At 53.7% G+C, this 65287-nt stretch overlaps 3 protein-coding genes and 2 non-coding genes across 10 annotated transcripts in view; all 5 read left to right on the top strand.

Moving 5' to 3' along the window:
• Positions 1-7068: 7068 nt before the first annotated feature.
• Positions 7069-7174, top strand: LOC124967655 (U6 spliceosomal RNA). Its single transcript, XR_007105577.1, has one exon. It is a non-coding gene; the product is annotated as a U6 spliceosomal RNA (small nuclear RNA).
• A 3775-nt stretch (positions 7175-10949) lies between these two features.
• Spg7 (SPG7 matrix AAA peptidase subunit, paraplegin) lies at positions 10950-39832 on the top strand. Of its 5 annotated transcripts, none has more exons than XM_047527868.1 (17): positions 10950-10968; positions 11535-11637; positions 13878-13967; positions 17850-18091; positions 20529-20668; positions 21748-21850; positions 22979-23104; positions 23388-23550; positions 23892-24065; positions 30448-30572; positions 31628-31730; positions 32359-32469; positions 33954-34069; positions 35385-35541; positions 36454-36620; positions 37143-37220; positions 38994-39832. In XM_047527868.1, the coding sequence occupies exons 3-17, from the start codon at positions 13907-13909 to the stop codon at positions 39192-39194; spliced, it is 2067 nt and encodes a 688-aa protein (XP_047383824.1). In that variant the 5' UTR covers positions 10950-10968; positions 11535-11637; positions 13878-13906; the 3' UTR covers positions 39195-39832. The 5 variants fall into 5 exon arrangements, 4 of the variants coding, with proteins under 4 accessions (XP_047383824.1, XP_047383823.1, XP_047383827.1 ...); XM_047527867.1 differs by lacking the exon at positions 10950-10968 and adding an exon at positions 11124-11320; XR_007105364.1 differs by lacking the exons at positions 10950-10968; positions 37143-37220; positions 38994-39832 and adding exons at positions 11124-11320; positions 35900-35966 and having other exon boundaries at positions 36454-36575.
• A 4706-nt stretch (positions 39833-44538) lies between these two features.
• On the top strand, positions 44539-48208 carry Rpl13 (ribosomal protein L13). 2 transcript variants are annotated; one of them, XM_047529489.1, is made up of 6 exons: positions 44539-44581; positions 44776-44892; positions 45015-45156; positions 45352-45525; positions 46092-46148; positions 47848-48208. In XM_047529489.1, exons 2-6 carry the CDS (start codon positions 44789-44791, stop codon positions 48004-48006), a joined length of 636 nt encoding a protein of 211 aa, XP_047385445.1. In that variant the 5' UTR covers positions 44539-44581; positions 44776-44788; the 3' UTR covers positions 48007-48208. The 2 variants fall into 2 exon arrangements, with proteins under 2 accessions (XP_047385445.1, XP_047385446.1); XM_047529490.1 differs by having other exon boundaries at positions 44551-44581; positions 44783-44892.
• LOC124967694 (small nucleolar RNA MBII-202) lies at positions 45214-45296 on the top strand. The gene has a single exon (XR_007105610.1). It is a non-coding gene; the product is annotated as a small nucleolar RNA MBII-202 (small nucleolar RNA).
• Positions 48209-59440: 11232 nt separating the features above from the next.
• Cpne7 (copine 7) overlaps positions 59441-65287 on the top strand; it is a 15909-nt gene continuing 10062 nt past the window's right edge. Inside the window, exons 1-5 of the mRNA XM_047528904.1 lie at positions 59441-59783; positions 61475-61654; positions 63747-63821; positions 63959-64033; positions 64648-64731. Coding sequence (XP_047384860.1) covers positions 59604-59783; positions 61475-61654; positions 63747-63821; positions 63959-64033; positions 64648-64731 — 594 coding nt within the window. The 5' untranslated portion in view covers positions 59441-59603. The remainder of the gene's footprint in view (positions 59784-61474; positions 61655-63746; positions 63822-63958; positions 64034-64647; positions 64732-65287) is intronic.

Raw genomic sequence — 65287 nt, 5'->3', positions numbered from 1 at the left:
ACAGTCCTTTCCCTAGCATGTGCTCTGGCACCCTGGAGGGCTCCCTGGCCAAAACACAAGGGTTTATTTTCAGCCTCTCTACAGTTCGTTTGGTCTGTAGCTCTGTCTTTATACCAGTCCCGTGATCTGTTGATGCGATGGTTTAGTAAGGCTGAAATCAGGAAGTATGAGGCCTCCATCTTTGTTCTTCTTTAAGAATGTTTTGGCTATTTGGGATCCCTTGAAATTCATTTAAGATCTAAGTTTTAGGATGGAACTCACCCCCCCCCCGCCTCCCACTCGCCCTCTTTTCAGTTCTGGGAATTGAACCCAGAGTTTTGCACATGCTAGATAAATTCTGTACCACTGGGCTTTGTCACCAGTCCCAGGATGGGTTTTCTATGTAAACTACATCATTGGGGTATTGATAGGGGTTGAATCTGCAGATCACTTTGGGTAATATTGACATCTTAACCAATATCATCTTAAGAAATGGAGGGCTGGGGAGATAGCTCAGCTGGTAGAGTGCTTGCCTCGCAAGCACAAGGCCCTGAGTTCGATCCCCAGTACCAAAAAAAAAAAAAAAAAAGAAATGGAATTTTTTTTGTAATTTCCTTTTAAGATGGTTTATGTTTTAGAAATGCACTGATTTTTGTGCATCGACTTCATATCCTTCTACTCTGCTGAATTAATTTATAGAATTTTCTATATAAAAGATCATTTCATCATCTACATGATATTATAGATATGCTAATCTGCCTCATTTTCCTATCTATATATGTTCCTTAACATCATCTTGGAAGTCTCAATTATGTGCAGGAAAATTTATCAAAAATAAATAAAAGTAAAAATTTAAACTCAAAAAAATTCATATTGTGAGAAACAGAAAGTCCAATGGTCCATTTTCAAAATACAGTATTTAGGTCTGGGGTTGTAGCTCAGTGGCAGAGCGCTTGCCTAACACACGGGAGACACTGGGTTCAGTCCTCAGTACCACATAAAAAAAAAAAAAATTTTAAAGAATTCTTAAAAAAATACAAAATACAGTATTAACTTTAAAAAAATATATATATACACACACACATACATACATATATATTTTTTTTACTTGTCAATGGACCTTTCTTTTATTTATTTATTTATTTATTTACATGTGGTACTAATAATTGAACCCAGTGCCTCACACATGCCAGGCAAGCACTCTACCACTGAGTCACAACCCCAGCCCAATATTTAACTTCAAATGTAAAATTGCTGGGGAATGTAAAAAGAAAATAGTCAAAGGGAAAATAAAAGAAATGGTTACCAGCAGTTAACATCTCAGTGTGACAGATTCACAGCCCCTTGACAAAAAAGAGGTGAGAAAGGGCCAGCCCCAAGGCCTTCCTGCGTCTCCAGTCCAGAACCCCTTTCTATATGTGTATATTTAGTTGTAGATGGACACGATACCTTTATTTTACTTACATATTTCTTGTGGTGCTGAGGATCGAACCCAGTGCCTCACATGTGCTAGGCAAGTGCTCCACCACTCAACCACTACCCCACTCAACCACTACCCCCACTCGGCCCTACCCCACTCAACCACTACCCCACTCGGCCACTACCCCACTCGGCCCTACCCCACTCAACCACTACCCCACTCGGCCACTACCCCACTCGGCCCTACCCCACTCAACCACTACCCCACTCGGCCACTACCCCACTCGGCCCTACCCCACTCAACCACTACCCCACTCGGCCCTAACCCCACTCAACCACTACCCCACTCGGCCCTACCCCACTCGGCCCTAACCCCCAGCCCTTACACCTTTTTTTTATTTTTTTGGCAATACTGGAACTTGAACTGAGTCACACCCCAACCCTTTTTATTTTTTGTTTTCACAGAGGGGTCCTCCTGCCTCAGGCTCCTGAATCCCTGGGATTAGAAGCATATGCCATTACACCAGCCCTATATATTTATTTCTTTTTGGGACAGTCTCACTCGGCTGCTTAGGCCTCACCCAGTTTCTGAGGTGGAGTTGGGGCGTACTCTCTGCTACAGCTGAGTTACTGGGACCATGAGCATGTGCCACGTGCCATTACATCCAGCCCCCCAAGTCCTTCTTTTTTTTTTTTTTTTGGCAGTGCTGGGGATTGAACCCAGGGCCTTGTGCTTGCAAGGCAAGCGCTCTACCAACTGAGCTATCTCCCCAGCACCCCCAGTCCTTTTTAAAATTCCTTTTTGTTTGGTTTGAGGGTTTCTTTGATAGCATTTTAAAATCTAAATAAAGGTGGTAGGCTGGGGATGTAGCTCTGTGGCAGAGCACTTGTCCAGAATGTCTGAGGAAAGTCTGTTATTTCACAACAGAATCTAGGTGGGCTGCAGGCTGATTGGTCATCAGCTCAGTGACATCATGGGGACATGTTTCTTGCTTCATCCTAAGGCCATTGTCCAGTAACTACAGAGTCTGGGCTTTAGTGGTAGATGGACTGCCGAAGTGGATTATAATGAGGTTGCCAAGGTTGCTTTGTCCTGCCTGTTCTCAAAGTGTGTGCAGGCTGGGCATGGTGGTGCATGCCTTGGACTCAGGAAGCTGAGGCAGGAGGACCACAAGTTCAAGGCCAGCCTCAGAATTCAGCTAGGTCCTGTCTCAAAAGTTAAAAAGGGCTGGGGGCCAGGGCTGGAGTTGTGGCTCAGTGGTGGAGCACTTGCCTGGAATGTGTGAGGCAGTGGGTTCAATCCTCAGCACCACATAAAAAAATAAGTAAAAATAAAATAAGATACTGTGTCCATCTATAACTAAAAAATATTTTTTAAAAAGGGCTGGGAATGTGGCTCAGTGGTTAAGCACCCCTGGTTCAATCCCCAGTACTAAAAAATGAAAAGCAAAACAAAACAAAACAAAACACAGTGTGTTTGCCCCACTGGATGTCCCCCAAACACCTGTAAGGTAAGTGTCATGGTTTGGGTCTTAAGTGTCTCCCAAAAAGCTGGTGTGTTGAATCCTCGTCCTGGACGCAGTGCGCAGGTGGGGCCCTGAGGGCTCTGCGTGGAGCCAGCTTCATGGGCTGTCGGAGTGGGAGATGCGAGGAGGCAGGGCCCAGGTGGAGGAAGATAGTCCCTGGGAGCATGCCTTGTCCCCAAGCTGCCCCTCGTGATGTCCTGTCTCATGTAGGCCCAAAGTAATGGGGCCACTCAGCCACGGACTGACCCTCTGAAACCATGAACTAAAACAAACCTTTCCTCCTTTTGTTTTTCTCACAGTGACAGAAAGCTGACTAACAAGGTCAGAGTATTTCCATGCCGATATTAAGAGGTGTCCTACCTTCTGCCCTTTGCTAACTGTGGGCCTCTCTAGCAGCTGTGTTGGTCCCACTCCAACAACTGAGGAACGTTTGCTGTGTTAACATACCTGTTTCGTTGTCACTGGTAACTGTCCATAGCTATAACCCATGAGACAAACCAGGTGGTATTTAAGAACCTGAAGAGGTTCTGAAACCAACAAGCTTGTGAGCTGCTGGCTTAGCCTTGCTGTGTGCTATGGAGTGGCCACTGAGACACCACGCATCTCTACACTTGGGCTCACGCAGCAACACAGAATTAACAAAGGAAACCAAGCTCAAATCTGGGGTCAAGACTCAACAAAAGGGGCTGGGGAGATAGCTCAGTTGGTAGAGTGCTTGCCTTGTAAGCACAAGGCCCTGGGTTCGATCCCCAGCACCCAAAAAAAAAAAAAAAAAAAAAAAAAGACTCAACAAATACTGGGATTGGCGTTGTGGCATAGTGGTAGAGTGCTCACCTAACACGTGTGAAGCACTGGGTTTGATCCTCAGCACCAAAGACCCAACAAATGCTAATTATGTATAATCTATTTAATACTTTTTTTTTTAAATTTTGTGCTGGGAATTGAATCTAGGAGTGCTCTACCACTGAGCTACATTCCTAGACTTTTGTTTTTTGTTGTTGTTTTTGTTTTTTTGTTTTGTTCTCATTCTGAGACAGGATTTCTCCAAATTGCCCAGGCCGCCCTCTAGCTTGCTATCATCCTGCCTCAGCCTCCCCAAATTCCTGGGATTAAAGGCAACACCCAGCTCTCAGTTTTACTTAGTAACTCTAAAAGGCATTCAGGAAATAAAAGGATAAGTTTGTGGGAGTTAAACATAGAAACACCACTGGGCTGTTGCCTGCTTCTTAGCTTTACAGAACTGTACATCACCTTTCAATGATCCCAGACAGTTTGCACTCTAGGAAAAGTCCTAACCCCAGGGGACAGCTGGGTTCCCTTTGCCCAGATGGCTCTAGACAAGTGCTTCAGCATGTAGACATCCTCTATGGGACTTGTTACATTTTGTCTGTTCTGTTTATGAACTGTAACCTCAGATAGGATTGTCTTAGGATCCAAGTAACAAATCTTCAAGCTAAATAGAACAGCAAGGGTGTTGGGGATGTAGCTTACTGGTAGATTTATTCCCACCCAGCTCTGCACAGAACAAAAATAGCAAGAACAAACTGCATGCTTTGTGTGAGGCACACCTAAAGCCAGAGTATCCTGCCACCTACAAATCTCAGTCTTGACCTAACCAGCTCTGCTGTTCCCTCCAGCCAGAGCTGGCCCTGAATTCCAGAAACCAGAACACAGGCTCCTGGCAAGCAGGGAGTTCCTAGTCTAGGGCCAACCTGCCAGTGGTTGGCCCATCCACCGAATGAGGGGATCTGAAGTGGACCATGGTCCAAATTCTTTGCAGAAGTGACCCTTCAGTTACCATGAATAGGAAGCAGTGCCTAAATCCACTGCACCTCTTTCCTCTTCGATACCTAGCCTGCTGGTCACCACCCTGTCTACTTGTCTCAGAGCCCAGCCTAGCTGCTCACCCTCACTGCACATGGCAGCCGACCCACGGGCATGTTCAGCTGAACTTGCTGCTTCCTGGGGTTGCAGATGAATCAGCCCAGCAACAAAATAAACAGACACTGGCAGCATCTTCCCTTCATTCACCCCATAACAGGCCACCCTGGTCTCCCTAGTCCACCTTGGTCTCTCAAGTCTACTCACAAAGCACCCAAAATGATGTATCTAAAACAGATCTTGGTGCCAGGTGCCATGGTGTGGGCCTGTAATCCCAGATACTCAGGAAACAGAGGCAGAAGGATTCTAAGTTTGAGGCCAGCCTCAGCAACTTTCGAGACCCTGCCTTTAAAAAATATATTAAAATAAAAAAAGCTGGATGTAGCTCAGTGGTTAAATGCCCATGTGTTAAATCCCTGGTACCAAAAAAAAAAAAAAAAAAAAAAAAAAAAAAATTGAGAGGGGCCAGCAGTCTTTAGGGACATGGTGTTGGAAATTATTTCTAATGACCAAGGGGACAAGGTGGGAAAGCAGGAATGTACACACTGCCCGGTCTTGAGCTCCTCTCTGGGTGGAGGGCGGGGGGGGGGGGGTAGGTCCAAAATTCAGTATGTTTCATGGGCAATCTTGATTTGTTGAAAACCAATAATGACCACAGATCATGAGGGTTCAGGAAAAAACCAGTAACAATTTGTGATGTTGAGCAAAGGCCCAACTGTACAGTCCCCCTACTGTTCAGGAAAAGGACAAGTTCTGTCCCCAGGCATGAGGAGCTGACTGCTGACCCTCAGCTCAATAGTGAAGGTATGGTCAGTCTGGTCACAGGCTGCACCCCAGACACAAGCCACAGAGGGTCCCATTCAATTGAAAACAGCTTAGGCCGGCCATAGACAAGCCAGCCCTTTCTTGTTTCAAATACCCTGTTACTCCCCTCTCAAGTGCTTCTGGGACAGAGCAGTATCAAGCCAAATACTTTGGAAAACAGGCTGTCCATCAGACACCCTGAGCTGATCCCTTTTTGCCAGTAGATGACCACCCCCCCATGTGTGTTAGAGAACCTCCAGGCATTTGGCCAGTGCTGACTCCCTGTGGGGAATGAACCTGCACAGGCAGATTCCAGCTCGGACAGTGGAAACTAGCAGGATAAGACAGGCCTGGAAAGGAAGTGCACCCTTCCAGCACATGGGTCTGGGCATGGAGATCCATCTCTGGATTCCTCCTACTCTGGGTCCGGCTTTCTTCAACTCACTGGTCATATCAGTCCTGCACTGCACTCCAGCCTCCGGAGACAGACTCCTCTCCAATCAACAGCACTGAGGAAGAACTTCATGGTGTCCACTCTTTGTTCCTGAGCCCATCAATGGGGCAAGAGCAGCATGACTGGGAAGGGTCAGACCTGGCATGTAGTCACAGGATTGGCAGGTGGAGGAACATCACGATCCTGTCAGCGGCCTCCAGGATGGCCCTCATGATACCATCACTGCTGTTCATGCCCTGGGTGGTCCCTCCCACGAGGAGCCAGAGTGGGTGCAGTGACCATGGCACTCTGTACATGGCAGCAGTAATGGCCCATCACTCCTGAGATTAAGTCATAAAGGACTGTGTCTTGTGTCTGGGACTCTGACTGCCACCATGTCACGAGTGGCCCTGAGAAAGCCACACGGCGGGGAACAGAGCTTCATGTAGTGGTGGCCAGGCCTCTCACCTGGATCAGCTCCTGACCTCAGAGACCCAGCAAGGAAATACCCAAGTCAGTGGGTATGAGGAGTTCCCCATGGACAGCACGCAGCCCTCACTCTGGAAGTCCCTCATAAACACCTGTCAGAAACCCACACCGAGTCTAAAGGGATGTTGAGCACTAGATACCTATTTAATTTGCCCAAATTCTATTTTTCTTTTTGTGTCAGGGATTGAACCCAGGAGCTCTTAACCACCAGCCCTTTTAAAAATTCTTTAAATTTTTATTTATTTATTTATTTAGAGATAATTGCTAAAGCTTGCCTCAATCTTGCAATCCTCCTTCCTCAGTCTCCTGAGTCCCTGGGATTCCAGGTATGTGCCACTGAATCTGGTGTCTGCCCAAATTCTTATACAGGTTTTCTTCTGAATAAAAATAGACTTTTTATCTTTTCAAGAACAAAAGTCTGGGCTGGGGAGATAGCTCAGTTGGTAGCGTGCCTGCCTCACATGCGCAAGATTGAAAGGGCCACAAAAAAAAAGCACCACAAAAAAAAAAAAAAAAAAAAAAAGAACAAAAGTCTGTGTGCTCGCTTTGGCAACACATGTACTAAAATTGGAATGATACAGAGAAAATTAGCATGGCCCCTGCCCAAGGATGACTCCAAATTCATGAAGCACTGCATATTTTTAAAGAAAAGAAAAAAATAACAAAAGTTGCGATTCCAAAGTCCTATTGTACATCCAATGAGTAAGAGATAGCTAGGAGGGTCAGGGATGTGGCTCAGAGGTAGAGCACTTGCCTAACATGCCATAGGCAATCATCTTTAGTTCAGAACAGGATTTACCAACATCCACAGACATGGACTTGTTTATTCTTTTTTTTTTTTTTTTTTTTTTTTTTTTTGGTGCTGGGGATCGAACCCAGGGCCTTGTGCTTACAAGGCAAGCACTGTACCGACTGAGCTATCTCCCCAGCCCCTGGACTTGTTTATTGAAGCATTCCTCAAGTAGCATTTGTATAGAAAACATCCTAATACCAGACTAGCATTTGGCCAAAGACCTCAACCCAGCTTTAGCAGGCTGAGCTCCCTGATCTTATGACCAGAGATGCCGTGATCACACAATATAGAAGAGCTTCAGAGGCCAGATGAGGGAGAGAGCATAAAAAACAGTTCACAAGTTTAGTTGCTGCCAAATTTGGGAAGAAGAAGCAAATAGTTATTTGCTCACTCAAATATAATAAGGAAGGCTAGATCTTAAAAAGGTCCCAAAAGATCAACATTTTTTTCCAGACTTTTTTGGTACTGGACATTGAGCCCAGGGGCACTCTACCACTGGGCACATCCCCAATGCTTATTTTTTATTTTGAGACAGAGTGTTACTAGGTTGCTGACTGGCCTTCAATTTGTGATCCTCCTGCTTCAGCCTCCAAGTTGCTGGGATTGTGCACCACTGCACCTGACTTTTTTCAAGAATATTAAAGTATTATTCCTATATTGTAGATAAGACAGGTGAGGATCCAAGAGCAGGTTGTCTGAAGCCCCTCAGCTGTCAGTGAAAGTAAGGACCAGGTCCAAGACTCCTCCATGTCAACTGGAAGCAAGGGTAGAGTTGAGTGGCAGGGGTGGGGACAGAGTCACTCTGCTCAGGGCTCCTGCAGCCTCTACGTGTCCCATGATGCCTCCCCTTTGATGGACTGAACATCTGGTGCCACCTGGCCACAGATCTAAGAAGGCCCTGACTCAGACCATTCCCCAGGAGACTGCCTCTCATAGACATGGAGGAGAAGACTGTGCAGGGAAGCCAGGCCGACACCGCCTGACCTGTGAGTTCAGCAAGCCAGGCTGGGTAACAAGGCATCAAGAATGAGTGAACAAGCTGGGAAGCACAAAATGAATACACACAGGTGCAAATGGCTGAGAGAAAGTAAAACCACCACCCTGAGGGTGAAGGATGGTCCAGGCAGCTGATCCTCAGACTCATTCCTGACCCCCCTGTGACATGGTGGGACAGCAGCAGTCACCATTCACCTCTTGCCTGCAGGGCCTGGGACGCAGCCTCTAGAGCAAGAGTCGATAGTCTCTTTCCCAGACTCTCATTTAATGTGACAACCTCATAATAATTCCTGGATGCAAACAGCTTTCTGGCTCACAAATGGCTTTCACACACATTTACTGCATTTTATCCTTGCAGCAACTCTGTAGGAAGCCCAAGACTGATATTAGCCTGGCTTTGCAGATAATTATTATCCCCATTTCACTGATGAGAAAATTGAGACTCGGAGCATTAACAACTTGCTCAAGGCTCTGGGAAGGACAGACTTCAGGGTCCTTCCCCAGAGGCAGTCTTCTTGCCAACACCTCACGTTGCTTCTGAGTGAACCACCAGGCAGTGGCCTGACCTCAGTGGCTTTATTTCAAACAACATTAATAGACCTGCCTCTTGCACTCCCACCCCACACATTGCAAATTCATTAGAGGCTTTGGGTCACAAGCCCTCTAAACACATAGGCAGGAAGGGCAGACCACAAGAAAACCTTTGGAAGCCTGGGAACAGTCACAGGATAAGGCTTGGGAAAGCGCAGGTAGACACAGGCAGGATGAAGGAAAATGGATGAGGAGAGACCCTCTGACTTGGTCTGTGTGGTCTGTGAGCCACGGAAAGAACACAAGGTGCAGGAGGAACGGGATGGATCATGGTGGCTATAAGAACAAGAGCAATGGCAGGAAGAGCAATCAGTACTGACTCTGGGAAGTCCTGGGCCTAGGAACTGCTCTCTCCACAAGCCCACGGTGAGCACTAAGATGGTGCAGAGCTGAAGGCTAACAGGTAGGACCAGACTTTGGAGCTTCGGGGTTGAGGCACAGGGCAGATGTCCCGAATGTGTGGGCCCCGGGTGCACAAGTCCCGACACTGAGGGCAGACCCAGGCAGGCAGACAGCTCAGAAGCTGTCACCAATCTTAACTGTGATCTTTAATTTTTCTGAATCTCATTTTCTTTATAAAATAGTGATATTAAAAGTATTTACAGAGGCTGGGGATATAGCTCAGTTGGTAGAGTGCTTGCCTAGCATGCACAGGCCCTGGGTTCAATCCCCAGCAACACCAAAAAAAAAAAAAAAAAAGTATTTACAGAGTTGTGAGTATCGAGTCAGAGTGTTTGACATGGAGCCAGGCACTAGTCAGCACTCTAAAATGTTGGTCATTGTTACAACTGTTCATTATAAACCTGGAAAACAAACACAGAGGCAAGTGTAAGTCACCATAATCCTCCTCTGTAGCAGATCTGTCTGCTCTGGGGCACTTGCTCTTAGCAGTCTGGGCCTGGGTAGACCACCACACCCCGTGGCCCTCAAAGCTGCACTGGGTGGATTCCCTGACCTGGGAATGCAGCTGGCATGGGATGAGAGGACAGGTCTCTCTCCCCACTGTGGAGCAGTGCCTCCGCATTTCCCATGAGCAACAGTGGGCTTGTGCAAGGCCTGGGCCAGAGGCCTGGCAGGGTGCCATATGACTTCCAGAGGTGAGTCAACCGCCTCAGCAGACCGCAGCTGAGCTGGTCCGAGGAGAAGGTTATCCACGTGAAACCAAAGCTCCGCAGAACAGATACTCCATTCCTGCCCCAAACCATGAAGCGCTTCGTACTCTCCTTTCTAAAAGTTGTTAACCTGCTCTTCCTGCTACAGTTTGAAGTTTTTTATTTCTGGGCTTCCAAGATTGAAGGAAAACAACTGGTTCCCTTCCTGTGCATACTGACCCTTGGCAACTTGAGCTCGTGTTCCTCAGCATTCCTCGGGCCAGTGAACGACTAACCTGCCCTTGATCAGCAACGTGTGTCTTTGGGAGGGCTTCTTCCTTCCTTTTTGAGATAGGGAATGCAGATCTGGGTGGAGTTCTACTCAAGATCAGGCTGGGCCAAGAGTGGTGGTGCAGCCTGAGATCCTAGTCACTCGGGTGGCCGGGGCGGGAGGATTAGAGTTCTTAGGCCAGCCTCAGCAAGTTAGCGAGACCCTGTCTCAAAAAGGTAAGAGTGCTGCGGCTGCAGCTCGGCAGTAAAGCACCCTTGGCTACGATTCCCGGTACGGAAAAAGAAAAAGGTCTGCCCGCGTCGGGACGGCGGCCTCGCACACCATGACAGTCTCCTTCGGTGGCCAGGCGCCCATCCTCAGGCCTGGGCTCTGCCCGACAGTGCTAAAAGGGTAGGAGGCGGCCCCGGCTACCACCCCGAGGGGCCAAATCGGAAGGCTGCACCGACACGACTCAAGCGTTATTCACTGGCTAGGTCCTGGGAGCCGCAGTTCGCACTGGAGTGACGAGCGCTGCGTGGAAACGCCGGGAGACGGCTTCCGGCTGCAGGGCGCCCGCGGCTCGAGGCGTCCGGGTCCCCCGGCCGCAGACCCTGCGGAGTGGCCGGTTCCGGGGCAAACTCCCGACGGCGGTTCTGCACCGCGAAGCGCGCGGTTGGACTCAAGGCGCTTAATAGGTAGCAAACCGAGCCGGGGAGCCCACAGGCCGCGGGCGAAGACCAGCAAGCCGCAAACGCGCAGGCGCCCCGAGCTAGACCACTGCGCAGGCGCCCCGAGCGTTCCCCACCCCCACGCCGCCGCACTTCGCGCATGCGCCCCGAGGACCCCACCCCCCCGCGGAACGCGCAGGCGCGGGCCTGGAGCATGGCGGCCGCTTTGCTGCTCCTGCGCGCCCTCCGCCGAGGCCCCGGGGCGGCCCCCGAGCGGCTATGGAGCCTCGGCCTCCCCGCCGGGGCCGGGAGCAGGCGGCCGTACGTGGCCCGCAGGCCCCCGGTGGGTGTCGCCGAGGCTGGCGGCCGGGCCCTGCAGGTAACCCCGCCGCGCCTGCCGGGGCCCGGGGGTCCACCCTTGCGCCCGCCTGCCTGGTCCGGCCCGGAGCTCGCCGCTTCTGGCGCGCCTGGCGCCCTCCGGGCCAGGGCCGTGTCGGCGTGGCCGTGCGGCCGTTACGGGCGGAACGCTGCGCCCGCCCCGCCCGGGGCACGGCTCGGGGTGCGGCGCTCTGACGCCTGTGTCTGCTTTTCAGAGTTTGCAATTTCGAACGCTGGCCCCGGCCGTGGAAGGGATCAGGGAGTTGTTACTGAAGCAGCGTCTGCCTGAGAATCCGGTCAGACTCTGGCTGCGTCTAGGTGTGTATTGAAACACGACAGGGCGGAGGTTGTGACATTTGTGCATACACCGCCTTGCACAGCATGGCAGTGCTTCCGTCCGCGACGAGCCGCGTAGCCAGGGAGAGCGGTCCCTGAGGACGTAGTGGAGTCGAAGACTCGTTCTCCATGTGGGGCTGCACTTCCCTGGTGTTCAGCGCAGTGATGGGCCTCACTGGTCGTAACCCAGGAGCGGTAGGTGTGCAGCAGTGCTGCCGTCTAAGGTAGAATCGCTTAGGGAAGCCCCTCGGAATCTGTCCTCTGTCAAGTGACATCACGGTAAGGATAATGTGCAAGTTTGACATTGGCAAGAAAATGGAGTAATCACTAAGAGGACGTTTGTCCTCTATTTATTGTGAGTCACAGTCTGGATAATTCGACATGAAGTTTTCAAAAAGAAAGTTTGTCCAAGGTCTGGAAAGATAATTTTGCTGATTTTGTTTTGAGGTTTTTGGTACTGGAGATTGAACCCAGGGTTCTCCATCACCCGAGTTCACATCCTCAGTCCGTTTTTCATTGTGACAAGGTCTTGCTAAGTTACATAGGACCTCACTGAGTTGCTGAGGCTGGCTGGCTGTAAACTTGATCCTCCGACCTCAGCCTCCTGAGCCACTGGGATTATAGCTGTGTGCCACTGCACCAGGCCCTTTTTTTTTTTTTTTTTTTTTTTTTTTTTTTTTTGGAGACAAGGTTTCACTAAATTACTGATTCTGACCTTGAACTTGAAATCCTCCTGCCTCAGCTTCCCAAGTTGTTGGGACCATGGGTGTGTGCCACCGCACCCACATTTTGTTTTTGAGTTCTATTTGGCAGTAGTTGGCTTGCTTTATTTATTTATTTATTTATTTTTTGGTACCAGGTATTGAACCCAGGGGCATTTAACCACTGAGCCACAACCGCAGCCCTTTCTTATATTTTATTTAGAGACAGGATCTCGCTGAGTTGCTGAGAGCCTTGCTAAATTGCTGAGGCTGTATTTGAACCTTTGACCCTCCTGCCTCAGCCTCCCAAGCCACTGGGATTACAGGTGTTCACCACCACACCTGGCAGTAATTGGCTTTCTTGGAAAAGGTTTTTCATGTTGTCTAGTCAGCTCCCAGAACATTTAGTAAGGATCTACAAAATGGTTCCAAATGTTTTATATCTAGAAGGTAACTAAGAATACCCTACAAATAATTCGCTTGTAATTAAAGTGCACCATTGAGTGAAACACTGTGACATTCTACAGCCTCTCTTGGTCTTAGGTTTGAGGACCTGGAAGGTTGAGGCTGTAATTTCACTCCCCTCTCACCCAGCTACAATGGGGAAGTGAACTAGGTGAACTAATGTACTTTAGCAGCTTGGTACCCATATGTGGCCAGAAGGTGCCGTGCCTGCTGATTGGTTGAGCCTCAGCACGTTGCTCATCTGTTTCGATGTTTCATTTGTGTCCAGTGGCTCTGAGACAGGAGGCACAGGCCCCAGCCCTCTAGAACACCTGATCTTGGATTCATGTGACAATCAAGGTGGTCTACTTGGTGATTCCATTAATGTTTGTGAAAAAAGTTGCAGTTGAGGTCATGGTTGTGATAATCCTCCATTTTTTCAGAATTGGGATAAGACCGAGTCTTTGGTGTGAAGTGGTGGCCAGCAAGTCTGGGACAGTGTCTGTATTGCTGCTTTTGTCACATGTTCCTTTGTAACAGTTGTTTGCCAACAAAATATAACAGTTTCTCCAATTTATGTCATTACCCTTTTTTTGTTTTTTCCGATGCTAGGGATAGAATCCAAGGCCTTGGAAGTGCTAAACTCTACCACTGAGCTGTACTTCCTTTTATTTCCTCACCTTAACCAATTAAATAAAGTATTTGATTTCATAAGTTGAAATAGTTCATTATTTAAAAAAAATTTTTTTTTTAGTTGTAGATGGACATGATACCTTTATTTTGTTTATTCATTTTTTTTTAATGTGGTACTGGTGCTTGAACCCAGTGCCTCACTCATGCCAGGCAAGTGCTCTATCACTGAGCCACAACCCCATCCCAGTTCGTCATTATTTTCTAATTAGCAAATTCTGTGCTAGGAATGAGAAAGGGGGATATTTCATCTCAGACTTACAACTCTTATGGATACAGGTTTCAGGAGGTTTTTATTGTGATTTGGTTATTTGAGAATGTTTGTTGTCTCATGTGTCTCCCCTGTAGTAGGAAACCTTGGTTACGTTCTTTCCCTGTTGCTTGTAGGTGGTACTTACTATTTCAGTACCTCAAGGATGAAGCAGAAAAATAAAGACAATGATAAATCCAAAAGGAAGGCCTCTGAAGATGATGAAGGTATGCTTATCTGATGTTGTGAAACTGGCTGTGTCTGCTTGTCTTCATGGGTGCTCACCTCTAGGCAGGTGAGGCCAGTGTCTAACAGTGGGGGAGCCCCGGGACTGTGCACACCTGCCCCTCCTCTGTCTTGGACTGCTGGGTCCTTTGTGCATGTTGTTCTGGAGATGTTTCCTTGAATTCCTGTGCCTCTGCACAGAATGTGTCAGTCTCAGGTCGACCCTAGGAGGACCAGAATGCCTCTCAGTGCTGCCACCGTCCCTGGGCTTGTGAAGCAGGCCCCAGAGAAGAGCAGTGAGGAGAAACGGACAGTCACTGAGTAGAACAGACTGAGTCCAGTGTCAGTTGCATGCCAGTTAATCTGCCCTCCTCTTGACCACAAGTTCACTACTCACTTGCAGAATCTAAGGATATGCTGCATGTTTTGGGGCTCACTTTGCTCTAGACTTAGGGCTCACTCGACAGTGTGAGGGGTGAGGGAAATAAAATGGTAAGTTTTGACCTCTAAGATAAAATGGGGATTTTGCTTTTAACTATTTGGCACTAATAGTAATGATGGAAATTGTCACTCCTTAGAAATGACTGGTGTGGGGCTGGGGTTGTGGCTCAGTGGTAGAGCACTTGCCTGGTATGTGTGAGGCACTGGGTTCAATCCCCAGCATCACATACAAATAAATAAAGGATCATCAACAACTGAAAACAAATTTAAAGAAAAAAGAAATGATTGGTATGTGCTTTGCACTGTGGTGAATGATTTAAATGTGTCATTTCATTTAATTCTGTTCTTAAAATAGAATAAGTCCTAGGAGCTGAGGCTATAGCTCAGTGGTAGAGCACTTACCTAGCATATATAAAGCCCTGAATTGGATCCCCAGCATTGTAAAAAATAATTACAAAATAAATTCTAAATAGATTTAAGTTATTAAGTTTAAAAAGCAAAACTGAAAAAGAATTAAAAGAACATATGGGGATGTTTCATATCTTTTTGGTTTTTTTTTTTTTTTTTGGAACCGAGGCTTGAACTGGGGGCACTTTACCACTGAGCCACATCCCAAACACTTTTTATTTTGAGACAGGGCCTTGCTAAATCCCTGAGGACCTAGGACCTCCAGTCCTCCTATCTCAGTCTCCCAAGTTGCTGGGATTATAGGTTATGTGCCACTATGCCCATCTTTAGATCACAAAGTAAAGTTCATTCATGAATGTGTTTCATGAATGTTTAATTGGAGAGGAGTTCATTAATAGGTAAATAATTGGGATCATGCTGGACACAGTGGCACAAACATCTGTAATCCCAGCAACTCAGAAGACTGACTGACAGAGGAAGATTACAAGTTCAAGGCCAGTCTCAGCAATTTAGTAACAGAAAGCAATTTAGTTGGACCCTGTCTCAAATTTAGAAAAAAAAAATTATCTATGTATTTATTTTTGTACTAGGGATTGAACCCACTGAGCCACATCGCCAGCCTTTTTTTTGAGACAGGGTTTCCTTACAGCTGGCTAAGTTGCTGAGACTGGCTTTGAACTTGCGATCAGGTGCATGTCCTGAGTACCTCTGGGGGCAGTGCTGTACTGGAGACTTGGGCAGGAGACTCTTAAGTCTGACCCTCAGCTCTCTATGAACTAGATGATTATGAGCCAAATACATGCATGGGAGGCACCCAGGAAGAAGAGTTCCTGGGGTGTCGTTTTTGTGTGCAAATGAACACAGCAGGACGGCGAAGGACAGGGTGCCGCAGGCCTCTTGGCAACTCTGGTGTCCTTTAGGAGTTGAGTACTGGCTTGGTTTGCAGAGAGGCTGAGGGCTTCCTGGGAAGTAGGAGGGTCTTCCAGGGGGAGATCTTCTCAGGCCCCCAGTGATTGAATGTTGTCTGCTATTCAAAATCCCATCTGTGCCTCAGAGATCTTTCTCTGCAGGTAAGTGCGGTGCTGCACAACTGTAATCACAGCTACTCAGGAGGCTGAGGCAGAAGGTTCACAAGTTCTCTACTAGCCTGGGCAATTTAGTGAGGCCCAAAGCAACTTAGTGATACCCTGTCTCAAATAGTAAAAAGGCCTAGGGATGTGGCTTAGTGCTTAAGTGCTTCTGGGTTCAATACCTAATACCCAAAAAGAACCATAAAAATTAAAAAAATAAAAGTGCTGCGAAGGCAACTCAGAGGTAGAATGCTCCTGGGTACAACAGTGCTCCCTAGTACAAAAAAAAAGGTTTACTAGCCAATCCTATGTGCTCCAGTGTGTGTATATCATTTCTTACTTTTCCCTTTGTCTCTAGTGAGGGCTTTCAACATTTTGTGCCTGATCGTTTCTACAGAGACCCATGGGGTCTCCTAAAATTGTTTCCTTGGGTTAGCTTTGGAAGTAGAATTAGTCCATTAAGGAAACTAAATGCTTTGTGTGACCCCCGACACCTGCTGCCAAGGGGCTGGGCAGGACTTTACTGGTTTGCAGCCCAAGACTGCCCAAGGTCAGCGTCCCTTCAGGCCTTTGTAACAGCATGCCACTTTCTCCTGCAGTGCCTTTGCTCACTGCTGGAAGATACACCTCTGGGTCCTCTGCCAGGGGTATGCTCTGTCAGTCTCCTTAGTGCCAGGTGAGGAGGATACAGAGGCCAGAGAAGCCCTCCTGGGAAACCTGAGCCATTTTCACCTAAGATCTCAGTAAGTTGTCATGGGGGCTTTACAGGCAGGGTGGGGCTTGGGCCCCTTCTCCCCAGAGCCCCTCACAGCTTAGAGGTGGCCTTGACAGTCTCCTTGAGGAATGAGAGGCAACCTGTGTCATGTCATGAGGTGGTGAGTTAGCACGTCAAGCTAATTAGTATTTGAAAAGGTTTTTTAAAAAAATATTTTTAGTTGTAGGAGCACACAATACCTTTATTTATTTTTATGTGGTGTTGAAGATTGAACCCAGTGCTTCATAAGTGTGAGGCAAGCACTCCACCCCTGAGCTACAATCATAGCCCAAGAGTTCGGTTTTTGTTTTAAAAAAAGAAGGGCTGGGGAAATAGCTCAGTCGGTAGAGTGCTTGCCTTGCAAACACAAGGCCCTGGGTTCGATCCACAGCACCACAAAAAAAAAAAAAAAGAGAGAGAAGAAGAAGTGTTTGTTGGAGACAAAGGCCAAACTGTCATTTCACTTTTATTAGAAATTTTTTATCTTGCTCAAAGTGCAAAACTTGGCTTTATCGAAAAGCAAGTCACATTGTTGTCTTCATCTTTTTTATTTTTATTTCTATTTTTTTGGCAGTACCAGGAATTGAACCTAAGGCCTCATGCTGTGCCCCTGGGCTACATCCCCAGCCTGCTCAGTGTTCTTTAAAAATCATAGACCTGCTTCACATTCTATGTACAAATGCTATGAGTTCATAGAACTGGCTCAGATACCTTTCTTTTTTTTTTTTATTTTATTTTATTTATTTATTTTTACGGTGCTGGGGATCGAACCCAGGGACTTGTGCTTGCAATGCAAACACTTTACTGACTGAGCTATCTCTCCAGGCCTTTTTTTAAAATTTTTTTTAAAGGCTGTGATTTAAATTTTTTTTCTTAGTGGTAGTTGGATACAATACCTTTGTTTTATTTATTTTTATGTGCTGCTGAGCATCGAACCCAGTGCTTCACATGTGCACTACCACTGGGCTCCTCAGATACCTTTCTTGCACTGGGTGTGCAGGGTGTCGTGAGCAGAGGGTTAAAAATGGCTTCATGTTATCCAAGGTAGGAACCGCACTTCCTTCCTCAGAGGTGACCTCAGATGTTACACCAGTAGCCTTTGCCTCCGGGAACAATGGAGGCCCTGCCCCTCGAAAGCTGGTTCCCCCAGAGAAAGGATGTGGGGAGTGAGCCCTGGGGTCTGTGCCTGACTCTTCCTGCGCTCTGTCCAGAGGAGAGGAGAAGGAAGCAGCGGGAGGACCAGATGTACCGTGAGCGGCTGCGCACCCTGCTTGTCATTGCCATCGTCATGAGCCTGCTGAACTCTCTGAGCTCCAGCGGGGGCAGTGTTTCCTGGAACGACTTTGTGAAGGAGATGCTGGCCAAAGGCGAGGTGCAGCGCGTGCAGGTGGTGCCCGAGAGCGACGTGGTGGAGGTCTACCTGCACCCTGGAGCCGTGGTGTTCGGGCGGCCTGTGAGTGGGGCTGGGGCATCCTGGAGGCCTGCAGACTGGGCTTGTTCCCTCTTGTTACACCCCACTCATGCCCTGTTGAGTTGTCCTAAAGTCAGATGTGTGCATCCAGGGTTGCAGTAGGACGCGGAGTTTCCTACAGAGTGTCTCACTCAGATGGAGCATGAGGAAAATAGTCGAGGGAGCCGACCACAGGCAGCATCGCTAGCAGGGCCCTGTAGGTGCTGGTGGCCCCTGCAGCCGTGGTGGCTGCGTTTAGAGAGGAGGAGGTGGAAGTAAGTGGCAGCTGGGCCAAGTACTCAGTGGCATGGGGTCTGAGGAAATGAGACCCTCCCAGCCCTGTAGGTCTCTCTAGCACGGGAGGCATTGGCTGGGAAATCAGAAGATGGGGCTTTCACAGAGGATGTGCAGGTGCAGGTGAGTTGAGGTGGCAGGGAATTGTCCCCATGGAAATGCCTCATGAGCAGCATGAGACACACCTGGAGGTGGACTGTACAGGTGGGGGGGCAGGTGATGCTATTTGCCTGGTGATGTGCACTCAGGTGGCCATAGGTGCAGGTTGGAGGACTGGGCTGCACCAGAGGAGGAGAGGGACTGCTCTAATCCACCCCCGGCACCCAGCCCATGGAAGCCAGCATGGCGAACACTGCAGGGGAGAAAGTGAAGCTGGCTCAGGAGCTCATGCCCAGGCCTCCTCCTCAGGACCCAGCTTGGTACTCCCAGCTGGTAGGCACATCCTTCCATGTGAGTGTGTGTGGGGGGGTCCTTAGGAGGACCCTTCTCTGCCTCCTCTGCACCCAGAGGTGTTTCTGGGAAGCTAACTGCAGCATGGGGTGGGCTGACACAACTCCAGGGTCCATGGCTACCCTCACTCGCCCAGTCCCACCCCTGCCCCTCTGGTGCCTGCTCAGTGCCACGCAGGCCTCCCTGCCAGCCTGCTTGTCCTTCCTGAGGCAGGGACATCCTGTGTGCAGAAATGCCCTCCATAGATAAGGGAGCAAGAGTGCCAGGCCTTCTGAGCACCTCCTACGCTCAGGCACAGGGCCAGGTTCACTCTTGCCTCCCGGTCACTGCCTGCTCACTGCTCCTCGAACTCTGGACGCTGGCCTCCTTGCTGAACTTCTCATCCTACACACCTGGTGCTATTCCTGGTCAGCCTGAGGCAGAGGCGGACTGCCCTATCTCTTCCCGGCCTTAGTCGAGAATACTGGCCATCTTGAAATTTTAAAAGTACAAGAAAGACAAACACCTGGGTGGGTGCACAGTCACTTCACTCTGGGTCATTTGTCCATCCATCTTGATGGTACTGGGGATTGAACCCAGGACACCTTACCACTGAGCTGTATCCCCAGCCACCTTTTTATTTTTTATTTTGAGACTCAGTCTCATCAAGTTGCCCAGACTGGCCTTGAACTTGCAATTCTTTTGCCTTAGCCTCCTGGGTTGCTGGAATTGCAGGTGTGCACTGCTGCTCAAGGCTCCACTCTGTTAACCTACACTATCATGCCTGCTTTGGATAAGTCATCTAGTAGAACAGCTTCCCTAAAGAGAATGTTTTCAGACTTTTGTCTCAGCAGTTTGGAACACATGTGAAGGGGCAGCAGACATCACTTCCTGTCCTTGTCCTTGTCCTATGCTGGAGCTGCCAGCTACCCCAGGGACAAGGAGGGAGTCTCTTTCTTCTCTCTCAGCTGTTGGCCATCCCTAGACAGGCTCAAATATGAGCTAGACATGTAGAACTAAACCAGGAGTACTAGTTAGGGGATAAGTGTCAGGAAGACCAGTTTTGCAAAATGCAATGAGACGTGGATTTGAAATGAAGGGACCCACTTAATTGGGTTTCAGATTCAGCCACATTGCCTCTGTTGCTGCAGTTTCCTGAAGCATCTATCTGTGGCCCTGGTAAGTAAGAATGCCCTTCCTGGCCAGGTGTCTCGGTGACACCAGCATCGGGTCTGTGCTATGCACAACTGAGCCTAGCATACATCAGAGGCAGGCAGTGACTTTACAACACAAATGCCCCTCCCATTTTTTTGGAAATTTTCCTCTTAAAAGGAAAATAATATCCCTCAGAAAACATGGCTTGAAGCTGGTTGCTGGAGCACATGCCATAATCCCAGCAGCTTGGGAGGGTCTGAAGTTTGAGGCCAGCCTGGGCAACTTAACGAGACCTTTTCTCAAAATAAAAAATAAAAAGGGCTTAGGGATGTGGCTCAGTGGTAGACTGTACTTGGATTAGTTCCCAGTACCAAAAAAAAAAAAAAAAAAAAGCTGGGACTGTATTTCAGTGGTAGAGCACCCCTGTATTCAATCCCTGGTACCCAAAGTGTCCTCTGAATGGCATCCTCTTCAAAACTCTGGGTGCTGTTAATATGGTGTGTTGCAGGCACCTTCTGTGGCCGCTTTGCCCTCTCTCAGTCCTCTCTGCTTTTGCCCCCAGAGGCTGGCCTTGATGTACCGAATGCAGGTTGCCAATATTGACAAGTTTGAAGAGAAGCTGCGAGCGGCTGAAGATGAGCTGAACATCGAGAGCAAGGACAGAATCCCGGTTTCCTATAAGCGCACAGGATTCTTTGGAAAGTACGTTCATTGTCTTTGTTGACTTTTAAACTATACCTGACTTGGCTTTGTGCTGTGAGGAGCAAGTTGGAGGCAGGAATCTGGTGTGGCTTCCCCGCCCCTCACTGCGTCCAGTGAGGGTTGAATTCCAGCGGCGGGAGCCATGTCCCTCTGGAGAGGGAGGAACTGGTCTGCTGGGACACCTCTCGGGCGCTTTCTTAAGTTGTCTGTGGGATTTCCTAACTCAGCACATTGTGGGGTTGCTGTCATAGAAAAGTGGAACAGAAAGGGTATACGTGGGAATGGCAAATGTGAGTTCTTCCAGTTCTGAGGGAAGCAGACACGCACGGGTGCCATGGACCCTGGAACCCACAAGTCCGTCAGCATAAGTGATGTCACTCCCTTGATTGACAACCGTGCTGGGGTCAGAAGCAACTGAAGCAGCATGTACAGAGGTTGTTGTGGGTTTGTGGTCTTAGGAGATGCAGTGACCAGCAGATGCCCTTTGCAGTGATGTGCCTCCAAACTAACCACCTCCTGAAAGCTCCGCCCCGAGAGAAGCTTCTGAGTGTACTGTCAAGGTGACAGGAAGTGGCAGGGCAGTGCAGATGGGCCAGGGCGACCCTCATCTCCCTGAATCCAGGGCTTACTTTTTTTCTGTTGGCTTGTTTTGCCTTACTCTTTGAAACTGTCAAAGCAATACGTTGACCATATAAGAACCCCCCGCTTGGAGAACCACAAGTTCAAGGCCAGCCTGATTAACTTAGTGAGACCCTTATCTCATAATGTCCCTTTGACTGGGAATGTGGCCCTGGCTCAATCCCCAGCACCAAGAGAATAAAAGAACCTGCTCTTGTTGGACGTTGCCCTGTGGCAGTCAGGTACCTGGGTGTCCCCAGCAGTGGCATGCTTGGTCTGACCACTTTGAAAACCTTTGCAGGGGAGGAGGGAGATTGGAGAGTGGGACTCGCTCTGTGTACTGCTCTCAGGCTCAGGGGTCTCCTCTGAAACGTCAGTGTGGTGGTCCTGGCTTCATAAAGAGCTTGTCAGTTGCTTCAGTGACACTGCAGTGCCCATAACTGCCTCTCTCTCTCACCCAGTGCCCTGTATGCCCTGGGGATGACAGCGGTGGGCTTGGCCATCCTGTGGTATGTTTTCCGCCTGGCTGGGATGACAGGAAGGGAAGGCGGATTCAGTGCTTTCGTAAGTTGTGTGGATCAGAGCCTGCTGAGCAAGGCTCTGGGTGTTGCTGTGTGTGCTTGCTAAATACTCTCCCATAACTAACAAAGTGGAGGTCAGCCTGCGGCAGAGCCCAGCCGGAAGCCACAGTGGTGGCCATTTCTCCTGAGACCCTCAGCACTGACTGAAGGTCCCTCCCCACTTCTGGGCCCCTGTGAGTGGCGGTGCAGTGCTCCCTGTCTGGTCTTGGTCTCCCCTGCTAGCCGAGAGGCTGGAAACTCCCAAGGAGCCTTCTGCTGCTGTGCTACTTCAACTGCTCCTGCGCTGGGTGTTTCTTGAGTGTGCTGTCCTCCCGCGTCTTCTGGCCCCTGGGTAGGTGGGCACCTTGGGAGGAGTGTCCCTGGGCCCACTGAGTGTGAGCATATCCACGTGACCCAGATGAAGGCTCACAGTTCTGTGGTGGATCTGACCCGAGAGTGTGGTTATCTGCCTCACAAGTCTTCCCAGAAGCAGGACCTGACTGAGGAAGACGTATCTCCTCAGAGGTTCCTCTGCATGCTCCTGAAATGGACCAGTTAATGTTTCTACAGGATTCTATTATTGTTGTTACTCTTATAATCAGAGAAAGAATTTACAAAGTACTGGAGAAAATCACAAAAATAATCTTTAATTGAAAAAGGGCTAAATTACCTAATTTGCATGGGAGAGTTTTTTTTTTTTTTTTTGTATTTTTTTTCATGGTGCTAGGGATTGAACCCAGGGCTTTGTGCAGGTAGGCAAGTGCTCTTTCACTGAGCTACCCCCAGTCCTGGCAGAGAGGTGACTTTTAAAGCAAATTGCTAGACCACCTCTTACTAACAATGTGAAATAAGGCTGGGATTGTGGCTCAGTGGTAGAGCACTTGCTAGCACATGTGATGCCCTGGGTTCCATCCTTAGCACCACACAAAAAATATAACTAAAAAATATATTAAAAAAAAAAAAAAGCAAAACAAAGACTCCCCCCGTGTGTGTGAGCAGTGACCCATGAGCCTATTTGTCTTATGTGAGTAGGGGGTGGGTTGGTCCAGGGCACTGGGAGGAGGCATGGGGGAGGCAGGCTTCATGTCAGCCCAGCGGGCTCGCAGCTCTCTGTCCATTGCTGTTTCCATAGAACCAACTCAAAATGGCCCGTTTCACAATTGTGGACGGGAAGTCAGGGAAGGGCGTGAGCTTCCAAGACGTGGCAGGAATGCACGAGGCCAAGCTGGAAGTTCGAGAGTTCGTGGACTACCTGAAGGTGAGGGCTGTGGGTGGCAGCTCACTGCCTTCCCCTCAGGAGGCCTGCAGCCACAGGCAGGACGAGGTGTGGGCGGTAGCCTCCCTGTCCCATGGAAGCCTGCACCCACTGGTGCCTGTCCAGCGGCAGTACTAGCACAGCGCAGGGTGGCCACCTCAGCCACCCTGCAGCCCTGGTCACCATAAGGCCCTGAGCCACAGTGATGGTGATGTAAGTTGCCTTCCGCAGGCCTTTTAGTGTCCCTGGGACAGAGGCTTAGTGTCACGTGTTCACTGCTCTCTAGAGCCCGGAGCGCTTCCTTCAGCTTGGTGCCAAGGTTCCGAAAGGCGCCCTGTTGCTTGGGCCCCCTGGCTGTGGGAAGACACTGCTGGCCAAGGCAGTGGCCACCGAAGCCCAGGTGCCCTTCTTGGCCATGGCTGGCCCAGAGTTCGTGGAGGTCATTGGAGGTAGGTGTGGGTCAGGGCTGAGGACAGGTCATTGACCGCATGTCTAAGCTGGTTCTTTCAGACACCCTTTCTCAGTGGCCGAATTGAAGTGGGGGGAGGCAATAGAGTTAAGGTTCTGCATCCTGTGGTGACCTGGGAGGTCAGCTGGTCAGTGTTCTTCATCTCTGGTCTGGGAGGCTGGGAAGGTGTGCTGCTGGTCTGGCCACTCAGAACCACTGCTGCTGGTGTGTCTGCTGGGGGAGGCCCGTGTGGTCATGGGCCTCCTGGGCAGCTTTGCCTGGCCTGGCACACAGTGGGATGTATTTCTTTGTCCATTTCCAATGCTCCCTGTGCCCCCTCAGGCTTAGGTGCTGCCCGTGTGCGCAGCCTCTTCAGGGAAGCCCGTGCCCGAGCCCCCTGCATAGTGTACATCGATGAGATTGACGCCGTGGGCAAGAAGCGCTCCACCTCTATGGCCAGCTTCTCCAACACAGAGGAGGAACAGACCCTCAACCAGCTCCTGGTTGAGATGGACGGTCAGTGCCCGGTGCGCTCCCTGTCTGCGCGGTGGCTTTCTGGGTAGATGGTGCTGGTCATGCCAGCATCTGGTGCAGCACTGGGAGAGGTTGTTTCCCTCGGTTTGTGGAGCCTGTTTGACCTGGTGTCCTCAAGAAACTGCTCTTCTGTAGCACCAAGGCAGTTGTCCAGCAGGACAGCTGGGCTGCAGGGACCGCCTGCGAGCCGGCAGGCTGCAGCCTGACCCCCCTCGCCACTGTGCACCAGTGCCTCCAGTGCACAGCACTGAGCAGCTGCCCAGGGCATGGCCGTGGCTTTGCAGCTTCCTTGGAAAGACCCTCTGGACAGCCTGCAGGGTCTCTCTTCTTTGAAGTAGACAACCCATTGAGGGAAACTTGGGAAACTTGGAGTTGCTTTTCTTTTGAGCTACTCTTTTTTTTTTTTTTTGGCTATCAAGGATTGAACCCAGGGAGGTTTTACCACGGAGCCACATCCCCAGCCCTCTTTTATTAAAAAATTTTTATTTTGAGACAGGGTCTCACTCAGTTGCTTAAGGTTCCCAGGCTGGCCTGGGACTTTTGATTCTCCTGCCTCTGCCTCCCGAGTTGCTGGGGTTACAGGCATGGCCACCATATCTGGCCTCTGGAACCATTTGTAAGTGTGTAGTGCTGTGGCATTAAGCACGCTGACCACATCCCACTCTCCATGACACACACATGCAATCCTGTGTCCATGGTACACTGGCCCCCTCCTACCCCTGCAGCTCCGCTTTGCCTCTGTTGACTTGTGTGAATTTGGTGGCACTGGGGGCCTTCTTTGTGAGAGGCGCTTTCACTCAGCAGTGTCCTGAGGTCCCCTGTGGTGTGGTGTGTGTGTGTAAGGAGCACATCCTGCTGCCCCCACCAGCAGGCGCCAGGCTGCTGTGAGCTGGGCAGTTTCTGCTCTGAAGGCTGTTGTCAGCGTCTTTGTCAGCATTCTGGCTGCCTGTGCAGGCCGTCGGGCTGTCGTTCTCGAGTGCGCTTGTGGGACCTCTGTGCCTCCGAGTGCTGCCTGCTGCTGGCGTGATTGGCGCAGACACGCACGCAGCCTCCGTGTGCCTGTAGCAGAGTGTGCTTGCCTGAAACTAGTGTGGCTTTCAAAGACCCAGCAACACCTCTACGAGTTCCTTTGTCCCTGCTCCCAGGCCGTTAAGACCCGGATGTGGTGTCTACCTGCCCACTACCCATGTCCAGTGTTGCCTGTGGTCCCTGCCCAGGACCCATGTGGCTTCAGGTGTTCAAGCAGCTGTCTTCCTTCCTTGGGCCCCGCCAGACCTTCCTTTTCCCTGGCAGAAGTCCTGAAGACCTCCTGTTCTGGCTGTGGTGTCCTCAGGGTCGGGCTGAGGCCTGTGCTTGGGGCACTGGCACACTTCGTCCCCGGTGGTGGGTTCTGGAAGGGCTCGGCCCCTTCCCTGTGCGGGTCTCATCTGGTGCTCAGCCACGTGTCTGCCTCTGGGCTGCTGTGACCCAGGTGGACCAGTGCGTGTGGAAGCATTGGTGAACTCAGACTCTGCATGATTCCTGATGGTGAGCAGAAGGTTGTGTCGTAGGATGTCGTGAGGACAGGTTACCTCTGGAGCCGTCCCACACCCTGCCTCCTGACTCCTCTTGTCCAGCTGTTCATAGACAGCTTGTTGAGGGCTCCTGCATGGGCGCTGAGACCGACAGCTGCCTTCTGCACTAACTACGAACACTCGCAGGAGTCACTTTTACAGAGGTTGGTGTCTTCAGAGGTCTGGGTGCAGTGGCCAGGCCGAGGGGCTGAGACTGCAGCTGTGCCCATGCCCTTCCATGGAGTGGGTGTTGCCTCCACCCTGCTGCTCTGTCCACTTCCCCTGGGTAGCCAGACCTGCTAGTCAAGCAGTGGTCATCTCTATTAAGAAAGAGTGTTGCGACTTCGCTAGCTGTGCTGCTCCTTCTCCAGGCGTCCGTAGCATCTCTCGTGTGGCATGCTGTGGTCCTGACCAGCTCTGCAGGCTGTGTCTCTGGTGGTATGACCTGGCTCTGACAGCATTCTGGAGGTTGCTTGAGGACCCCTGGGCAGTTTGGAGTCTTGAAGAACTCTAGAAGGCAGCTTGGGCTCGGGCACAGGGGCCTTGGGACCACTGACAGGTGGAGGGAGACAGGAGCTGCCATGGGCCAGGCATGCATGGTGCCGACCACCATGCCTTCCTCAGCCCACACAGCGGGTGCCTCCTTCACGAGCACCAGACTGAGAGCATAGACGACTTTCATGACGCTGACTGACACTGAGATGCGACCCTGTGGAGGTCTTGGGAGTACTCAGCCATGTGCACCTGAGAGTAGGCCTCAGTGGAGAAGAGGCCAAGTGGTCTCCACGTCTGTCCACAGGCTCCAGAGGACAGCCTCCTAGCAGCACTGTTCCAGAAACCACGTCCCGTGGCTTTAGGGACCTGCCAGGTCTCACACGGCCTCCTGTCTGGTTGGAAGTAAGACTGCAGCGTGTCCCCTGTTCTGTGTTGTGGCTGTGCATTGCCCGTGTGTGCAGGGGTGAGCACATGGGCTTGGGGGTCACGTCACTGCTGGCGCTGTGCTTCACCCTGCAGACGGCCCACCTTCCTCAGCCCCAAGAACTCCAGGAGGCACGTATCGGAGGATGTGGCCTCAGGCAGGCCTTCTGAACTGCCAAGACAGCCGCTGGCTGGAGACTGCTGTGGAGCGGGGCCAGCACCAGGAAGTCCCTCTGTGCCATGCAGCTGCGTGTCCTCAGCCCTTCAGAGTGAGCCAGACTTCATTGTCTCCTCCAGAAAAGCAGTTTATTGAAGTGTGGAGGAGGGAGCTGAGTGGATGACGTGCTGGTCCTGGAAAAAATCACCAAGGGAAAGAGAATCCCAGCCTTGGAGGGCTCGGCACAGGTGGCACCAACATCTGTGGGGTTGTGGGCAAGTCGAACAGGGAGCAGCGGCCACTGACCTGTGCACTACACTGCCACCTGGGACCAGGTTCATCAGAGAGGGTTTCACAGAGAGTATCTTCCTACAGCAAATGTCCACCATGGGTGTGTGGACTCTGATCCCATGTGGGCGTCATTAGAGAATCCCAAGTGTTGGGGTCCACTCTGTGGCGCAGTGCTTGCCTGGCCTTCACGAGGCCCTGGTGTGATCCTGAGCACCACCAAGACAGACCATCCCAGCATCTGGGATGTGGTCAGCCCAGTGGTGAGGCCAGGCAGATGAGAGTGGTGCTTAGGGCGAGCCAGCTGAGAAAGGGGCTGTGGGAAGTGCGCTTCAGGACTCTTCTGATTCACGCAAAGTGCTATCCAGGCGGCTGCTGTGGAGTGCAACCCCCGCCCCGTGTCCTCACAGCCTGTGGACCCACACTTCTCACCCCAGCCCTGATGCGGGTAAGACAGGCACCTCACAGTGAGGCAGCTGACGACACTTGACACTCAGCAGTCCTGCTGTTGCTGCCAGGGCAGACGTGGCCCAGAGCCCAGGACTTCAGGTGTGGCAGGCTCAGAGCACTGGGGTTGTGCTGGGCTCTGCAGCATGTGCTCCAGACCAGATCAGACGGAGTGCCTGTCTTGGCTGGAACCCCAGAGGACCAAGGGGACTGCTCTGGCTTTGCGGTTCCACCTCATGGTGCAGACTGCACCCTGCTGTTCTCTGCATGCGCATCTGGTGGAGTGGAGTGGGGGTTGTTGGCCCAGGGTGTCTCTGGACATGGCCACGTATCCGGGGGCCACTCTAGCCTCCCATCTGGACAGGACTGTGGGGGCAGAGACGCTGTAGTGGCAGGTCTGTCGCCAGAGGGCGTGGTGTGCCTGTGTGGGCAGGTTCCATCTGAGGGACCTCTGTCCCTGCGCGCAGGGAGATCACAGAACCCAGGAGCAGGGGAGCCTGGAGCCAGGAGGCACGCCGCGTGCCGTCTGTGCAGGCGGCTTTCACTGGAGTCTGAGGACACATCATTCCAGGGCTGATCCTCGGAAGGACGGGTGCTGGTGTTCTCTTCCCATCTGGAGCTTGCCCTGTCATCCTTTGCAGTAGGGCCTTTGACAGAGCAGAATTTACTTGTTTTGACGAAGCCCAGTTTGTTGACTTTTGCTCTTGTGGTGCTTCATTTTTGTGTGAAGTCTAAAAACTCTTTGTTATTCCTAGATCCTAAAGACTTTCTCTTTTTTTTGTTGTTGTTGCCCCCTTGGTGCTAGGGATCAAACCTAGGGTTCATGCACACTAATCATGTGAGTTTCTTATAAAAAGTCTTTGCATTTAAATCTACGATCCAAATGAAGTGCAGTGGCACATGCTTGCAATCAGGCAGGAGGATTGCAAGTTTCAGGCCCTCCTCAGCAACTTAGCCAGGCCCTAAGCAACTTAGTGAGACCCTGTCTCAAAATAAAATATAAAAAGGGCTGGGGATGTGGCCCACTGAGAAAGCATCCCAGGTTCAGTCCCCAGTACCAAACATTTTAAAACAAGTAAGTTTTTGTGTCAGGGCACAAAAGAAATACTAGAGAGTGAGGTTTAGAGGGTGTGTTTTACTTAGTCCCTCCCAGCAGACTGTTCTTAACCAGCTCTGTGTCCAGACTAGACAGTGAAGCTCCTGGAACCTGTGCCAGGGGCCCAGCCACACTACCAAAGGGTGCCATCCTGTGTAAGTTTCAGAGTGTACTTTACTGACCTGCCAGACCCTGTGGAGGTCTGAATGAGAACATATACCTCAAGGGTAACTGACTGTAAAGTGCCAGCACCACACTAGGCTGAGGGCAGAGAACCCAGTACTATGTGCATTGCTGGGGAGTCTGGCAGGTTCTTAAAAAGCTTCATGTGAGCCAGCACAGTGGTGCCCACCTGTGATCCCAGTGGCTCAGGAGACTGAAGCAGGAGGATCTCAAGTTAGCAAGTCCAACCTCAGCAACTTAGCAAGGCCCTGAGCAACTCAGCAAAACCCTGTCTTTAAATGAAATACAAAAAAGGCTGAGGATGTGGCCCAGTGGTTAAGCACCCTGGGTTCAATCCCTGGTACAAAAATAAATTAAAAATCTAAAATGTGCTCCCCACAGTTCACACAGACTGCCTGAACACAAGTCACTTGCTTTCAGCAGCTCAAAATAAACTATATTCTAGAGGACGAGTGACTAGACTCTGGGTTTCGCTCTCACTGTGTGCAGTGCAGCAGTGAAGGGCACCCTCCTCCCCAGCAACTCTGGTGGACGAAAGCCAGTCTCGAAGGCGTGGCCCTGCTGGAGGGTGGGTGGCGATGGCATCTATGTCTTGCTGGGTCCACCTGTGGAACGCCTGTGTGTGGAGCGGCGTGACAGGGTGTCTGCCGTGGGCTCCTGCCCCTGACGCTGCGCCATTGCCACCTGAGGGGCAGCTGCAGGCTGGGTCCGCTCGCATGTGTCTGTGGCACTGTGACAGACCCAGCTTTAGAGGAGCAGCAGCTCCAGCCCCAGCAGTTTGTGCAGTGCTGTGCGCCTCTGCGTGGAGCCCACTGTCCACCCTGGCCCTGGCCCTGGCCTCGCTGTGCTTTCGGCTCCACGCATCTTTTATCCTTCACGTTTTTCACTGTTTATATGATCTCAAGGGTTCCTGGGCCCCCAGATGGAAGGTCTTCCGGAAACCTGAGCATTAAGCCTGCAGGGCCCAGGGGTGAACTGTGTAGGCCTGTGGCTGTTCACAGTCTGTCCACCTCCAGCCTCTGGTTCTGTGTCTCCTCCTTACCCAGGTGTGGGAAGGGCAGTAAGGCTAGGGCAGATGCGGCTTCCTTTCAAAGCCAGCCTCCCTTCAAGGCCGTGCCTCAGCTTCGGTGAGGGGGTGCTGTGCCTCAGCTGCCCTCTCGAGAGGTGGATGGCAGCGACCGTGCAGCACCGGCCTGGCTTGTTGTTCCAGGCTGTCGCTAGGGGACGGGTGCTGCTCTTCTGTGAGAAGGCTCCTAGCAATTATGAGAGCAGGCCCTGTGTTGGCTTCCACCTCTGTCCTGGCCACTGCTGTCCCATGACGCTTAGGGATGGCAGCCCTTGGTGAGGTGACCGGGCCCGTGGCACAGGCTCCTGGACTTCACTGTCTAGGCTATACACAGAACTGGTTAAGGACGGGGGCAAGTCTGACACACCCTCAGGACCTCACTAGTATTTCTTCTGTTTATTTATTTATTTATTTTAATATTATTTATTTATTTTAATCATATATATTTTTTTAGTTGTTGATGAGCCTTTATTTAATTTATTTATGGTTGTAAGGCAGGAAGGCCTTGCTTCCCAGCTCAAGTCCAGAGGTGTTGCTCTCCCACGCGACCTGGGAGAGTCTCCACCGTCTGTGTCCTGAGAGGGGAAGCCACAGGAAAGAGCCACTGTGTCTCGACTGCCCATGCTGAAGGCTGAGTGTCCACCCTGTCCCTTCAGGGATGGGCACCACAGATCACGTCATTGTGCTGGCATCCACCAATCGAGCTGACGTTTTGGACACGGCTCTGATGAGGCCCGGCCGACTGGACCGACACGTCTTCATTGATCTCCCCACGCTGCAGGTCAGCACCTTGCTCCCACGGTAGGCCGCCAGCTGTCCAGCACTCCTGACCTGCTGTGGCCTCCACTGGGTGCTCACTGCCCTCCATCCCTGACTCCCGCTGTCCCTCGACTTGGCAGCTTGCTGGTGCTTAACCCTGTTCTGCCCTCATCTTGGCCTCTGGGCTCGAGAGGGCTGGCTGGGTGACTTGTGGAGCCAATGTTTGAGACCAGATCCAGGGAAGGAAAGACCTAGTTTATTTTTGTGTGTGGGGGGGTTTGTTTTGTTTTGTTTTGTTTGTTTTTGTTTTCTTTTTTTTTGGTCCTGGGGATTTAACGCAGGCATGCTGTACCACTGAGCCACGTCCCCAGCCTTTTTATCTTTGGGGACAGGGCCTCACTCAATGCTGAGGCCTTACTAGGAAATCACTCTTTTTAAAATGGTTTTTGGTTGTCATTGGGTCTTTTATGTTGTTTATTTATTTATACGCGGTGCTGAGGATTAAACCAAGGCCTCACATGCCAGGCGAGTGCTCCGGCACTGAGCCCAGCCCGGCCCAGGAAAGCTGCATGCCACACTCCTTCCACCTGAGCTCTGCACAGGCTCGCTTCCTCGCCCCGCCTCTCGAGTGCTTGCTCTCCCTCTGCGAGTGGGTGGAGTGGACGTCCTGGCAGCCCCCAGCCTCCATGCTGCCAAGGGAGCAGCAACCCAGTGCAGTGAGGAGGGTCCCCGTGCGGTGGGGGGCCGAGTCAGGTAGTTGGTGCTGTGCCACACCCGCACAGGTGTCTGGCTCTGCACTGGAGGCTGGCTCTTGACTGAGAAGTGTGGTCAGAAGGCTCCAGAACATGCAGGATGTGTGAGAATCAGCTCAGCACTGCTGATGCACTTCATTCCTGTAGTCTTGTGTGTTTCCTTTCCATTCTTAAAACCCTACTTTCAGCTCTGTATTGGTTTTCCAAACAATGGGTGGTGACTCGGTGAAGCGCGCTGGCTTCAAAGCCAGCAGTTCTTGGGAGCCCTTGCAGGTCTTGGTGCCCTGCTGGTGGGCATGAGTCCAACTGTGGCCCTGTCTGGCAGGAGAGGCGGGAGATCTTCGAGCAGCACCTGAAGAGTCTGAAGCTCACCCAGGCCAGCAGCTTCTACTCCCAGCGGCTGGCGGAGCTGACGCCAGGGTTCAGTGGTATGTCCTCGGCCTGCAGCTGGCTCGCAACACCAAGGGCGGGTCGGCGGTCTCCGCAGCACTTGCAGGTGTCAGGCCGCCTTGGGGCTGTCAGTTTGGGCCTGGGCAGAAGGGAGGTGGCCGCCTCTTCCCCTGTGGCAGCTCCACAGGTGGTAGCCCTGAGGTGGCCAGCAGAGGCCCTATGCAGAGCACTGGGGCACAGCCTGTGTCCTGCTGTGTGGGCTGCCGCTGGCCTTCCGGGTCAGACAAGGCACCCTGCCCTGCTCTGCCCTGCGGCTCCTGCCACCCGTGGCTTGGCTGTCAGCAGAAGTGGGTGGCACAGATCAAGTTTTTTCCAAGGCTTTTTTGTTTTGGTGGTACTGAGAACTGAGCCCAGGGCCCTGTACCGCTGAGCCACAGCCCAGCCCTTTCTGTCAGCAGGCTGTCCAGGCTGAGCTCCAGCTGGTGCCCCTCCTGCCCGGGCCTCTCCTCGCCTTCCCGCGCTCTCCCTGCTCCCTCTCCCTGTGCAGCACCCCTTCTGCCACTCTTCTGTCCACTCTTCTTCACCCTTCTTGCCTCCCTTTCCTTCCCATAAGCCCCTTGGGGAAGAGCGAGTGCCCCCTCCCACTGGCCACGGCCATGTTGACAGGTGCTGACATCGCCAACATCTGTAACGAGGCTGCGCTGCATGCCGCGCGTGAGGGGCACACGTCCGTCCACACCTTCAGCTTCGAGTATGCGGTGGAGCGCGTGGTGGCTGGTATGATGCATGCTCTTCTGTGTAGACCTGTGTTCTTGGGGACTGGGCCCAGAAATGCCCGGGGGGCCTGGCACACAGACTCGAGAGTAGAGGCAGGCAGATGCCCGTCCGTGTAGCTAAGCAGCCAGGAATCTTGCTTTTCTCAGCTTAAGACGCTGCACACTCACCTGAGCGCTCCCCAGGCAGGCACTACGGTGCCCGCACCCAGGCCGACAGTCTGTCCAGCCTCCTGTCTGGTGGCTGAGAACCCCCACCCGCTGGACCCGGCCCAGGCACCAGCTGTGTTCTGGGTGGGTCAGGGCAGGGAGGGGCATGAGTGCCTTGGTCGTGGCAGGGATGTCAGAAGCGTGCGCCCCCATTCAGCAGGATGGGAGCTGAGTTTGGGCAGGTGGGACGGCCGGGACCACGGCTGTCTGAGGAGAGCAGGACTGTGACTGGGTGAGGTTCTCAGCCCCCCTGGTGGCCTCCACGCATGGTCAGTGCATCTTTTTGTTGGTCAGGGCTCGGATGGTCACAGTAGCCCAAGACAAGCTGGCCTTCTGGAGGAATCCGCCTTGCCAGGGTCTGGGAAGCTCAGGCCTCCCTCGTCTGCCAGCCCTGCAGGAACTGCATCCTGGCGGCCCCCAGCTTGAGTGCACTCGGGACACATGCCATCTGGCCCCGGGGGCTGCGGTGTGGGAGACTGTAGCTACCAAGCCTGCAGAGGCCAGGACTAGAGCTGCCTTGTGTCTTCCTGAGCGTTTGTTCTGTGTGACTGTTTTTATGCAGAAGGCAGTAAGCTTTCAGGTAGCAGCATCTGAGCAGGGGAGACAGTGGGAACAACCAGCTTCTAAAGAAGGTGCTCACAGGATGCCGGGGCACGTGCCCTGGCCATGGGTGCCCAGCTAGTCCATGCCGAATGTGTAACTTGCTGCTTCAGGGGCATCCTGTACTGTGAGGCCTGTGGCCTCAGGCTTACACCTGTGGTCAGCTCTGGTTGAAGTGATTTTAGCAGCATGTCTTAGATAAATTCGGTCTCACAGTGAGAGGTGGTAGAGATTCTAATTGCATGCTGTACTAAATACTATGAATCTAGGACTTAGAGTGCACACTGGAACTTGAAGGTGTCTGAAAGTCTGGGACAGTGAATGGAACTGCCCCGTAGGTGTGAGTGCGGAAGGTGTGAACAGAGACTGCCCTGAGGAAGGACCTGGGCGGCCGCCACCACCAGAGGTTCCAAGGGAGCATGTGCAGAGACTCCAGCCCCAGCCTTGCAGGCCCACCAGGGCAGGGAGAGGCTTACTGAAGGGTGGCACTTGTCCCAAAGGTCTGCACGCACTGCTTGGACAAATCCAGCATTTATCAAAGAAAAGGCAGGACCTCCTCTGGTGTCGCTCCTGAGAGGGTGTTGGGAGTGACATTTGTAGTGAGTGGGCTGAGCTGCAACCAGGGCACAGGGCCCAGGCTGTGCTCTGTGCCTGACTCCATTCTCGGCATGCGTTTAGGGACTGCTAAAAAGAGCAAGATCCTCTCCAAAGAGGAGCAGAAGGTGGTCGCCTTTCACGAGTCAGGCCACGCCCTGGTTGGCTGGCTGCTGGAGCACACGGAGGCTGTGATGAAGGTAGGTCTCAGCTGGCCTGCGCGGCACAGCCCCCCACAGAGCTGGCTCAGGAGGCGAGCTGGTGCGGGATGTGCCGCACGTGCTTATGCTTGGTGAGAGCAAAGCCTGTGGGACTGAGGATCAGGTTCCAGACTGGCAGGAACTAGGGCCAGAGGCAGGCGTGGGTCTGGCTTCTAAGCTACAGCTTCAGTTCTGGGCATGACCAGGGTCCCTGCCCTCAGCCTCACCGTGACGACATGGAGTCGAGCTGAGCAGTCAGCTGGAAACCTGCTCTGGTGAGCAGTCCTGGGCTTGAGCTTCCTCCTGTCTGATGCTGTTATCCACAAAACAGGCCAGACTGGGAGCTCGAATGACCATAAGGCAGTTCTGACAGTTGGAGAGGGAACGTCCTGCCTGCAGTTGCGAATGGCCTCTGCTTGTCCTCTCCAGGGAGCCTGCTGTGGCACTGAGACTGGGGGCAGCAGCCCACATGGGCAGTTTGGTTTGAGGCATGTGCTGAGGGGCAGCTGCTCTGTGCTCTGCAGCCCTGGCCAGATGGCTCTGCCCGGGGCCCTCCCTCACTGCCGTTGGAGTTCACTGCAGCAGTTTGTTCTTGGTCATGTTAAGGAGCAGTAGGCAGTCCCTTTACGTCTGAGAGCATCCAAAGGCTGGTTCGGTAGCATGCTGCCCCCATGGGTGTTTTCATTGCCACCTAGGGTGTCCAGCAGGCACTGAGATAATGGACCAGGCCCAGGGTGAGGAAATCAGGGCCCTCATGAACTCAGCAATGAAGCCAGATAATATCTCAGAAAATCAGAATTAATGCAGAAAAAACCCGTGATGAGCTGGGTGCAGTGGTGCACGCCTGCGGTCCCATTGACTCAGGAAGCTGAGGCAGGAGAACCACAGGTTGGAGGCCTACCTGGGCAATATTGGGAGATCTCAAAATAAAAACTGGAGAGGACTGGGGGTGTGGCTTAGTGGTAGAGCACCTGTGGATTCCACCCCACAGTACGTAGCAGAGAAAAGAGAAGAAACAAAGATCCATGAAGAATGAAGTGTCAGGATTTCAGATTTCCTTCCCTTTTCAGAATGGAGTTTGTTGACTGCAGTCAGGTAACTGAATTGTGCTCTGCGAGTCACTGCTGATGGGTTGTCACTGTGAGCATGACTGCCACAGTCATGTCCATCAAACCATCGTGTAATTTGTTCTAGGTTATTGTGGGCTGGTGGGGAACCCAGAGCCTCTGGGCCCCCACCACTGAGCTACAACTGCAGCCTGGCTTTAGATGTTCTCTGACCTCTCTTCTGACTCCTCCTCCTTGACCCTCTGTAGGTCTCCATAGCACCCCGGACCAATGCTGCCCTGGGCTTTGCTCAGATGCTCCCGAGAGATCAGCACCTCTTCACCACAGAGCAGCTGTTTGAGCGGATGTGCATGGCCCTGGGTGGTCGAGCAGCTGAGGCCATCTCCTTCAGCAGGGTCACTTCTGGTAGGGCTGGCCCACAGGATCTGGAGGTGCCAGAGCAGGGTTATGCCTGCGGCACTTGGTTCTGTACATGTGATGGGGTGAATCTGATGTAGGACTGACATGGCACACGCATGTGTAGTTTATTTCATTCACTCTTTCTTAAAAGTTGAGCTGTTGCCAGAGGTGACTGGGAGCTAAGCAAGCCCTTTAAATAACTTAATTATACAAACGTACATACATGCAGACTCTAAATGCATGTGATTGGTTATTGGTTGTGGCTGCATCGAAGTGGATAAAATGGAAGCAGCTTCCCTGTTCTCAAGCTGTCACTCCACTGTGGTGTGCAGAAAGGTGACAAGGGTCCCTGCTCTACCCCCAGGACATCAAGCTTGAGGTTGATGGGCTTGCCTTGTACAGAGTGGTCTCATGCTTAAGAAGTGCCACAGGTGAGCCAGGCAGGCTTCCTGAGCAGACTTTAAACCAGGATTTCTTTTTCTTTTTCTTTTTCTTCTTTTTCTTTTTCTTTTCTTTTCTTTCTTATTTCATCTATCTATCTATCTATACTGGGGGTTGAACCCAGGGTATTGTACTATTGAGCTACATCCCCAGCCCTTTTTATTTTGAGACAGGGTCTCACTAAGTTGCTGAGACTAGCCTTGGACCTGTAGTCCTCCTGCCTCAGTCTCAGTCTCTGGGATGACAGGCATGCACCACTGTTCTTGCTAACCCAAGAGCATTCTGGGGAGGGTTGGGATTTTCCCTTGAGGAGCAGCAGCCAGGTGCAGACTTCTGATGTCTGCAGTGCAGTGAACGTTCTCAGGGATGAGGTGCTGGGGGAAGTGCAGTGCCTGTCCCCTGATGGGACCTGGAACCTGGCGCCCCTGTGCCACATGTGCCGCTGAAGATGTGCCCCTCCTTGATCCTGCACCCCAGGGGCCCAGGACGACCTGCAGAAGGTCACCCGCATCGCCTACTCCATGGTGAAGCAGTTCGGGATGGCACCTGGCATTGGGCCTATCTCCTTCCCCGAGACACAGGAAGGCCTCATGGGCATTGGACGGCGCCCCTTCAGCCAGGGCCTCCAGCAGATGATGGACCATGTGAGTCTGCTCAGGCCTCACTGCCATACCCCTGCCCAAGAGAGAGGGGACACCTGGGGCTGCAGCAGTAGTTCAGCCATCCCACTCAGGAGGCCCACTGTTGCCCGAGCACCCCGCTGCAGACCTGGCTCGGGTTCTCTCCTCCCGAGTGCTGTCACCCTGACCAGTTGGTAAACTGCAGAGAGGAATGTCAAATCAGCACACTGAATAACAGCCGTATACACGATCCTGCAGCCTGTGCTGGGCCAGGACAGTGTGCAGGTGGGACCCCTCCAGCCGCAGTCTGCAGGGTGTGAGTGCAGCCAGCGGGCTGGCACCTGGATACCTGGACATGGTGTTTCCAGGATGGGTGGGCTCCTGGACACGGTGTGAGCAGGAGACCACGGCTTGTCGCAAGAACGAAAGGCGTGGTCTGAGCCTGTGTTTTCTCCCTGCGTTTGGCTGCTGGAACCGGCCATTGGTGATGAGTCTGTAGACAGCAGACTGCCCTTTCCATGACAGATCTGCCCCTTTCCTCCACAGGAAGCAAAACTGCTGGTGACCAAGGCCTACAGACACACCGAGAAGGTGCTTCTGGACAACCTGGACAAGCTGCAGGCGGTGAGGGCGAGCAGCACCTGGCACAGCGTTACCTCTCATGGGGCACTCGACTGTGCCCACAAACCCCACCTAGCCCAACCCAGTCTCTGTGCTGTGTGTCCAGCCAGTCCCTCCGCATAGAAGAGCATTCTCTTCGCTTGTGCACATGTGACTCAGCATCAGCAGTGCTTCTTTATTTTTATTTTTTTTAATTTTTTTTAGTTGTAGACAGACACAGTACCTTTATTTATTTTTATCTGGTACTGAGGATTGAACTCAGTGTCTTGCACATGCTAGGGGAACACTCTGCCACTGAGCCACAGCCCAGCCAGCATCGGGAGTTACTAACTTTATTTTGGTACTAGAGATTGAACCCAGGGTGCTTTACCACTGAGCTGCATCCTTACCCCTTTTTAAAATTTTATTATGAGACAAGTCTTCCTAAGTTGCTTAGGGCCTCACTAAGTTGCCCAGGCTGATCTTGAACTTGCCATCCTTCCTCAGCCTCCCAAGCTGCTGGGATTATAGGTACGTGCCACCACACCTGGTCTTCCCTGTTCTTGGTGACCTGACTATCCAAAATTGGGATCTCCTTTGTTGGGATTGTTTGAACCCAGTGCCTCATACATGCAAGTGCTCTACCACTGAGCCACATCCCCAGCCTATTTTGAATTTTGTTTTAGAGACAGGGTCTCCCTGAGTTGCTTAGCATCTTGCTGTTCCTGAGGCTGACTCTGAACTCGAGATCCTCCTGCCTCAACCTCCCAACCTGCTGGGATTACAGGCGTGTGTCCCTGTGCCCAGCCCTAATGTCTTCTTATAGTGGGGTTGGTGGGCTTTGGGGAGGACAGTCCCAGAGGTGGAGTTGCTTTGGTGTCTTGGGCCCTGCTAACTGCCACCAGAATGTGGTAGTGTCAATGGCTCTTTGTGCCACCCAGGTGGGAGGACCAGTGGGCTTACTCCTTTACCTCCTCTTGTTTCCTTACCCTGAGCTGGCTTCTCTGTCAGCTGGGAATAGTGTTTTGGGGCCCAGCCCCGAGCCCCTGCCTCTGCACGTGAGTTGGTGTGCGTGCCTGATCCCCCTGCTCTGTAGCCCTGGTTCACTCCAGGGGAGACGGGACTGGGTGCAGGCTGGGATGCCACTGACTACAGAGCGGATCTGCCCGTCTGGACTATGATTGGCGGGTTTGAAGTACAACCAAAGGCATATTGCTCCAGTTTGGGGGTTACTGTTTTGTTTCGAAAATGGTGTTTAACTAGCATGGGTTCAATCCTTAACATCAGAGAAAGAAAGAAAAAAAAAAGTGGAAGTTTTTCCTTGACCAGGAAGATGTGCACCCTTAAGACAGATGTGAACTTTTCTGGGACCACATCGGGAGAGGTAGAAATTCCCTGCCCATGTGGCCTCAGCACCCTCCCCAGACTCAGGCAGGAGGCCGCGCACCCTCCCAGGCCCAGCCTCTGCAGCCTCTCCCATCCCTCTGAGACGTGCGCACCTCGTGAGGTGAAGGAAGTGCGGAGACTGAGGGAACTAGAGCCCCGATGACCCCAGGATGACCCCAGGCCGACCCCAGGCCCCCAGGCCGGCGGGGCGGGGTGGGGTTCCTGCGCACACGGTCTTGGCACCTCTGCACCCCTGGGAAGCAGCTGAGGTGTCCTGCGCAGAATGCCTCCCGTCCCCTGGGGCAGCAGGGCTCTGGAACAGGTCCAGGTGTCCAGGTGTCAGGCTCTGCTCTCAGAGGCCTGGCCCCGTGATTCTCACGTAACTCTCAGAACACCGTGTTTGCTTTCCAGCTGGCAAATGCCCTTCTGGAAAAGGAAGTGATAAACTACGAGGACATCGAGGCCCTCATTGGCCCACCGCCCCACGGGCCTAAGAAGATGATCCCGCCACAGAGGTGGATCGATGCCCAGAGGGAGCAGCAAGCCTCAGGGGAGGAGGAAGCGGCCCAGCAGCCCCCGCCCCGGGGGGAAGAGCCCTCTTGGCCCAGATAGCTGCAGCTCCTGGCCACTCCACCGTGACCCAGGGCTTCTCCCCGCCCACCCCTGCCCTGTCCCCACCTGCCTGGTTTCCTTTCATCTGAGATTGCCCTCCTCTTTGAGCTCTTCCAGGCCTCTGCAGTGGGACTGGGATCTGTCTGTCGGTTCCTGTCTGCAGCTGACCAAGCTTGGCATTTGCACGTCGCTCCCCCTTGTCAGGAGCATGCATAGAAGTGCTGAGTTCCCGGGTCAGACTTGTGCCCCTGCGTGTGGCCACATGGATCCAGAGGCAGCCCGCAGTCAGAATGAACCTGCTTGTCCTGAGACTCCCAGGAAATGCTAACAGGTCCACCACGAGGGCCTCTGAGCCGTTTGTCCTCTTCTCATGGCACTCACCCAGCAAGGGGACAACAGCGTTGGGACTGGGCACCCGACCCTAGAGGATTCGAACTCCGCCACCTGCCTCCATGTGGACAGGTGTGAGCAGGGCACCTCTCCCGTCTGGTGTAGCCTCGTGCATGGGACACACCCTGAGGGTCGTGCTACTTCACTGACAGGTTCCGTGGGTGGGGCTGGGGTGCAGTCTGGGTTAGCACTTGCCTTGCTTGTTCCATCCCCAGCACCACAAAGGAAAATAAAATTGTGCAGGTGGAGAAGCTTTGTGCTGCACTGCCCAGGTCACAGCGTCTGGTTCAGGTCACACTCGAGTCGTGCAGTAGCAAGACCGTGTAGGGGTGAAGCATGGATGCCCAGCAGTGGGCCTGGCTCTGGCTCCTGGGAGTGGCACATGGGCTCCTGCTTGCAACTCCTGCCCTCGGGCCTCTGCCCTCCCTGTGCGGTGGCATTTGGAGCTCTGGATCATGGTCACTTCCTTTTGCTCCAGTGTGGACTCAACCCTGAGGAAGCCTACAGGGCCCAGGGAGGGTAGGTGCGGGAGTACGGGGAAGGGGGTTCTGGGCACTCAGTGAGGGACACTGGCCTCAGCCCCATCTCCCGTCTCCCGTTTACTGCTAGAGACTTGCACCTGGGAGGTGTCTGGCCGGCGCTGCCCTAGGGCAGAATCCTCAACAGTTGTCCTGAAGTGGACATGGCGCTGATGCTGCCCATTGAATGGGCCGTGCGTGTGTCCTTGGGGGAGTCATTGGATAAATCCAGGCCACAGCACAGCTAGGGAGTGGACTGAGGTGCAGCCTAGTCTCCTAGCCCTCGTCAGTATGGGTGGACTTGGTGGCCATTGCTAATTTATAGGAGTGAGTTGTTTGGACTGGCTCTGGCCAAACTGGATGATCCACGGTGGGCCCACTCGTGGGAGCTCAGGATTCTGGGATGCATGCTGCATGCTGTGTCCACGCCTCTGAGGTACCACAGAGAGAGGTGGGCCCCTAGGCAGCTGAGCTGCCCCGGGCATCCCTGTGGACACCAGAAGGCTGAAGTGTACCCTGTGACCCTTTCCATGGGGACCAGAGCACGCCCTTTGAGCAAGCCCAGAAGACCACTGAAGGGGCAAGAAAGAAAGCATGCCAAAGTGAGGCCCCGTTCTCCACGCTCCTCTCTGCTCACCAACAGACACTTTTGGTTCAGATAATGGTGTACTTTTTTGGTTTTTCTCTGACGTTCGTTTCATTTTTATTGCAAGCACTTCCAACTGAGCCCCTCTGATCTCTGTGGCCACCAGCCTGACTTGGAAGCTGAGAGGCTGGATGGTGGTTTTGTGACTGTCTCGTCTTTGAGTCAAGCTGCGGGTTTTCCTGACCCAACACCAGCGGTATTCAGATGACAGTCATTGTGAGCACGTTACAGCTGCTAACGATGCTTGCTGAGCACCAAGTGCTGTGGGAACAATGATGGTTTTATAAAGAACGTTCTGGATATTGAAAGACATGGAGGCTGCCACTGACTCTTAGCTTGGATTGCTTTATTATTTTATATTTATTTTTGGTATTGGGGATTGAACCCAGGGACATTTTACCATTGAGCCACAGTCCCAGTCCCTTTTTTATTTTTTATTTTTTTTATTTATTTATTTTTTTTTTTTGGGTGCTGGGGATCGAACCCAGGGCCTTGTGCTTACAAGGCAAGCAGTCTACCAACTGAGCTATCTCCCCAGCCCCCCCCTTTTTTATTTTTGAGAGAGGGTCCCACTCCAATTCGGGCCCTCCTGCCTTGGCTGGGATTACAGGCACGTCCCACCATGCCCAATTTAGCTTGGATTTTTCTGAAACCCAGAGAACCCTGGTGCTGCTCTCAGGATGTGCCCGCAGGGAAGGTGGGAGCCAGAGCAGGTGCAGGCTGGTTTGGAATGAGCAAGTTATGTCTAACTGGGGGTCAGTCCTGAAAGAAGATCTGGACCTGTGTGAAGCATGCCCCACCCTTGCATGGGTGTCCACCTGGGATTCCTGGCCCACACCCAGGGCATACATTCTTGGGAAGAGACATGTCTACATAGTTCTGTGCCAGGGGACTGGGTCTGTGTCTATAGTTAAAGGATTTAAAAACCCTGTGCCAACCAAATATACACAACTGTTCATTTCTTAATTGTTCCCAGTGACAACACTCAGTGTGTTTTCAGCAGAATTTCTTATCAGAATTTTTCTTTGCCTTTCAATTTTGCATAACTTTGAAAGGAAGTGAAGAATGTTCAGGCCTATAAAGGATGGATTCTATGTCCATTTTGGACTGGGTGCTGTGGTGCACACCTATAATCCCAGTGACTGGGGAGACTGAGGTAGGGGAATCCTGAGTTCAAAGCCAGCCTCAGCAACTTAGTAAGATCCTGTCTAAATAAAATACAAAACAGGGCTGGGCGGGCTGGGGAGATAGCTCAGTTGGTAGAGTGCTTGCCTTGCATGTACAAGGCCCTGGGTTTGATTCCCAGTACCGCCAAAAAACAACAACAACAACAAAAAAAAAAAAAAAAAAACAGGGCTGGGGATGTGGTTCAGTGATTAAGTGCTCCTGGATTTAATCCTCAGTACAAAACAAACAAAAACCCACAAGAATCAATGTCCATTTTGGTTCTGTGTAGCAGAGCAGATAAAAACTTTAGGGCTGGGGTAGTAGCTCAGTGGTAGAGTACTTGTCCAGAATGTGTTTGGCACTGCGTTTGGTCCTCAGCACCACCTAAAAAATATATAAATTAAGCTACTGTGTCCATCTACAACTAAAAAAATATTTTTTAGGCCAACCTAGATGTCCTTCAATTGATGAATGGATAAAGAAACTGTGGTATATATATATACAATGGAATAGTACTCAGCTATAAAGAATAATAAAATTACAGCATTTGCAGGCAAATGGATGAAATTGGAGAATATCATGCTAAGTGAGATAAGCCAATCTCAAAAAACCAAAGGAAGAATGATCTCGCTGATAAGCGGATGATGACACGTAATGGGGGGTGGGAGGGTGGCAAGAATGGAGGAAGGAGGGACTGTATAGAGGGAAAAGAGGGCTGGGAGGGGTGGGGGGGAAGGAAAAAATAACAGAATGAATCAAACATCATTACCCTATGTAAGTGTATGATTACGCAAATGGTGTGCCTCTACTTCATGTACAAACAAACAAAATGTATCCCACTTTTTTTTGGGGGGGTGCTGGGAATTGAACCCATGGCCTTATGCTTCCAAGGCAAGCACTTTACCAACTGAGCTATCTCCCCAGCCCCCCCACTTGTTTACAATAAAAATAAATTAAAAGAAAAAAATTATAACTTTTGGCGCTGGGGTTGTGGCTCAGTGGTAGAATGTTTGCCTAGGATGTATAAGACCCTGGGTTTGATTCTTAGCACCACATGAATAAATGAATAAATAAATGAATAAAATAAAGGTCCATCAACAATTACAACTTTACTTTCTTACGGCTACCTTGATTCTGAGCATTTCAGTTTCAGACCTGACTTGTAACACGTGTCCCAGGCAACATCTTTTTCCCCATCTTTGGTATTGGGGACTGAACTCAGGTTGCTTTACTACTTTTTTAGTTTTCAAGACAGGGTCTTGTTAAGGTACTGGAGAATCACAAGTTCTAGGCCCGCCTGGGCAACCTGGCAAGACTTTGTCTCAAAAAATAAAAAGGTTTGAGTGTGAAGCTCAGTGGTACCGTCTGTGGGTTCCATCCCTGCTACAAAAAAAAAAAAAAAAGTTCCAATCCAGCCGCAGCAATTTAGCAAGGAGACCCTAAAGGAGACCCTAAGCAACTTAGTGAGAACCTGTGTCCAAAAATAAAAAGTTCCAAACCAGCCGCAGCAATTTAGCAAGGAGACCCTAAAGGAGACCCTAAGCAACTTAGTGAGAACCTGTGTCCAAAAAAAAAAAAAAAAAAAAAAAAAAGGCACAATTATCAGCAACCTCTTCATTCAGTGTAGGACCCAGACCTGCAAATTTCTCATTTTATGTAATGAAATTTCTAAAACGTGGGTTTTTAGCAGGAAGAAGTCTGGTGGATAGAGGGTGAGGAAGAAAGAGGGTTATTGGGATGTAAGAGTTTACAGATAGCAGTGGAGTGCCATGATTTCAGACTTGTCCTGAATGCAGGTGAAGCGAGCGCAGGACATGTCTGCACACCCCTCACCGCTTCGTGGTCTGATTTTGTTTTGGTACTGGGGATTGAACTCAAGGGTGCTCCACCACTGAGCTACATCCCCGGGTTATCTGCGTTCGGGATCGAACCCAATGCCTTGCGCCAAGTTGCCTCGACCTTGTGATGCTCGGCCTCCGCCGTCGGGCTCTCAGGCGTGCCACTGGCTTCATCTTTTTTATTGCGGATAAGAACATATTTGCAACCGGTCACGCCTATTCTTAGAGAAGTCACCTAAATCTGGGGCCTAAGGACAATGGTGGCTCACTTGTGGCTGTGCGGGTTACATGTGCAAATGCCCAGTTTGTACAAAGTTTAACCTAGAGGCATAAATGTTCCAACCGTATGTCGGAGGACAAGGGAACAAGCGCCGGACCACGGGGGGCTCAGGCTAGGCCCTCCGGCTCGAGCTCTCCAGTCTTTCTGGTGCTGGGGAGGGAACCAGGGCCTGCGCGCCCAGCTCTGAGCTGCCCTCAGCCCCAACCCGCACGTCTCCAAAGGTTTCCGGCCTCCGCGCCGCTGACGCACCGCGTCCCAACAGCAAAACCGCCACCACTCTAGTCTTGGCTCGCGTGGGACGGCTGCGTGACCTGGGCGCTCGGGTCGCCCTCGGCTGCGCGGAGAAGCAGCGGCACCGCAGGGATCGGCCGCGCGGGGGCACTGAAACCGCGGCGCGCGGGTGGCCGGGAGGACGCGCCCGTGACGTCCATTCCTTCCCGGCTCTGATTGGCTGGAGCATTCCGGCCCTTCTGATTGGCAGGACAGGCTACCACCCCAGAGTGCTTTTCGGCACCGCTTCCTTTCCGCTCTCCGGTCCCGCGCAGGAGGTGAGTGCGTCCGACTGCGCCATTGGGTTCTATCCGCCGCCATCAGTCCAGCGCAGCCGCCTGTGCGGCCATGGAAAGGCTTATTCGCTGCCGCAGGCGGCGTGGGACTGGGGCCCAGGCCGGAGGACTTGGGGTGGGGGCCCGGGGCGCGCGGCCGGGCGCCGGTCCTCACTGGCCGCCCTTCTCCCCTCGAGGCCGTAGGCAGCCATGGCGCCCAGCCGGAATGGCATGATCCTGAAGCCCCACTTTCACAAGGACTGGCAGCGGCGCGTGGCCACGTGGTTCAACCAGCCGGCCCGGAAGATCCGCAGGTGCGTGGCGGGCGCGTGGGGGCCTGGGAAGGGGTGCTGCGCTGCGGCGGGGCGCCCGCTGGGGCTCGCCGTCCCCGCGTCGCGCAGTGGAGGTGACTGCCGCCCGGCCTCTCTCCTGCCAGGCGCAAGGCCCGGCAAGCGAAGGCGCGCCGCATCGCCCCGCGCCCCGCGTCTGGACCCATCCGGCCCATAGTGAGGTGCCCCACGGTGCGGTACCACACCAAAGTCCGAGCCGGCAGGGGCTTCAGCCTGGAGGAGTTGAGGGTGAGTGCGAGCAGCGGCGGGGCGCGCCCGTTCGGGCCTGGCCGGGTCTCAGCGGAGTGATGACGTTCTCCGGAATCGCTGAGCTCCACTGATGAGAGCGCACTTGAACCCTTTTCCATCTGACCGCTGAGCGCTGTCGCGGGGCTCCGCGGGGCGGGGCTCCGCGGGGCTCATCCGGGTCTGCTCTCGGGGTAGGTGGCAGGCATCCACAAGAAGGTGGCCCGGACCATCGGCATCTCTGTGGACCCCAGGAGGCGGAACAAGTCCACCGAGTCCTTGCAGGCCAACGTGCAGCGGCTGAAGGAGTACCGCTCCAAGCTCATCCTCTTCCCCAGGAAGCCCTCTGCCCCCAAGAAGGGAGACAGCTCTGTGAGTGCAGTGGGCGGGCAGTGGGCGGGCGAGGGAGCTCTGAGAGGCAAGGTCCAGAGGGACCCATCTCTGCCTGGCGCCTCCATACTCTCCAGAGCCTTGCCATCTGTGTCAGCGGTGGGGTTGAGGGTGAGATTTCTCTCCTAATCAGCTGCCAAGGTGTCCTGTGGTCTTGAGCTGAGTTCTTCTGTCTGCTGGCAGCCGCAGTTGCCGGGGCCAGCTTACCTCACTCGGGTGCATGTTGTCCAGAGGTGTTCCTAGGAGACTCAGAGGATAAAGTCGGCAGTGTCCATCTCCGTGGGCTTCCTGGGGTTGGATTAGGGGATGGATTTGCTCTGCTTCCATTCTGGGCTCTCAGGACCAGTTGAGCATGCATCTGTGCCTGTTTTTTCCCTCTCTAATGACTGGGCACATGGGGGCCCAGGAGGTTGTGATTCTTTAGGTGCAGGCAGCAGCTGCTCTTTCAGGAACAGACACCCAGTGACATCTGGGGCTCTTGGTAGGTAATGAGCTTGAGGTCTTCTAGGAAAGTGGATCTGGACTCACTTGAATCTTACTACATACAGGCTGAAGAACTCAAATTGGCCACCCAGCTGACAGGACCAGTAATGCCTATCCGAAACGTAAGTAGAGACTTGGTTTGCTTAGGTGTTAGTGTTACACGCTAGAGGTTGGCAGGTGAAACCTGTGGTGAGACGGATATCAAGTTGAAGGGCATAGATGAGTGGCTGCTCTGGGTTTTTAGGTTGTGGGAGGGGAGGTTTGTAAGCCCTGGGAAGAGTCTGGGCCACTTGAGGAATGAATGGTCTTGTCCCGCTCTTCACAAGTTTTGGTGACCCTCCCTCGGTTTCCCCACTCCAAGCCTGCAAGTTTCAAAACTATGTTCTAATTAAAACATTTATGCTAAGCATAGGAGATGGAAATTAGGTACTGGTTACTTGCTGGGGGTGGTGGTGCATGCCTGTAATCCCAGGAGCTCAGGAAGCTGAGGCAGGAGGATTGCAGGTTTGAGGCCAGTCTCAGCAATTTATTGAGGCTGTAAGCATCCTAGTGATACTGTCTCAAAAAATGAAAAAGGTCTGGGGATGTGGCTCAGTGTTTAAGCGTCTCTGGGTTCAATCCCTTGTATAAAAAAAAAAAATACACTAACGGACAATAAATACTGTAGGGGAAACGTACCAAAAGTAGGAAAAAGCATGGTGAATTAACCAGAATATACTTTGCAAAAAGTATTTAAGCTAAGAACCCTGAAACCAGATGACACCCAGTGGTGTGGGACTCTTAGGTAGTGAGCATGAGGGTCTCCCACTGAGGGCACCCCCCCTGCCGCTCACTGCTATTTGGAAGCCCAGTCTTCAGACAGCCTTCTGAGGGTGCTAGTGATCTTCTGGCTCCTGTGGCCTTAAACTTTGGATCCTCCTTCCTCACCCTCTCAAGTTGCTGAGATTGCAGGTGTGCACCACTCACTGTGCCCAGCAGTGTTGTTCCTTTTGAGCACTTTTTATGTAGTTTGGTGGATTTGCCATATTTAAGGTCCTGTGTGGGTGAGGCCACACTGGAGTCACATGCCCCTGGCCGTTCATTCATCTGTATGAATGAGTGACAGGGTCTCTCAGTTGACCAGGCTGCTTCAGACTTGTAGTCTTCCTGCCGTGGCATTCTGAGTAGCTGGATTACAGGCAGGAGTCATTCCTAGCTTCGATTTTTATTTTCGTTATTGAGGATTGAGCCCAGGGGTGTATCCTCCTGTGTCACTGGGTTTACAGGCACACACCAACATGCCCATCTTTTTAAAATTTTTAATTATTGTGACTAGGAAGTCAAAATTAAGGGGAGAGGTTTTTTTCCTTTAATATTTATTGAGTTTGCTGATTCATTTTCTTGATTGATGAGGTGCTTACTAAGTTGTGCAGCCTGGTATCAAACTCTTTTTTTTTTTTTTTTTTTTTTTAAGATGTCGATGGACATTTATTCTACTCATTTATTTATATGTAGTGCTGAGAATCGAACCCAGTGCCTCACACATGCCAGGCAAGCGCTCTACCACTGAGCCACAATGCCAGCCTCCTGGCATCAAACTCTTGATCCTTCCACCTCAGCCTCCTGAGATGCTGGGATTATGGGCATGCACTGCCACGCCCGGCTGTGGAGAGGCTTTCTAACCTCCAAAGAGGATGGTCTGTGTGTCCATCCCTGGTGGCCCCTGCAGCTCCTTCGTGGTGCCAAGTCAGCTTTGCCTGGCCTCCGTTGGACTTATGCTGGTGTGGTTGTGGACAGTTCCACACAGCCCAAGGTATCAGCCTAACCCTGTCCTCCTTCCAGGTGTATAAGAAGGAGAAGGCCAGAGTCATCACCGATGAGGAGAAGAACTTCAAGGCATTTGCCAGTCTCCGCATGGCTCGTGCCAATGCCCGGCTCTTTGGCATCCGGGCAAAGAGGGCCAAGGAAGCTGCAGAACAGGACGTTGAAAAGAAAAAATAAAGTGCTGTGGAGCCTTGTAATAAATGCTCTCAGTGAAGCTAAAGCTGGGGCCCCTGTGCTGCCTTCACGTGCAGCGGCCAACCTGTGGTGGGTCAGATTGTAGGCTGTGGTGCTGGGTTCTCTGTGGCTGCCCAGACCCTGCATTGCCATCTTTTTTTCTGTGTGTTAATGTCACATCTCAAGAATTAGATTGGTCACTTGATTTGCTCCTGGATCCTTCTTGCCCCTTTGGCCATCCTTAACATATTTTTAAGCTGTTCTTGCTCCATGACCAGATTGTAGGCAGGGTGAGGGTGTTCACTGCCCACCTCAGAGATGGGCCTTGTCTGCCTGTGTGCCTCGCAGCATGTTCCTGTGAGATGGTCTAGCCCACATGAGCAGAGCCTGCTGTTGGTCACTGGCTGTGACAGCCTGATACAGCTTTCTTGTCGGGACATACCCAGTATTGTCAGGTGTAGATCTTTATGAACTTAGGGGCTGCTTCCAGCCTGGAGGTGGCAGGTGCTGCAGTGTCACAGCTGTGACGCTGACAGCTCTTTGGAGATGGTGTACCCCTGAGCCTGAGAATGCAGTGAAAGCCCCTGGCTGTTGCCAGGGTGCTCTGTTCCATTGCTCTGAGAGCCTGACTTGCAAGTAGTTGTGTTGCAGAGGTCTTGGAAACTCCCCAGGGAGGTTTGGGTGTGGCCCAGCAGCAGCTAGTTCCCTCCAGGTTGTAACCAGTCTGCAGGCCACTGTCGAGAGCACAGGTCCTTTTGTGAGAGGTGAGCTAGGAGCTAGTCACTGGCCCGTAGAGTTCCTGCTGTAAGGTACCATTCCAGCCTGGTGGAGAGGGTAGGGAGAAAGCTACTGCTTTCCTTAGGCATGCCCCACCCCTGCTGCGTCACCAGCAGAACCTTCCAGGGTGAAGGTCCTTTCCCATCTGGACTGCTTGTCAAGAGGTACAGGGTTGAGTAGTTGGAAAAGGCCTTAGTGGGAAGAAGAGATTCCAGGATTCTCCGGGGTTAATCTGCGAGGAGCTGCCTTCCTGCCACAGAGGGTCCTTACACCAGCAGGTTAGCTAGATGTCCTAAGACCCATCAATGGCAGTGGTAGGAAGTCGGCACACAGCCCACCTGCAGGTAGGAGGCTTCCTCAGTCCCTTTTACAGATAAGGTAAAGGTCTGCCTGGTCACCCAAACCTCTGTAGTCCCTGGTAGGAGGGAGTAGCCAGTGTGTCCTCTGCAGGGGCTGTGATCATGCATTCCTTGGATCATTGAGGACTGGGTTGGACATTGTGGCCACAGAATTGTCCCTCTACTTGAGAAGCAGCAAGCTCCAGCAGTCCTTGAGGCTGAGGAAATGCCCCTGGGCAGGTGGGTGGCAGTTGATGGGAGCCTTCAGGGAGGCCAGCCCTGAATCCAGCTTGTTGGGAGAATGCTGGCCCTTCGGCATGGCCAAGGCAGGACTCCCCTTAGCACACCCAGCTGGATTCTAGGGCAGCCCTGTGATTTACACCCTTGGGAAGTGGTCCATTGATGGCTGTATTAAGTACGGCCACGGGGCCAGACATTCGTGACTGCAACATGCAGTCCCTGTGAAGCAGCAGGTGCACTCTGCTGTCCCTGTAGGGGCAGCTGCATTACAAAAGGCAGGGGGCTTACTGGTGGCCACCAAGGCAGAGTCTGAAGGGCCCTGATCCTTGCTGAGATGGTCCCGGGCAGGGCCTTCGTGCCATTCTCTCCAGGCCATCAGGAGGATTCCAGCCATGCTGTGCTGGACTCCCGAGATGATGGCTAAGCACGGTTATGTGCTGCTGTTTGATTCCCCAGAATGGGAGACTCTTAAAGTACTTGTAGATCCCCCTTCCCTTTGCAGCTGGGTAGGAGTCTGTCAGTGGTCCTGTGCTTTGTTCAGCCAGGCTTCTCCAGGGGAGCAGGTGGTGGGTCTGGAGCTCATGCCCTCCAAGGAGCATTGGTTTTGTCCTGGCAAAACCTAGCGGTTGAATGGTGCCAGCAATTCCTAAAGTGGCCACCAGGGTGTGCGGGCACTCTACTTTTGCAGAACTGGAAGCTGGAAATGATCTCTGGAAAGTTTGGATCTACATGTCTCATTATGTGGAGTTGATTACCTTTTAAAGTTTCGTGTTCTTTGCCCATTTTTAGGAGCTATGTACTGGTTTGGAATTGCAGATTTCCCTGTTTTGCTTTTTTTGGTAGACATTAGGAGTTTTTAACAAGCTATTTTTCCTTATTTTAAATTGTGCAATAGTTTTTGGTTTGGAGGGGAGGTGTACAGTTCTGAATTTTAACTCGTGATTGTTACCCATCCAACCACAAGTTTATTCTTAATCTGGATATTGTGCAGTTTTGTTAAACATGATTCAATCATTTAAAGGAAGAATTAAAATTATTACTCATTTCCAGTTCCTTACAACTTGTAGTTTAGAAGGAAATTATAGTCACTGTAGGTTATTTACAGGTTTCTCCACTTGGTTTAACACAGAGTAGAAGTAGATAATTTTAAATATGTAAAATGGTTCCCTTCCCAATTTTTCTTTTTGTGTCTCCACATTAGTTTTTCATGAGTAGTTGAATTTATTTTTTTCTTTCATGATTTCTGGATAAGTCATTTTTCTTTATTTTTTATTGTTTCAGGGATTGAACCTAGGGGCACTTAAACATTGAGCTACATCCTCAGCCCCTTTTTTTGTTTTTTTAGAGACAGGGTCTCACTGAATTGCTTAGGTCCTCTCTAAGTTGCTGAGACTGACTTTAAAGTCATAATCCTGCCTCAATCTCCTGAGCCACTGGGGTTACAGGCCTGCACCACCGGGACCCGTGTCATTTTTTAAGGAGGACTGAAGTTGCAGCATCTCAGTGGTAGAGTGCTTGCAGAGCATGCACAAGTCCATGGGTTCCGTCCCCAACACCATAAAACAAACAGGGTTATACAAGAAACATACTCTCAAAGTCCAGGTACGTGGAAAGCGAAGGGTGTCAAGTGAAGAGCAGCCCCCTGTGCCTGACCAAAGTGGGTAGGTGCAGATACATCCCAGCACAGAAGCCTGAAGCCTGCCTTGTGTGCAAGTTGAGGGGATCCCACGCCTGCCCTGCCTGTCCAGTCCATCCCTGTGGACTTAAGTTCCGTGCTGCAGGGGGCCTGTGTCGGGCCACTGGCCTTCTTTTTGCAGTCCTCTAAATGGGGGAGGCTGGAACCCTGAGCCTGCATGAGCACAGTTGGGCCCTGCCACCCCCTGGCACTGGTCCTGTTGGCTCCTGTCTACTTGTCTGTTGTGATTTTCATTGTTACCTTGAATCAAAGCAGCTCTTTGTACGTTAAGGAAAGTTTGCTTTTTGTCACATGTTAACTTTTTTTTTCCACTTCGCTGTTTTGAGTCTGCTTATATTTTGGCAGTTGGAGACAGGCAGTGTGGAGTGGTAAGAGGACCACAAGCTGGGCACTTGCAGTGGGCATTGGTCATCTCTGGCTTTCCAGCCGCAGGGTCTGCTGTTGAATTTCAGATCCTGGTAGGAGGCAGTGTCTCCCTCTGCAGAAGTAGACTTGCCACCTGCATGTTCTAGGCTCCCTGCCAGGTCCAGGTGCCTGGCACAGACAGCTCTAGCCACACACTGGAGCATGTGGGCATGAGGGTGCAGCCAGAGCTCCCAGTTCCAGGAATTCCCGTGTCCTCGCCCAATGTGCAGAAAGCCAGAATGCTTTTCAGTTGGTAAGAACAAGATCTGGATAGCGAGGTGCGGTGGTGCACGCCTGTAATCCCAGTGGCTCGGGAGGCTGAGGCAGGAAGATCACAAGTTCCAAGTCAACCTCAGCAACTTAGTGAGACCCTAAGCAACTCAGCAAGACCCTGTCTCAAAATAAAATATAAAAAGGACTGGGCATGTGGCTCAGTGGTTCAACACCAGTTCAATTCCTAGTACCCCCCCCCCCCCAAAAAAAAAGACCCCGATGGTACTCAGGACTGACCCAACTCTGACTCAGCCAGCCTAACGACTTGTCCTGCTTAACAAGTATCAAGGGCTGACTGCACCAGCACCACAGGACCACTGGCTAACAGGAAGCTGGTGTGCATGTAAAGGAAACTGATGAGGACATGGATGTTTGGAGTTCCTGGTCCCAGGCTACAGGGAACCCCCGCGGTCCCACCCCATCTCTGTAACAATAGAAAGCGATCTTTTCTTGCCTACTGTGTGCATTTTGGACATGGCCTGGCCCTGCCTCTGCTTCCTCGGGTGCACACTGCCTCACAGGTGAGCTCGGGGCCTGGCAGCAGGAACTGAGCAGTCCTCTCCACAGCTTTACACGGCCTCGGAGGCCTGGGGCCTCCCGGTGACTTTAAGGGGGAGGACTGGTACGGACAACCTTGCCCCATTCCCACGTGAAGCTTGGGAGGTTGGCTTCATCAGGGCCCAGCTGCAGATCCTCCTGCAGTGCCCGAGGTCTGGGGATGTTGGCCATCAGCTTGGTGACCTGGAGTGTGGGCTGCACAGGCTGCAAGGATATGGGCTGGACCCGCCCTGCCACCTGATAGCTGGGGCCCTGCCAAGCCCTCCTTTTGGGCCTCGGTTTCCATGTCTGAGGGACTTCCGGCTCCATGGCAGGGGAGAGAGAGTGCAGCCCACAACCTCATCAGTTCCTGTCAAGGAGAATTCCCTAGGAAGCAGGTGCTTCCCAGGAGGAGGAGGCAAAACTGGGTCATGGATGAAAGGGACTGAGGGGCAGAGGGAACAGGCTGAGCATCACCTGGGCGGGTCTCACCAAGAATATCCTCAAAGCCCCAGACAGTCGACCAGGAATGAAACCACGACGCCTGTCCACCAGAACCTGCCTGGGCACACGCCCAGGACACCAGCCCTGCCTGCCACCTTGGCTTCCAGAGCTGGTGTCCCCTGCCCACCTCAATTCCCCCTGCCCAGGGGCTGGCAGCCGCCGACCCACCCTTGCCTCTTCTGCTCTGTGAGGTCCCCTCTGGTCTGTGAGCTGGAAGCAGCTTCTAACTGAACACAGGAGAGGGGTGGCCACACAGTGGGCTGCAGAGAGCTTGGGAGCACAGCCCGCCCACGGAGCTCAGGCCACGCGGACAGGTGGCGTGCAGGTTGTGGTGGCTACTGTTGGGGCAGGGCCTGGGTTGGCTACTAACCCGTACTGCTGCTCAGTGGAGGCTGGTTCTGAAATGTGAGCGCGGCCCCCCCGGACACCTCTACTCCCTGCTGCTCTGGCCACACCAGTCTCCTGGAGGTTGTGGTTTCTTCTGTCCTGCCTGCTCCTCAGGACCCCTTGCTGGCCATGCTCTGTGAAGCCACCCACCCCCAGGCCTCACCTAACGCTGGCTGGTCGCGTCCTGCAGATGTTCACAGCATCCACAGGACGGCAGCAGAGGCCTCACAGGTGGGGTGGGGGACGATGGAGGACCTTGCTGAAGACCAGGCTGGCTGCTGCCCATGGACGGTGTGAGGAGAGGCCCCTCGCAGGATAAGCCCCGGGTGGGGGACAGGTACCAAGGGCAAGTGGGCTCACAGCAAGGGATGAGGCTGGCCTCAGCCAGAGCCGGTGACCCGCAGCCTCCGATGGGGCCCTTCGCCCAGGTCAGGAGCCTGCTGATCAATGGTAGGGGTGTGGTGGGAAGACACCACGGCCCTGTGGCATGTCAGCTCCACGTCATGGTAAGGAAATGCCAGACACAGGCCACTTCTGAGTTTCGAGTACAAGGCCGCCAGCCTGCTGGCTGGGCATCTGGCAAGGGTGGCATACTGCCACTGAGCACCTACCTGCCCAGCAAGCACTTGCACCTGGAGCCAGGAAGCAGGGAGGGGCAGGCAGGGCCACAGACCCTTCCAGGGCGCATGCCCACCTCCTATGGGGTTGCCAGGGCCAGTCCCCAAGGCCCCAGCCTCCCGGCACCCCTGAGCAGCCTTCAGTACAGGGCACAGCACCCAAACGGGTCCCAGAGACGTGGGGACAAGACTGGAGCCAACGTCCAAATGTCCCATGGCAGGGGACACAGCGCCCACCTCCTGTGTCCATCTGTCCCTCCCACCTTCAGTGTCCATCTGGCTCCTCGAACGAAGAAGGGTCTTGATTTTATTCACGTGTGGGGGCTGCAGGTGGGCCAGGGTCTATGAGTTTTTGTCGGTTTGGGGCACAGTTTCACAAGTGCTCGCTCTTGCTGGGCACGGTGGTGCATGTTGGTGGGGACCGTTTCTGCCATGCTGCTTGACAAGGTCCAAGCATGGGGACGGGCTTGGCAAGGCCCCCATTCAGGAGACTGCCTAGGTAGGAGCGGGGTGTTCTCTTGTAATGGTCACACTCATAACTGTGCAACTGCAAATCACGTTCCCTGATTGTGGTAAGAATCTAGCTCAGTGAGTCTGTGAGCTTGGGGGAGACGAGGAGTGCTTGGACAATGCACCAGCATCACACATGGTAAGTCTGAGGTGCAGAGTGTGAGGAGGACTTCAGAAAATCAGTTACAGGACTCGCTTACGCCTGTGCTGACCACACCTGCCTCAGTTAATGCTTTACCAGCAAACAGCCTGACAGAACAGGAGACTTGTCCCCACAGTACCAGGACCACCCTACTTAGCCTACAAGATTGGGGGACATCTGTGGTATCCACCTAGAGGGAAACAAGCAAATAAGGATAGGGACCCACCGCCCACAGATCCACCTCCTCCCTCTACAGGAGTGTACAATGAAATGGTGAGTAAATAATTAATATTAAAGGTAAATGGACAAATGTCAACTATTTGTCCTTCCTTCAAAGGCTTGGACGTCAAGAGCCACCCTGGAAATGTAGGACTAAAGAAACAGCATATGCAAACAACTAGAAAAATACTATCTTAAGATCAAATGCCCGCATTGCATGTTAACTGGTTATGAGTAGTTTACGCTGGCTTAGGCCTCACATGTGTATTACAATAGGTAGAGGATAATCAATGACATAAAGAATAATAGGATAAAATCAGGTGCTCACACTGATTGTTTGGCAGTAAATAACCTAACTTAGTCTTAACTGAGCTTGTTTAGGTGATAGAGTAGACCTTTAAGGTTAGATCAAAAACATAATATGAGCTAAAGATCCAGTGCATGATTTGCTTAGCAGTTTGGTAAAATTAGCTTAAAACAAAATAGTCATTATGCTGACAACAGGTCTGACCCCAGAGGGTAAACAGAGGTCAGTAGGATGAAAAGAAGAGAACACTTTTCACTGTGATTTGCTTATGCGAGTGAGTTTGAGTATAGAAAGTTGACCCTAATGTACCCGCTCTGTGTTAGACACCTGCTGGAGAGTGTGGTTAAGGGCAGATCTTGTGGTAATTTCTCTATAACTGGTATCTAGTTTAATCCTGCTTTACTTAATACTATAAAAGAAGAGCTAAAATAAATCTGAGCAGCACTTGCTTCAAGTTGCTCCAGGAGTTCCTGTGCTCCTCTGCGCCGACTCCACCCGTCCTTTGGGGAACCAGTGAGTTGCTGGGGCTGCTTCTGACAGCATGTCTATAATTCCAATGGATCTGGAGGCTAAGGCTGGAGGATTGAAAATTCAAGGTCAGCCTCAGTCACTTAGTGAGGTCCAGAGGGGTCTCTGGGTGAGAAATAGGCAAGCCTGGCAGATGGGTCTGCAAAGGGGCAGTGCAGAACCAAGAGGTGCTGGTGGACCTAGGTCACTGCTGGGCAGCAGGAAGAATGAGCACAGTGGTCAGGAGTTGTCTGCCTGAGCCCCATGGATCCTTGGGACAGCCAGCATCCAGCTCTGAGCTCAGGGTGACCCAGGGCTGGGAGGAGCTCTTCCTGGCCGGCTGGCTTTCAAGTCACTCTGTCCAGCTCCACAGAGGCTGAGGAGTGAGTCTGTGCAGCATAAGTGCCCGGCGTGGCCAGCCATGAGCAGCAGCCTTGCTGAGGGGCAGCAAAGCTGTCAGGGCACATTTGAGGGCCTGACGGTCTAGGAGGCTTTGAGCTTGGGCTCCGAGTGGGGGTCCAGGTGGAGTCCCAGCTCAATCCCTTCTGTGTGACCTCAGGCATCACAGAACCCTCCCCCGCTGTCTCCGTATCAGCAAGATGGATAGTGCCAGCTGCCCAGCAGGACTGCTGGGGCTTGCAGGAGGCTCCACCCCAGCCATTTTCAGAAGGAGTACAGCAGGCCCCAGAGGCAGGAGGGGAAGACGGGCGGGGGGCTGAGTTTGCAAAGGTCAGCTGCCATGTCCCAAGGGTCCTGTTAGCGTCACCACGAAAGGAAGAACTAGCCAGAGGGTGTCGCCCTGTGGGGGGGGATGGCCACTGGTGTGGCCGCTGTCTGAGCATGCTCAGCCTGCCCGTGTGGGTCTGTCCCCCTGTGGGCCCCGGGTGTGCAGGAGAAAGGAGTGCTGGGCTCCAGAACATGCCCAGGGAGCGTGGGAGGCCCCCGGAGGCCCTGGGCAGGTTCCTTGCCCCCAGCTGACCTGATGGCCAGCGTGAGTGAGAAGTCAACAACTCACAGGACGACAATGGAGCTTGCAAACACGGGACCAGGCAACTCAGGACCTGCCTTGGGTCGGGACCTTCCCGGTTCATGACTCTGCCCACTCGACTGCTGTTTATTGGCTTAGACTGACTGGGGGTTCCATCTTGCAGCGAGCCCAGGCTTTCCTGGTTCAGTGGTGGGCAAAGCTGTGGGCAGCACGGCTCTGGACAGCGGAGCCAGTGCTGTGGAGGTGAGAGCCCAGAGAGGGATGTTAGAGGGTGGGGCAGATTAAGCAAGGTTTTGAAAGACAAGTAGGAATTGGCCAGAGATGCAGGAGCTGAAGGAAAGCTCCCTGAGTCCCAGAGGCCAGAGAGCTGTGCTGAGCACAGGGCAAGGAGGCTTCATTGTTGAGCCTAAGATTAATGATTTAGTTGTTGTTATTTGGTAGCAGAATTGAACCCAGGAGTACTTTACCACTGAGCTACATCCCAGGCTTTTTTGCCTTTTTATTTTGAGACAGGAGCTCACTGAGTTGCTGAGGGTCTTGCTACATTGCTGAGGTTGGCCTTGAAATTGTGATCCTCCTGCCTCAGCCATGAAGTCCCTGGGATTATTGGTGTACCTCATGGTGCCCGGCCTAAAGTTAATGATTTAGAAGTACACGAGTGGTCAACATAGAGTAGAACCGACAGGTTCTGGGAGTTGGTCCCATGACCTCCAGCTAGTACAATATTGTCACAGACCAGAATCAGAAAGCCCAGTGACGCACCTCCTTGAACACCAGGTGGCGCTGCTTAGTGGTACTGTGCCTCCCGGCAGGCACGAGGCCCTGGGTTCAACACCCAGCACCACACACACACACACACACACACACACACACGTATTTACTGAACACCAACGTTGGGCCAGGCACAGTGCCGGGCAGGGACATGGCCATGAGTCAGGACCAGATGGTCCCCAAACTGCCAGGCATGGTGAGGGCTCTGAGGGTGGGAGGCACCTGCTTTCAAAAATTAATAAAAACATCTTTTGCATGGGGAAAATTAACCCTGGAGGTAGTGTTTATGTCTGGATGCTGGAATTTTTGCTTTTCTCTGCTTCTCTGCATTTTCTAACACTTCACTTATTATTTCTTACACAACGATAATAAAATGCATATGAAGGAGGGGATCTCGTTTCCTGCATCTGACCGTGCAGAACTGCAGGCACTGTCAGGAGCGGGGGGCTGGAGCCGTCCTGGGCCCTGGGGGCGTGGGCTGGCAGTGAGCAGGCCGGGGCCAGGCATCGAGGATGCAGGCAGACTGCTTTCCCGTGTCTCTCCTTCAGTGCCCAGAGCAGGCAACCATGGGGCCTGCCTAGTTGCAGCCGGAGCCCAGTGTGTGGCTGACTCTGCACTCAGAGACCCGGAGGCTCCAGCTCTTTGACTTCTTTCCTCTCCTCCCCTCTGTGGAAATGCCACCTGTCACTTACTGGTGCTGTCCTGTGGCAGTGAAGAGCTGAACAGTGGCCTGGGGTCAAGGCCTGTGCCCTCAGACAAGCAGGGTGACTCGGGTGAGCAGCCCCTTCTGCAGAGCGAGCCGAGGCTGGCGGCCTGGCACCATCGGCAGCCGCAGGCTAGCAGGCTGCCCTGTTGGGCTCACGGCTGGGTTAGTGTCTGAGAGCAGCAGGACGGTTCTGGAGACGTGAGGGAGGACCAGGAAGCCCAGCGCTCAGAGCCTGCTGGCAGCAGCAGGTCCTGCAGGGAGCGGGCATGCCGCTGGTCAGGGCCTCTCATCCTCGTGCCCTCATTCCCAGGGCCGCGTGCCCAGGGAGGCTGGCTACCAGAGCCATCCTCAGGCACAGCTGGGGAACCTGAAGCCTCAGGAAGTGGGACTGGGGAAGACAGAACAGTAAGGCCACTCTGGACGGAAGTGAGAGGAGACCAGGGCGGCTGGAAGAGGTGGGAAGCAGGTGGGGCTCACATCCCGCTGCTCCTGACACCACCGTGAGGGTGGGTCCGAAGGGAGCACTGGGGATGCTGTTCGCCATGGTCCGGTCAGGTGAGGCTGCAGAGGGCTGCCCTCTGGAGTTCCTGAGTATCTTCCTCCTGTCCTCAGCTGCCCCTCTGACCTCAGGATCTTCCTCTGGAGTCCAGGTTGCAGAGGCTGCACCCTGAGCTCCCTGGGTCCTCCCTCCCCCTTCCCTCTTACACATCTTACCTACCTCTATCTGCTGCCTCAGCCCCTCTGCCCATGGCTTTTGGGCAGGTCTATGCCTTAACTTTATCCAGAAATTGGCAAAGAGAATGAGCCGGGAGACAATATGTCTCCTCCAGCAAATCCTCTTCCGGGCTGCTTCCTCTGCCAGGATGGAGTGGTGGGGAGAAGGGAGAACACAGCCTAGGCCCAGAAGCCCCAGTCTGCTCCCCTCCAGCTCATAGGACAGTTCCTGAGGGACCTGGTGCAGGTGGCTAAGACCTTCCTGGTCAGACCCTGACCCTCAGCCCAGACATGTCCAGGTGGTGAGGGGATCTGCCCGCCCTGGACTTCAAGTTCTGCCAGTCAGAGACCTCCTGACCTCCAGTCCCAGGCCGGGGAGGTGCTCAGCGCAAAGGGGACCCCACTAACTGCCTGTGGTTTCAGGCGGGAGTTGCAGAATCTGGGGTCCCGGGAGGAACCCAGGGATGCGGTGCAGCTGGGGGTGGCCCCTCCTCCGCCGGGCGCCTGCACCGGACAGTGCCTCCAGGGGCTCCAAGCCTCGAGCAGGAGTACCCAGCAGGGGGTGTGGACACAGCGGGAGGGCTGCTCTACCTGGCACACACCTACCAGCCCGGGTCCTGGAGAGTGGACTCCAGGACTCCGAGGGGCCGCCTTCCTTGCCGCGGACTCCAGGGGCCACCCGACCCCTCCCCTGTCCCTTTCACTGCCCGCTCTGCCCGCCCTTCCCCGCCCCCTCCACTGCACCCTCCCCGTCCACTGCCCCTCCACCCCGCCCGGCCACTTCAGCCCGCAGTCCCCGCGCGCGGTGGCTGCCGCCCGAGCCACGTGTGCCCGCGCCACGCGGGCGTGCGGGGAAGCGCGGCCACGCCTGGCCGGGCCACCATTTCGCGGGCGCCGCGGCGTGGTGGACTCGCCGGCAGCGGCCCCTGAGCCCACCCGGCCCGCGGTGCCGCGCAGGCAGCATGAGCGGTGGCTCGGAGCGCGGGGCAGCCGCGGCCCCGGCCCCGGGATCGGTGCCTGCACCCTGCGCCTCGAAGGTGGAGCTGCGGCTCAGCTGCCGGCACCTGCTGGACCGGGACCCGCTGACCAAGTCCGACCCCAGCGTGGTGCTGCTGCAACAAGCGCAGAGCCAGTGGGTGCAGGTAGGGGCGGGCTGCGGGGGCCATGGTGCTGGGACGCAGAGACCCGAGTGGGTGCAGGGCAGAGGCAGCCAGAGTCGGTACTGAGCTCGGCGTCGGGTCGGGCTACCAGGTCTAGAGAGGGGGTGCCCAGGAGTTGGGGTGCATCTCAGCGTCCCAGACCGGGATGGGAGTGAGGGGCTCAGCTTGAAGTTCCTGGGGGCCAGAAGGGAGTGGGGTGCAGCAGTGAGGGAGCTTCCCAAGGCTTGGGCACAGGGGCCACTGGGGTGCCGCCGTGGGGTAGCCAAGCCTGGTCAGCCCTCATCTCTGAGGCAGAGGCACTTGCAGCTGGCCGCTGGGTGGAGTTGGGACTGCTGACTGGTCTTGCTGGTTAAGCGGACGCCAGGGCTAGGGTCCTGCCAAGGCAGAGGTTGAAGGCTGGGAGATTCTGGATGCCCCGCTTGTTGCCTCTCTCCTCCTGGTGCCTCAGGAGCATTCCTGGGGTTGCCTGCATGTGGCTTGGGTGGGGCCAACAGGAGTCCCGTTGGTGCGTCCCACAGATGGCTCTGGGCATCTGCCTGCGGGAGAGCGGGCCTCCCAGCACTGCTGTTCCTTGCGCCCCCTCCCGCCTCTACCAACCCAGCACAGTGCCCCGGCTCTGCGCTGTAAAATGCTTTCTCGGTCACCAGCTCGCAGGAACCCGGGCTTCCCCTCAAGACCTAGAGGCGTGGGTGCACCTCCTTAGCTGGGAGGCCATGAGGGGCAACAGGCCAGGTGGAAACCGCAGGTGCCATCCCTTTCCTGGGGATGCGGGGATCTCACTCCAGTGCCCTCCTGGCCTGTGGTGGTGGAATGCAGGCCATGCAGGGGTGGAGGGGAGTGGGAATCCCGGGTGGGGGGGGCAGGACCCCATGGTGGGCGGATGCCTCACGGGCATGTGCACACCCACACTCTGCTGATGTGGACCACCAGGCTCTCAGGGCCGAGAGATCCCACGGGCCACCAACCACGAGGGCAGAGGGCTTGCCCTGACTGCATGTCCAGCGGGGTGCAGTGGGGTGCTGGGGTTGCCACTGCGCCAGGCTCCTTGAGGACCACCCTGTGCCCAGGTCCCCAGTAGCACCTTCTTCTTGGCCTGAGCACTGGCTAGTGCAGAGGTTCCTGGCAGGGCTGCTGTGCAGATCCTAGGTTTGGGTACAGGAGTCTGGGATCCTGGGGACACGTGGAAACTCACTGGTCCTGCTGGGGCTTGTCCTTAGGGACCATGTTGGAGAAGGGAACTGGGGGAGGCTGGTGAACCCCAGGTCCCCTGAGGAGGGAGGGCACCCTCCCTTGTCCCTTCCCTGCTCAGGGAAGGGCTCCATATTGGGGAAGCTGACCCCCATCCCTGACTTAGTGTCCTTGGACAGGGCCTTATCCTCTTTGAGACTCAGTTTCCCCATCTGTAATGGGGTGGAGCAGGTGGGACATGAGACGAGGAGGTGGGGGGAGCTGAGGCTTGGCTGGCAGGAGTGATGCACCTTTAGTCCATAAAGAGAGGTGCCAGGGCCCCTGCAGGTGACCCCCAGGGGTGGCCTGGAGCCCTGCAGTGCCTGGCGGGGGTCCAGGTCCCCATGGACCAAAAGCAGGCCTGGAAGAGAGTAGAGGAGCGGCAGAGGGGCTGAGTGCAGGATCCAGGGCAGGCCTCTCCGTGGTCAGCTCGGGTTGGCTTGCAGATGGGCAGAACCGAGGTGGTCCGCAGCAGCCTGCATCCCGTGTTCTCCACGGTCTTCACTGTCGACTACTATTTTGAGGAGGTGCAGAGACTGCGCTTCGAGGTGTACGACTCCCACGGGCCCAGCGGCCTCGGCTCTCAGGATGACTTCCTGGGGGGCATGGAGTGCACCTTGGGGCAGGTGAGCAGCACCCACGGGAGGGAGGGGGCGAGGCCTGGGCAGTGATGCTGGGGGGCCAAGGGGCCCGCAGCGGTTCTGCAGGTGCACCGTGCTCCTCCCTGCGATAGTCCTGATGAGATTTCTTGTTTGAGACGGGGTCTTGTTAAGTTCTGCAGGCTGGCCTGGAACCAGAGAGCCTCCTGCTTTGGTCTCTGGGGTTGCTGGGACTGCAGGAGTGTGCCACCACGCCCGGCCTTCGTACCAGTTTTGAATGAGGTGGTACATTGGTACATTGGTACATTGCCAAATTCACAGTGCGGGACGCGTGCGGCAGATGCCCCTCCTGCCCCGGGCATCCGACTGGGTCCTCGTGCATCCTGCCAGGGGCATATTTTCACATGAGCAGACGAATATATATGTGTTTTTTTCTTTTTAAAAAATCCACCCATCGCAGACTCTCTCCCTTCTGATGTAGGGAGCCCTTCACATCAGCCTGTGAAGCTTGCTCTGTTCGCCCAGCATGCACAAGCTCCTGGGTTTCCCCAACACTGAAAAGAAAAGGTTAAAAAAAGCCAGCTTCAGCCTGGGTTGCGGCTTAGGGGTGGAGCGCTTGCCTGGTATGTTCGGGGCACTGGGTTTGATCCTGAGCACCACATTAAAATGAATCAATGAAATAGGGGTGCCGTGTCCACCTACAACTAAAATATCAAAAAATTAAAAACAAACAAACAAAAAACCAGTTCCTGGTCCAGGGTGTAGCTTGAGGGGCCCCTGGTCACAGTGGCACCTTCTGGCAGCTACAAGGCCCTGGGTTCAGAAAGTCTCCCTGTCCCTCCTCTGGCAGGGTGGCTGCAGCGTGCGTGTCCCCTCCAGGGACCCTGCTTGCAGCGCTCTGCCCAGGCAGCTCTTCACCCGGGTGCCCGTGCATGAGCGGCGCTGGCCTTTCCACAGGCCTCCTGACTGCCCCCAGCGTCCTCTTTCCTTGAGGAACAGCTCGCACATGAGCTGCACGGCCCGAGGCACTGGGATGGCAAGTTCCCGGGTCACAGGGCCCCCTTCCCGCCGGTCCGCCGGTCGTCTGGGTTTGGGCCTCAGGGACGTGGAGCACACATGTTCTTTCACCCCACATCCTGGGCGTCGGACTCAGCCGGTTGCTGCCTGGGTCGGAGCTGGTTTTCCTTGCATCTTCTGCCGACCCTATTGTGCGGCAGCGGGGCTGAGATGTGGGGAGGACACAACCCCAAGGGCAGAGCTGCCTTGGGCACCTGCCAGCCTGGCACACAGGCACACGGGCACCTGCCTGGACCCCTGCACGTGTGGAACATGCCCCTCAGTCCCAGGCAGGGGTGAGCTCACAGCCAGGGGCCACGGTCAGCTCTGTTTGTCACCATTGCCTATGTCCAGGGGATAGCAGGTGTGGGGCTCAGGACACTCCTGGGCAGGAAGGGTGTTGGCCCCCTTGGGCAGTCCTGAACCCTCCTGGTGTGGTCATCACCCTTCTCACCCATGGGCAGGATGGATCAGGGGACCCACCCGGCTGCCCCAGGGCCCTGCTTCCCACTGGGCAGGTGACCCTTGTCGTGTGAACTTACCTGTGCCAACTTTGCCCACCCCAACTGGGCTCAGCCCCACGGGAGAGCTGCCAGCAGCGCATGGTGGGCGATGCCCCGGGACTCGGCCTCACTGAGTGGTCGCCCATGCTGGACAGGCATCTTGGCTGACAGGCAGGGTGGTGGCCCCTGGGGCTGGAGTGCCCTGACCTGCTGGGACAGTGGGGGTCCAGAAGCGGCCCCAGCCCTTCGACCTTCCTGCCCTCGGGTCCTCGCCTGGCCCTCGCCTGCCCCTCGGGTCCCGCCTGCCCCAGATGCGCACCTTTCTCTGCTTCCTGGGCTGGTGTGCAGAGCCTCTGGCAGCCTCGCCCCTGAGCCGGGGCCCCTCCCAGGTGGCGGGAGGCCGGTGCCTCCCCTCAGATGGGTGTGAGGCGGCCACAGGGAGGGTGTCGGTGGCCCTGCATCCTGAAAGCAGCAGGAAGAAGAGGGAGGGAGCAGAGGGCCAGGGTCCCCGGGGGCCAGGGACTGTCTCCTGCCATCCCACCCCTGGCTCTTCCGTCCAGATTGTGGCCCAGAAGAAGGTGACCCGTCCGCTGCTGCTGAAGTTTGGCAGGAATGCGGGCAAGTCGTCCATCACGGTACGACCCCCTCTGGGCCCCTTCTCTGTGGCTCTGGGGCTGGGTGTGCAGGGGAGCAGGCCGGGCCTTGTTGCCTGGACCTGCAGGTGGTGAGGGCAGCAGGCCTGTGCCCAGTGTGGTCTCCTCTGCCCACCCAGGTGGTGGCCGAGGACATCTCTGGGAACAACGGCTATGTGGAACTCTCCTTCCAAGCCAGGAAGCTGGACGACAAGGTGAGGGGCTCCCTCCCCGGGCCCCGCGCCAGCCCCGGCCTCGGGAGAGGAGCCCCACATGCACGAGGCCTGCAGAGCCCGTGGGGCTGCCGGGCCTGTTGTGGTGTCCACCACCGTCACCCCCAGCCGGGCCCTGCTGTGTGGGACTAGGAAGCATTGTCCTGCCCCATGGCAGGTGACCCTGGCCACCTCATCAGCAGGGACACTCCTGACCCCATGTAGTGAGGCCCCCGAGTCGTGCCTTAAAGGTGGAGGAACTGGATCTGAGCCCGTCTGCTAGCTGGTCTGCTGGCCGCTCAGGGGGTGCACAGAGCAGGGCCGGCCCTGTGTGGGCACCGGGTGCCACTCAGAGAGGTCTGAGCTAGGTTGGGGGGCGTCTGGCAGGAGCCGGGCCCTGGTCAGACCCCAGGAGCAGGAGAGGAAAGCAGGGCCCGGGATGGATGGGGTTGTGTGGGCACTCCCGGGAGCTTGGGAAGGCTCCACCGTCCCCGCCGGAGGCTGTCAGTGGACTCCCACCTCACCTGGTGCCTGAGGAAGTCCAGCCTCGGGGAAGCGGCCTCGCCCGCCTCACCCGAGCGCAGCGTGGCCCTTGCTGTGTGCCTCTGCTGCCCCAGGACCTCTTCAGCAAGTCCGACCCCTTCCTGGAGCTGTACCGGGTCAACGCGGACAAGAGCGAGCAGCTGGTGTACAGGACGGAGGTGAGGGCCCTGCCTCCCTGGGCAGCCCAGGTCAGCTGACCCCTGGATGCTTTCCAGCAGGTGTGAAGTGGCAGGGGGACTGGCCACCCAATGCTGTCCTGGCTGGGCAGGAGGGTCCCTGCCTCCCTGGCTGCAGAGTCCAGTCCCAGCACCTGGCCCCTCTCCGGGGAGCTGCAGGGTGGGGCCCGGCTGTCTTGGAGAGTCCAGCCTGGGCGTTTGTTTTTGCTGTATTATTTTTAGGGCTACCTTCTCCTTCCTGCTGGGGAGAGGGGTTTGTCACAGCAGGGAGAGAGCGTTTCCTGTTGGGATACGCTGAGTGAAAAAGTCTATTTCAGGCAAAAAAGGGTCCAATGGCCCAGGGATGTGGCGGAAGCTCTGAGGGAGGCTCCAAGGAGGGGACGTGGAGTGGAGGCAGGCTGGGCCTCCTGGAAAGGAGGGGACGTGGAGTGGAGGCAGGCTGGGCCTCCTGGAAAGGAGGGGGATGTGGAGTGGAGGCAGGCTGGGCCTCCTGGAAAGGAGGGGGATGTGGAGTGGAGGCAGGCTGGGCCTCCTGGAA

The sequence above is a fragment of the Sciurus carolinensis genome, chromosome 16 (genome assembly GCF_902686445.1).
Source record: "Sciurus carolinensis chromosome 16, mSciCar1.2, whole genome shotgun sequence".
NCBI classification, from domain to species: domain Eukaryota; kingdom Metazoa; phylum Chordata; class Mammalia; order Rodentia; family Sciuridae; genus Sciurus; species Sciurus carolinensis.
Note: the sequence above shows the minus strand (reverse complement) of the source record. Positions and strands in the feature narration are given on the sequence as shown.

Excerpts from the sequence above, each read along its gene's own strand:
- Spg7 (XM_047527867.1), top strand. The coding sequence starts at position 11,156 with ATGGCGGCCGCTTTGCTGCTCCTGCGCGCCCTCCGCCGAGGCCCCGGG. Across the intron at positions 18,092-20,528 it reads CCGTGGTGTTCGGGCGGCCT|AGGCTGGCCTTGATGTACCG; the intron begins GTGAGTGGGGCT and ends TTTTGCCCCCAG. Across the intron at positions 36,621-37,142 it reads TCCAGCAGATGATGGACCAT|GAAGCAAAACTGCTGGTGAC; the intron begins GTGAGTCTGCTC and ends TTTCCTCCACAG.
- Rpl13 (XM_047529489.1), top strand. The coding sequence starts at position 44,789 with ATGGCGCCCAGCCGGAATGGCATGATCCTGAAGCCCCACTTTCACAAG. Across the intron at positions 45,157-45,351 it reads TCAGCCTGGAGGAGTTGAGG|GTGGCAGGCATCCACAAGAA; the intron begins GTGAGTGCGAGC and ends CTCTCGGGGTAG. Across the intron at positions 46,149-47,847 it reads CAGTAATGCCTATCCGAAAC|GTGTATAAGAAGGAGAAGGC; the intron begins GTAAGTAGAGAC and ends TCCTCCTTCCAG.